Source organism: Hippopotamus amphibius, chromosome 13 (assembly GCF_030028045.1).
Source record: "Hippopotamus amphibius kiboko isolate mHipAmp2 chromosome 13, mHipAmp2.hap2, whole genome shotgun sequence".
In the NCBI taxonomy this organism is placed as follows: Eukaryota; Metazoa; Chordata; class Mammalia; order Artiodactyla; family Hippopotamidae; genus Hippopotamus; species Hippopotamus amphibius.
This window is the reverse complement of record NC_080198.1, coordinates 97,558,686-97,630,774: the sequence shown is the minus strand read 5'-3', so window position 1 is coordinate 97,630,774 and position 72,089 is coordinate 97,558,686. Positions and strand designations below refer to the sequence as shown.

Genomic DNA, 72,089 nt, shown 5'->3' with positions numbered 1-72,089 from the left:
TCACTGTGCCCCTCCTTCCATCGGGAGAGGAGTCAGTATCCCCGACCTTGAAATCAGAGTTGGCCTTGTGACTTGGTTTGACCAATAGAATACATCCAATGTGATGCTCTGGGGCTTCTGGGCCTAGACTCTAAGCAGCCACATAGATTCTTCTTTTACTCAGAGGGGAAACCAACCAACCATAGAAAGAAATCTAGGCTATAGGTTCCAGACATATGAGTGATTTCAGCCCACACCATGAGAAGAGTGAAGCCCAGCCATCCTAGCTGGTCTCCAGGCATTCAAGCCATTCCTGCCAAGGCAGCAGCCATGTGAGTGAGGCCATGTTGAATCCTGCGGTCCCACGGGAGCCCAGTTGAGACCACATGGGAGCAGACATGAGCAGTTCCGGCTGGACGCTGCACTGAATTGTGACACTAAAACCGTTATTGTTCAAAGCCACTAAGTTTTCAGAAACCAAGGCTCAAATGACTTAATTACCTTATCCAAAGTCACAAAAAGAGGAAATAGCAGAGCTGAGATTAGAATACAAAACCAGGCTTTTCCAAATTGATGATGAAATTCTTATTCTGTCTCCTCACACTCCGTTCTAGTTGCATTAGGAAGTGAATTTCAAGATTTTAATTATAGAATGATAGACTTCAAAGGACAAGCATGGCCCATTCATATCATACAACTCAGGTCTCAATTATCTACTGACTTACTTTGCTGTCTAATTACTTGACCAAACATATTTCAATTTAATTTCTCAGAAGTCAGCAAAAGGGAATGTCCTTCCTGAGAGTATGTTGAAGTATAATCATTAGATTTATTATAAGGGAGCCTTACTTTTCACAACAGAACCAATCTTTTTAAAAGTCTTATGTAAATAAAACCTGTGTAAATCAAATCATATTTCAATGAAATAGAAGATTCCACTTAAAGAAAATCAGCAGAAAGTTTATTAATAGAGCTTGAATCATTTTTAAGATGGTGAATCACTGTAGGGTCATTTTCTGTTCTGGAAGCTAAGATATTTATGTGAGGTTTTCTTAAAATTTTGGCACAACTTGAGAATGTGAGATTGTGCAGTTCCTAGGACAGTCCTGGCTCAAACTAAGTGCTAGGAAAAAATGGTAATGATTACATGATGTTATAGGTTAAGTTGTGTTTCCCCCAAAATGTTGAAGTCTTAAGCCCTGATACCTATGAATGTAACCTTATTTGGAAATAGTCTTTGCAGATGGAATGATATTAAGAAGAGGTTATTAGTATGAGCCCTAATTCAATATGACCGATGGCCTTAAAAGAAGAAGAAAACACCATTGGATGACAGAGACCCAGGTTGGAGTGCTGAAGCTACAAGCCAAGGACCGCCAAGGGTCAACAGCCCCCTCTAGTTGCTAGGAAGAGATAGAGAGTAGCCAGGCAGCTACCCAGAGTCTCAGAGGGAGCATGGCCTTGCTGACACCTGGCTTTTGGACTTCCAGCCTCCAGAACTGTAAGAGAACAGATTTCTGTTGTTTTAAGCCACCCACTTAATGGTAAATTTTTTATGGTGGCTCTAAGAAACTAATACCATGTATATCATTTTCTTTGATTGAGAAAGAAAAATTAGAGGGAGGAAGATAAATGAGGAAACAGAACAAAGGACTGTTTTTTTGTTTGTTTGTTTGTGTGTTTGTTTGTTTGCCAAATCAGTAGATATTCCCAATCCTTTTCTTCCATGTCACTTTTACTCTAAAGGCTGGGGAAAAAAAGTACTTTCTCAAACTCCATTGCAGCTACTCATATGACATGTTTCTAGTCAATGAAACAGCAGGAGAATTCTGCTCGGTGATTCTGAGAAGAGCTTTGTTTTGTTTTGTTTTGTTGTGTCGTGTTGTGTTTTGTTGTGTTGTTTTGTTTTGTTTTGCTTGAAAAAGGTAAAAGCATGGTTAGGCCAGCCTTTCTTGTTCTTCCTCCTCCAATTCAAGTGTGCTATCTTGGGCTAGAGCAGTCATCTTACAACAAATAGCAAGCATGAGAGAAAGACCAAGAGAATCACAGTGCAAAGCCACTGACATTGTGGAGCCCAGAACCAAGTCTAACCAACATCTATCTCTAGACTTGAGTTGCATGAGAAAAATAAACCCATATTTGTTTAAGCCATTACAGGACAAATATTCTGTTACTTGCAATTGGACACATTCCTAACTGCTGGAAGAGGCTATTGCTATAGTTCAGGCCAGAGGTAATATGTAAGGATAGGAAAATCAGAGAGGGATGGAAAGCCAGGAGACAAGAGAAAAATGTTGTCGATATAGATATTGAATTAGAACTTGGTGATCAGCTGGGTATGAGGAAGAAGTCTGGTATAACTATGAGGTTTTAAGATTAGGTTCTGGAAGGACTTTTTCTTCTGTAAGCCAGTTATATACAGTTCCCTATTCCTGGTGCAGCAAATGGCTTCAAATAACCCTTCTTAGCCTTATTAGCAACACAAATAAATGAATACAGATGACGGCAGAAAGCAGCACAGTTTTCTCTCCCAACATGCAAAGAACTGTCTTCAACCATTAAAGCCCCTTGGCTTTTTCTACCCAGCGATGAATTTTCTGCTCAGGTCAGCCCAGTGCCTTAGTCCTCAAGCCTAGGCATTAAAGTTGGAAGGGGGATTATTTGCAGAGTTCTGTATTCTGGGTTTGCAGTTTTCCAGGTGAACGTGCTTATGATGCTGTGTCTTACAGAGAAGAATTCACCTTCCTGATGTGGTTTCTAATTTTAAGAGTGCTTCTTAAAACGTGGTCCAGATGAGCTGCATCAGCATCTCATTGTTAGCAATGCAAGTTCCCAAGCTCCATCCAGACCTCCTGAAACAGAAACTCTGGGAGTGGGGTCCAGCAATCTGTGTTTTAATGAGGTCTTCAGCTGACTTAATAGGTATCCATTGTCCTGGAGGAGTTTTAACAGAACATCTCTGGCTTGACAAAATTGACTCTTCCAATTCTCCTTTGACATTCAGAATTGATTACTGGTTGAGAGGTAGAAATTTTCTTAGGTGCCAAGGAGCTTCCTGGGAGAACAGGGATAAAGACTTGAAAATCTTCCCTTTTGAGACGCAACATTAGTAGAGTGCATTTGGTGGTTGGAATTGACTGAGGTTAATCTTCCAGTGGAGACTTCAGTATGAAGAAATGGCAAGTCAGGCTCCAAGTCAAGGTTCCATGACATAAAGGCTGATTCTGTCAGGTCTGTGACTAAGACTGGAACCCCACCCGACCCCACAATACTGGCACTGAGATCATGCTTCTGGGAACTTGTTAAGCATTGGAATTTAAACAAAATGTTCCCACCGTGGGGCCCAAGCATGGACCCTGTTATCCAAGTATAACAGTCAAAGAGTAGGACCCCATTGATGAGTTATACTGCATCCCAGACAAGACCACTGGGATTCTTGGATGACTGAAGAGCAGAAGGTTGGCTCCACAAAAGTTCTCCTTCCTGCTCTTGATAGATTACACTGAGCCTTATCACCCTTAGATTTATTCTTCACTCTGCTCTGCTTTACTCTGTATCCAGGGCAGCTGACCTTTGGAAAAATGACTCTTCTTTAAACTCTATCAATTATACTCTGAGTATGCCACCTATTTTCTACTGATAAACTGGTTTACACAAGGTATACAAGGATTAGGAACTGGAGATCAGAGAAAGGGTCTGTGAACGGGATTTCCTTTGAGAGCTGACCTGGGAATTCAGGAGGAGGGGTACCATGTGTGCCCAGGGAAGACAATGAATTAGGTTTGAAGCACCCATTGGAAGTTCTGAGCACAAGGGACAGGAGCAGGGGTGCTGATTGAAAGTGGGCTTTACTATAGGGTGATCTGGCTCAGCTGTTTCATTGAGCAAACCCATGATACCTTTGGTGGGTGAAATTTATTACAGGAGATTCTTCAAATCTCTTGAATGGTGAAGCCACACTTCAGTGTTATGGAGATTGAGTGGGAAAAGAAGGGCAGAGCAATGTCTCAGCATTCAGCATGTAAATGTTACTTAATCCTTCATTTTGTTTTTTGTATTGTACCACCTCTTTTTTTATGTGATAATTGCCACCAGTCTAGAAATCCTGTTTTATCCTCTTCAGAAAGTAAATCTCAGTTCCTCAAAAAACTAAAAATGGAACTACCATATGATCTAGTAATTCCACTCCTGGGTATATGTCAAGAAAAAATAAAAATACTAATTTGAAAAGATACATGCACCCCAATGTTCACAGTAGCACAACTTACAATAGCCAAGATATGGAAGCAACCCAAGTGCTCATCAACAGATGAATGGATAAAGAAGATGTGGTGTGTGTGTATACATATTTGTGTGTGTATATATATATGATGGAATACTACTCAGCCATAAAAAAGAATGACTTCTGCCATTTGTAGCAACATGGATGGATCTAGAGAATATTATGCTTAGCAATAAATCAGACAGAGAAAGGCAAATACTATATGATATCACATATGTGGAATCTAGAAAATAATACAAATAAATTTAAGTGTAAAAAAAGAGACAGACTCTCACATATAGAAAACAAACTAGTGACTACCAAAGGGGAGAAGGAAAGGAGGAGGAGAAAATTTGGGGTATGGGATTAAGAGACACAAATTACTATATGTAAAATAGATAAGCAACAGGATACATTGTATAGCACAGGGAATTACAGCTATTATCTTGTAATAACTATTTTTGGAAAATAATCTGTAAAAATACCAAATCACGATGCTGTATGCTTAAAATATAATATCGTAAAGGAGCTACACTTCAATCTTTATTTATTTATTTCTAAATATTTATTTATTTATTGAGGCTGCACCACATCTTAGTTGTGGCACTTGGGATCTTCATTGCGGCATGTGGGATCTTTTAGTTGCGGCATGCAGACTTCTTAGTTGCAGCTTGCAGACTCTTAGTTGTGGCATGCATGTGGGATCTAGTTCCTTGACCAAGGATCAAACCCAGCTCCCCTGCGTTGGCATCACAGAGTCCTACCCATTGGACCACCAGGGAAATCCCTATACTTCAATTTTTTAAAGAAGAAAGAAAAAAAAGAAGAGAAAAGAAACCTCCAATCATCTCCCAGGATGGAAAGGGGTAAATTCGAGGAGTGAATATGGGGATTCCAACTAATTCTTATACAGATATTTAAAGGATCCTCTGGTGCTACACACCACTCTCCTGTCATTTCCAGAGGTATCAATTTTCTTCAATACCTTTTGAGGGATTTGCAGTATATTGGTTTGCTAAGGCTGCCATAACAAAGTACCACAGCCTGGGTGGCTTAAACAACAGCAGTTTATTTTCTCACAATTCTCGAGGCTAGAAGTCCAACATCAAGATGTTAGCAGGATTGGTTACTTCTGAGGCTTCTCTCCTTGGCTTGTAAATGGCTTTCTTCTCTCTGCGTGCTCACGTGGTCTTCCCTCTGTGTGCATCTGTGTCCTAATCTCTTCTTAGAAAAATAACAGTCCTTATTGGATTAAGGCCCATATTGGATGGGTCATAATGGATTAAGACCTACCCTAATGACCTCATTTTAACTTTTTAAAGACCCTGTCTCCAAATACAGTCACATTCTCAGGTACCGAGGGTTAAAACTTCAACATATGAACTTGAAGGTGAGGGAGATACAATTCAACCCGTAATATGCAGTGTAAGAATGGATTATTTTGGCTTGGATTTAGCTTGTTTGATTTGCCACATCCACTCAGCCAGCTGCTTTACACCTACCAAAACGCAGTTGCCATTAACTCTTCTCCCGAAGTCTTTACCCTGAGAGGTTTATGTCTTTCTCTATGTTTCTTACTTATGCTCATTTGGTGTGGTTCTGGAAGTCAGCAAAAGTAAATGCTTGTGTTCCATCCATCATCTTTCATCAGATGTCTCTAGCCCACTTTATATATCTTAATATGGCAACACAAGAATTTTCCAAATTATTGAAAAATCTTCCTAGAGCTAATTATTTTTTTTTTATTGACTGCCTTGGGTCTTCATTGCTGCGAAGCAGGCTTTCTATAGTTGCAGAGAGAGGGAGCTACTCTTCGTTGTGGTATGCGAGCTTCTCATTGCAGTGGCTTCTCTTGTGGAGCATGTGGGCTCTAGGGCACATGGACTTCAGTAGTTGTGGCACCTGGGCTCAATAGCTGTGGCTCACAGGCTCTAGAGCACAGGCTCAGTAGTTGAGGCACACATGCTTAGTTGCTCCGTGGCATGTGGGATCTTCCTGGACCAGGGCTTGAACCCATGTCCCCTGCATTGGCAGGCGGATTCTTAACCACTGTGCCACCAGTGAAGCCCCTAAAGCTAATTTTTATGGCTACATCTCTGAACCTTTTAACAGAAGGGTATTATGCTCTATTTATCTATTTGATCTACGGTTATATATTCAAGTTTTTAATAGAAAATAACAGGATGGTAAACATCTAGATCTAGAGGATTAATTAACTCTTTAATAAAGTCTTTTGATATATACCTTAATTTATCAAATCTAAGACACCATCATATTGTAAGATACAGCAAAAGAGTTGAACAACAGAGTTGCTTCTGGAGTAGAGGAAAGGGAGTTGGTGAAGTCAAGAGACTGGTTGTTTATAAGTTTTTTAAAACATCTTGACTCTAACTATGTGCATCTATGAAATCTGATAAAAATAAAAACTGAAGGGAAAAATCAAGCCAGAAAATTATGCCTACAGTGTGATTTAAGTTATTTAAAACCCATGAAAAGATTTTATAGAAAAATACTAAAAATCAAAAGGGGTAAGTTTATAAATGTTTTATTTTCATTGTTAACTATTTCAAACTATTTTTCAATGTTGTTAGAGGTGAGTAGCTATTTTCTAAAGAACAGAAAAGTTTACTTTCATTCCTTTATTCTAAAAAGAAAAATGACCAGAAGGAAATATACTCTAGTCCTCGAATAGTGAAACTACAGATGTTATCTCTCCTTAGTGTTTCCAGATTTTCTCTAATAAGCATGTTTGGGGTCTTTAAGGACCCAAGAAATAATACCCTGGTTGAGAAATAGACAAAGAATTAAAGCAGATGAAGGATAAATTGTCACCCTTATATTCAGTAAACACTAGGTCAGATGACTTGCTTAAAAATCAGATTTTTGTCTGGGCTAGCTAATTAACCAAAGTAACTGGAAATCTACCAAAATGGACACTCCACTTTGTGCTATGAGGACCATCCAAACGTTCACTTAGAGTCAGTTGCCAAGGTCTGACACCACCTTTGGGATCTTTCCGAGTCCTAAATATCCAGAGAAACCCCAAGGAAATGCTGCTTATTCCCAGAGGTGTTTTCAAAGGGTGGTTGTATTTCTGTTGCTAAGTGACAACTCACAATATTTAACACTGGGACAACCTGAAGTGGGAAATGGGAACTCTTGCCAACGTGACTACTGATTAGTAAGTTTCATAAATCATCGTTAATGTCCTAGACTGAAAATAAAATTAAGGAATAAAAATGTATGGATAAACGTGTATAAAGGAAGCCTGGGTAGTTTCCAGAGTACATGCCAAGGGTAACTAGAATTTCCTCTGGGTTTCTGGAAATCATGGCTTGCTGTACATCTGGGATTGCATGACAAGTGGGTGTGTGCATCTTGCTGGTGGAAGATGAGGGCTTTGATCTTCTAACAGCTTGGATGGGAGCCACAGAGAGACTTCTCAACCTGGAGCAGGTCTTTGCCTTCTCTTCCTGCCTGATCATTGTTGTAGTTTTCCCAGAGCATAAAGCCCTTTGTGTCACTTCTCCTTCAACTGAGTTCCCTTTCAACTTAATAATTTCCCTGAACATATTCCTATTTAATACTTACCAAGAGGTTAACTGTGTCTCAATAAAAGTTCTAAAAAGTATGTATATATATATTTACCAAGACAACATTCATATCTGAAGAGAACAGTGGAAAACAAATACCAGGTTATCTTTAGAACCAAACAGCCTTTGGATGGGGGGGCCCAAAAGTGTTCTCATGTCAGCCACAGTCAGTAAAATGCACACAGGTTCTCACCTTTATCTGTGTGAATTATGACCACCCATTTAAAGCAGACAGAGTGACTGCAGGACCCTGGGACGATGCACACTTTTGCTGATGGCACTTTATAATTCCAGAATTATTGCTAGAAACCCTTTCTCAGAATTTCATGGGGATCCAGATTTTTGATCATTAGAGTCATGTATTTATATTCCTTTAAAGTCATGTTTCATTTTTCTGTTTGTTTAAGCTCAGCTTGGTCACTGTTCTTCAGCACAGTGATATGAAAGGAGTGAAAAAACCTACAAAAATCAAGTTCACAGAAGATATTCAAAAAAACGAGCCAGTAGGATTGGGGCTATAGTCACAAACTGAAGACAAAAATTTGAAGGGGGACGAGAGTACTAACGTATTCACACTCAACTTGCTGGCATATGTTGACAGAATGCAATGGGTATTAATAAATAGAACATCCAAAGAAATAAAAGCTAAGAAGGGACTTCCCTGGTGGTGCAGTGGTTAAGAATCTGCCTCCCAATGGAGGGGACACGGGTTCGAGCTCTGGTCCGGGAAGATCCCACATGCCAAGGAGCAACGAAGCCCGTGTGCCACAGCTACTGAGCCTGCATGCCACAACTACGGAAGCCCATGTGCCTAGAGCCCATGCTCTCCAACAAGAGAAGCCACTGCAATGAGAAGCCCTCACACCTCAATGAAGAGTAGCCCCTGCTTGCCACAACTAGAGAAAGCCCTCCCACAGTAATAAAGACCCAACCCAGCCAATAAATAAATAGATAAATAAATAAGAATAAATTTAAAAAAAATAAAAGCTAAGATGGACTCACAGCGTCCGTGGCATGGGTGGCACAGCCCAGGGCACTCAGATACCCTGCAGACCCCGGACACTCATTACTCATCTCCCCAGCTGTGGGCAGTGCTGGCAGCTGTTGGTTCTCAGCTGAGCCACCTCCAGCATTGCTCTCGATGAGGAGACCCAGCTCATCCAACGTCATGACAACTTACTTCCAATGGCCGTTCAACATTCCGGCCTTTGCCTCCAGGACAGACCACCTGAAGGACCATCCCAGCTCCCTTTGGGATCAGCTGAGGCCTTTGCTGAGACCTCACAGCAGCTTCATTTCTCCTTTCGCCCAAGCCTGCTTCTTTTGCTTCCCCTCCTGAAGTGTTGATCCCAAGAGCACCCCGATAAACTTTCTACTCTCAAATCTCCTTCTCCTTCTGAGTCTTTTTCCCAGGGATGACCTGACCTACAACAAACATATACCTTAGGCCGATTCAAACATCATTCACCAACTTATGTCATGAAGGTGTTTCCAAGGGCACTGTTTTGAAACAGAAAACTCCTTTTGGCTTGTAATTTTGAGGTACATGTTAACAAACAGATTACAAAACAGTTCACAGGCTATGATTGCAATTTTAAATATATATAAGTACATGCATTCATAATAATAAAGACTTGAGGGCATAGTTAATGAACTAATACTTTTTAAGGACCTACTTTTTGCCAGGGATTAAGCTTGGCATTATACCAAAAATATGAAAATGGTGATTATCTCTGGGTGATGAACTTAGAGAAGATTTTTATTTTTATTTTCTTCTTCCTCTTTTTAGTATATATCCCAAATTTCATTTTGTAATTAGATACAAAGTTATAAAAATTATATCAACCTTACATTTTATTTTATCAAGTATTTCAATAAACATTTGCTGTAATTTTTATATTCCATGTAACCCCCCAAATCTCTCTATTCTCTAAAAAGCCCAAGACCTACAAAAATAAAATGTGTCAACCTAACAAGTTGAAGAGCAAGTTTTAAATTTCAATATTTGGGATATGCTAAGTTGTCATTAATTCTCTAGTACTGAAATAAGTAGCCTGAGTGTTTTTTGAATCATTTGCATTTCCAAGCTAGAAAAGGGGACTTTTAGGTACTTCCTGATAACCTCATTACCTGACATGACATTCTTGATTACATGACAAAAAGAACATAAAGTTCTCCCAGCACTGAGTCTTTGATAAAGATACCACAGACATCAAGAAAGGCAGAGCCTGGACTTGAGAGTTTGGGTCACACCCTAAATGGGTATCCTTTATCAGTCCAATCTGTAATTCGTCATCCAAAGATTATATCCATTAGTTTTTCTTTGCCACATGTTTATTTAGAATACATTCTTAACTGACTATACTTGGTCTTCAATTCAGAGAGAAAACTCAATATATTGTCACTCCAAGACTAAAAGGACAAAGCGTATGCAAAATATTTTAGATATATATTATTAATTATTATATTAACAATATTATATTTCTATACTATATAGTTCCTCCAATATGGCATATATTATTATATTAATAATATTCTGTGCTATTAATATAAAATATATTCTATTAATAATAATATAGAATATGTTATTAATCCTCCTCAAACCCATTTGTTTCTTTTTTTTAGCTCAAATAAGTATATTTTATTACATCTCTTTGGCAAAAATGTTTGACTGAATTCAAACAAGGGTACCTAAAGGTTAATCGAAACACAGACATATTTTTACATAACTTTTTCCAGTTGCATGTGAGTTTCTGCCAAGCTAAAGTAAAGGGTGAGATGTAAAGATAAGCTTGACACCTTTCAAATTATGAGTCTGGACGTTGCAGTGACTCCAAGCCAAGTCGCATCCAGAGTGGCACCATCTGATCTATTTGAACATGGTGTGACGGAGACGCAAGCGGAAGCCTGGAGACCTGATCCCTCTAAACAGCGCTTCCCATCTTCTCTGCTCTTGGAACAAATGAGAGTGTAGCAAGGACTTTGGGGAATTAGCAATATTCGTGGTTTTTAAGGAAATCATAGAGTGTCCGTTAGAGAATTTCATAAACTAGGCTGCCCTTATTAGGGAAGGTAGGAATATTAGTTTTCAAGAACGTCAATTCCTCATCCACTATCAACTCATTGGAGATGCAAATAATTTAAGGACTAGGTGAAAGTTAATGAGGAAAAGGATCACTGAAAGTTTACTGGGGCTGCATCCTCACAGCACCAAACCTCCATATTCTACTGTCCTGCTCTCCGAAGTTTCAAGGGCTGGCAAGACAATGAAAGGGGACCAACTGTGAGCGGAGATGAAACAACCCAGAGAGAAAAAGAAAGGGAGGATCTGCCTGTCCCCCTGCCCTCCAGGGCCCAAGATAAATTAATTCATTCACCCATTTGTCACCCACAATTACTTACTGAGTCCTGCTTAGTGGCAGGAAGACAGAATTAATGCTGACTATGGCAATGAAATAGTCACTGTTTACAAGTCATTTACTCTGTGCTGGGGTTCCACCGAGCACTGTCATTTCATTTCCTCCTTTGATCCTCATGGGGACACCATGGCAAATGCTATTTTTATCACTATTTCACAGTCAAAGCAACTGAGCTTGGGTCAGTAAGAAGGGTGGCTGGCCTTTAAAGTCAGATGTCTAGGGACTTCCCTGGTGGTCCAGTGCTAAAGAATCTGTCCTGCAATGCAGGGGATGTGGATTCGATCCCTGGTGGGGGGACTAAGATCCCACATGCCATAGGGCAACTAAGCCCATGCGCCTCAACTAGAGAGCCCGCGCGCTGCAAACTACAGAGCCCGCGCGCTGCAAACTACAGAGCCCAAGTGCCCTGGAGCCCACACCACAATTAGAGAGAAGCCCATGCACCGCATCAAGGAGCCCAAGTGTCACAATGAAAGATCCCACATGCTGCAAGGAAGACCCGAGGCAGCTAAAAATTAAATAAAATAAATAAAGTCAGATGGTCTAAGTCCTGTGCCCACCTTTTTAGCTTCTGTTCCTTGCCCTTCAGGAGATAACTGTGTAGTAGAGGAACGGACATGTAAGTAAATCATTTCTATTTACTCCTTCACCCGTGCAGACATTCAGTGGGCATTTATTGAACACCTACTACATGCAGGCAGTATGCTAGGCTCCAAGGATACGAAATCCAGGGAAATGTCAGGACCCCAGCGTCGGGGGGACCAACACTCAGGTCCTTCGTCTCTGGCTCCACACCGTCCTCCATTCCCACCACTGCTTTCCTTTGTTTCCTAACATGCCCTCAGCAGCCTGATGCCAAGAATGTGTCTCACACATCTCTGTATCCACAGCCCCCAAGAATTGTGCCTGGTATGCAGAAAATGCCCAGTAAATATTTGTAGGCTAGATTGCAGGAAGAGCTTGAAAAAGAACCAAGTGTAGGAAAATGATTCCCTGGTTCATTAGGCCACTGGCCTGCCTGAACCAAGGAAGGAGGATGGGTGATGTAGTCCACGTAGAGGCAACCTGAATGACAATGTGCCCTGTGGAGTGCTCTCACGGTGTCCAAATAAGAGCTCTGGTTTCCATATCAGCTCCCTTGAGCCTGAAATCTACCAAACTTGGATCTTACCTTTATCAGATAGGAGCATTAATATCTAGAATCACGAGAGAACTGGGTGAAGAGATGAAGTTTGGAGTCACACAGACTTGGGTTTGAATGCCAGTTCTGCCCCTAATTGTTTTTTGTAGAAGTCATGTAACTTCTCAGAACTTCAGTTTCCTCATCTGTAAAATGCGGATAGTAATCTACGTCATAGGATCAGGGGGAAAATTAAATGGTATGAGAGTTAATTGTAGGTGTCAGCCTAGCTGGACCACCTTGCCCAGATTTTTGATCAAACATTATTCCTGATGTTTCTGAGAGGCTGTTTTATTAAGATGAGATTAACATCTAAATCAGTGAACTTTGAGTAAAGCAGATTACCCTTTATAACGTAGGTGAGCCTCACCCCAGAAGTTGAAGACCTGAGTAGAACGAAGAGGGAATTCTCCCTGAGCAAGAGGTAATTCTGCCAGCAGGTGACCTTCAGACTTGAACTGCACCATTCTCTCTCCTGGGTCTCTAGCCTGCTGGCCCACCCCGCAGATTTTCAACTTACTAGCCTTCACAATTACTTAAGTCAATTCCTTAAAATAAATTTCCATCTTTCTGTCTGTCTCTCTCCCTCTCTCTTTTTCTCCATGTATATTTTGGTAGTCTGTTTCTCTGGAGAATCCCAGCTAATACAAATGGTATGATTCCTGGAGATCCCTGACATATAAAAGGTGCTCAATGGATATTAGTTTTATCCTCCCTTCCCTAGAGACTTTCAGCCTCTTCATTCTATGGTAAGAAGATGGCAGCCTAAAAAGGTACCAGGATTTGTCCACTAACCCAGCGTAACCTTGAAAAGTTCTGAGGTCAACATTTGAGCATCACAATTGAAAGCATGGAACATCTGTTGGTGCCTAAAGGGACCCTTTTGTTTTCTGCCGAAGAATTTCCTTGAAAGGGCTTCAGAGTTTATCTGATCAAACATTTACAAGGGGTTGGCCTGAGGGCCACATACGGGTTGCTTGGTTGGTTTGTTTTTCTGACACAAGTTCTTCTTAATTATTAATTTAAGATTTGGAAAATGTCACGTAAGTCTGGATTCCTGGCTTCTCTTGAGGGATTGGAAGATCAGGTGACCTCAGACCTGTACTCCTGCCTGGCAACATTGGGTTGGCGGTGAGAGGTCACCACCACCCTAGACAGAGCACAAGTCATGCGGACATGTTACTCATTTGTATTATCTGTTGACCCCTGCAGACATGTGAGTCTGTGACTCCTCTTGTCCTCCAGCTCCTTCAATTTAGAAAAGGGGAAACAGAGACCCAGAGAGGTCTGGTGTACTTGCATAGGGCCATGGAGCTAGGATTGGCAGAGCTGGGTCTAAAACCCCAGGTTCTTGCTTCCCAGGCCCCTTAGAAGATGCTCTATGCCAGACAAACACAAGTACTTTCATTGACGAATTCGGTGATTCCAATGGTGTTCCCCTGGAAAGCTTATTTATTTCAGTAGTCAGATCAAGTTTATTGTCACAAATGAATGCAGTGCTTTAAGACAGAGCTAGATTATGACTTGTCTTACTCATCCTGTGATTATGAGCACAGTTTGGGGTCAGACCACACCTAACTCTGCCATTTTCGTGGGCAAATTTCTCACCTTTTTAATAACAGTTGTACAAATCACAAAGTGCAATGGTGAAAATTAAATGAACTATTTCACGTAAACTGCTCAGTACAGGGTCTGGACTATAGCAAGCATTCAAGAGAATTAGGACCTCAGAGAAATTAAAACAAATAAGGCGAGACAGCACTGTCGCTAAACAACGTTGCATCCGCAAATCTGTATGTCTTCACAGTAACCCCATTGATTCAAATCGAACATCAGAGCATTTTTTCCACCTTCTCTCACCTTATGTATTCATTCTTTGTGATCATTTGATCTAACTTACAAAACATGAAATATCTCAGCACAAACCTATTGATTAAAATTCAAGATTTATGGACATCCCTGGTGATCCAGGGGTTAAGACTCCACGCTTCCAGTGCAGGGGGGCATGGGTTCGATCCCTGGCTGGGGAACTAAGATCCCTCGTACTGTGCAGCCAAAAAATAAAAAAAAATTTAAAAATATTAATAAGTATTTTAAAATATAATAAATATTATAAATTTATATAACAAATATTTTTAAATAATATAAATATTAATATTTAATTTTTTTTTAAGTTCAAGATTCATTTGTGGTTATTTTCTTCCTTAGAATAGACCCCAATAATAGTGCACATTCAGGATGTTACGTTCAAACAAGATTTGAATTAATCCCTATGCTTGGGTGGTTGAGTTATCAATAAGATGTACAGTTGGGTCAATTTGCTGCTGTTTGTATTGATTTTAGAATCTGTGTTATTTCATCCTTTATGATTTAATTTTGGTTTTTAACATGTTATACTTGTTTCAACCAATAGGAACTATGTTACTGGGATTAAGGTAATGAAGCAGATAGACTGTCTGACTTCCGAAAGCTTAGAGGTGGTGGAGAAAACCCACATGTGAACAGACCATTACTCTAAACCGTGTCTTGGAGGTATGGCTGGAGAGCTGAGGGTTGTAGTGGTTTGGCTGGTAGATAATGGGGGCTTCAGAAAGCTTGCTGAATAAATCAATGAGTGAGTGAGTCAATGAATCCATTTTTCCTTACTTGCCACCTCTAGACTATGAGTTCTTCAAGGTGAGGACTCGACCCAGTTGGTCTCTGTATCCCACGGAGGGCAAGAGTTGTCCCAACCTATCCTTTTAGAATAAAAAGCAACCATTCTAGGGCCCTGCATTCAGCACTGGACCTAAATTAATTCCACGAATGCCGCATATTTCAGTCATCAGAGTAGCTGTCCCAGTTCCCCTCTGTGCTGTCCCAGCACTTTCCCACTCTTTTCAATCAAACTCATCACTTGCTTCACTCCCGTCTTCATTCTGTGGCTGGAAAACCATGTTCCTATTTTAAAATGGGAGGTGGGTTTGGGGAATACTATTTATTAAAAAAGGAAAAGAAGAAAATATGGATTCTAGGCAACAGTCAGCGATCTCCACCATGCTCGTTTGTGAGTTCTTAGGCTTTGTGGTGTGAAAGGGAGAGACACGGAGTGAGGAAAACCTTGACCCCTAAGCTCCTGCCCGCGGCTCCAAACCCAGCCTCCACGACTCCTCAGGGGAAGGACTCAGGGTCCTCACTTGTCAAGTGAAGGAGTTGAGCCTCTGCTCTGCAGCTGTAATATTCAGTGGTCCTTTCATGAACATGTCTTCCATAATAATGCATTACTACAGAAATGTCTATTTTGTCAGTTTTATCGTGAAAGTATTTGACAAGTGGTCATGGACCACACTTCAAAAACAACACATCCTTAAAAGAATCCCATCTGACAGCACGGACTCAATGACTCATCCCGCTGTTCCTAAAAGCTGATGTCAGGAAGGACACCTAACCTAACGTGACCTCACAGAGCTTCCATCCTCCCTTCTCCCCTTCTGTGCCTCCAGAAGGTCGTGACTTCTGTGGCCCGGGGCCAAAGTCAAAGATTCCCAGCAGCTAAGGTGACCTGAGACCTAGTGGCTCCCAAGGGGCTTTTCTCCCTCCATCAGTCAACTTGGATCTGATTATTCTACCCATTCTAGGAAATTCCCTGGAAGGCAGCTCCATGGAACTGAACTGGGAGATTTCACAAAGGGAGATTTGTTCTTGCACCAAAGGCTCCAGTTAGCTACCTTATTTCTTCCCAGTCTTACCCTTTTCCAGCACCTTTCCGTTCAATATTCACTGGGAGAGAGCTGGTCCTTCCAGAGCTTTTCTCTTCTGATTTTATTCTAGCAAGGAGAGCAGCCCATCTTCACCGCCACCAGAGTAATGGGTGGTCAGGAGAGCAGGGGCTTGGATTGGCATTGTCAGCGGGGGTGTTGAACTCTGAGTGGCCTTGAAGAATGAAAATTATGATTCTTAGATTGATGTTTGGGAGGGTTACTATTGATATAAATTTGACTTTTTTAGATTCCACATATAAGTGAGGTCAAGCAGTATTTGCAGACACAACTGTTTTTTAAAAGAATGCTTGCAGGGACTTCCCTGGTGGTCCAGTGGTTAAGAATCCACCTTCCAGGGCAGGGGACGCAGGTTCCCACATGCTGTGGGGCAACTGAGCCTGCGAGTCACAGCTGTTGAGCCCGTGTGCTATGGAGCCCACATGTCATAACTAGAGAGAAGCCCACGTGCAGCAATGAAGAGCTGACACGCTGCAACAAAAAGACCCCGCGTGCCGCAACAAAGATCACAGCAACTAAGACCGCACACAACTAAGATCCAACGCAGCCAAAAGTAAATAAATAAATATTAAAAGAAAAGAATGATTCCACAAAGTCCTTTATTATTCATTTATTATTTGTACAGTATAGCTCATTTATATGTTACAAATATATTCCAAACTGGAGATTCACAGATGTTAACGAACTTGCTCACTGGGTCACTTGTCTCTTAATCCTTTGAACAAGATTTGAATAAAGGATGAAGAAGGCCAGGTGATCCCATGTGAATCAAGTTCAAGGATAAATGTTCTGTCAGGGACCACTTCAAAGCCTTCTGTGCCTTGTGTGTGTGACCTGAGGGCCAGCTAACCGCTGCCTCTCAGGGTGGCACCCAGCAACTGAGTCCCTGACGGATTGATTAAAAAAAACATATATTACAATGATGACTAATGTAGTAAAAATAGATTAATTGCTTCATTATTTTTTTTAAACTTATGGAAAAATGTTAGGTTAACATTGCATTTATAAAATCCCTTTTAGAGTTATACTCTATGTTTACTTTAATAATTTTACTTCATACAATTAATTCGCCATACATAAAATTTATCCATATACATAACTACTTGTCTTTTAAAAACCCACAAAAACAGGGTCATTCTGTGCAGTGCAGATGCTACCTGAGATGCTCAAGTCAGTCTTGGGAGCTGTTCTCAGGAGGAATTGGGATGCCAGGAAGTAAGTCAACACGATTCCTGCTGCATCCCTTCCACTGAGGAGTGTGCAGACATGGGTTGAGCTTGTTTCCAGCAAGAGCTAGAAGGCACGGAAAGCTGTCAAGCCAAAGAGAGAATGTGTTTTGCCAAAATATTTGATATATTCTTAGCTTGGTCTGCCAGGTATATAAGAGATTCAGATGTGGCACAAAACAGGTCAGCATAAGCAGTGACGTGTGGCTAAAGAAAGACCCACTGAATGCAGCATTACCGTGGGTTGAGAAACACTGTTTTTAGTAACACAAAAGTGTGTGTACACACACACACACACACACATACATATGTGTGTATGTGTATCCCTTCAAGTATCAGAACCGTATTCGAAAGTGTGCGTCAAATATTATAAGGTCATAAACTATCACAGAAGGAAAATAGTGAGACTTTGGGAGTTGGAAAAGGGAAATTAGATTCTGGCCATTCCCACATTCAGCCTTTGGGTGAGTATGATGGTGGGGACACATTGGGACAGTAAGAGGATTTTCTAGAGCAAAAAAGAATAAAGTGGGGAGACGGCATAATAGGTTTATGAGTAAATATGATGTTTATAAGCCATCAATAATTCAGTAGAGGTGTCAGTTATAAGAAGAGGAATATGGAGGACCTATTTATGTATGTAGGCCAGGAAGTCCTTAGGGCTAGAGGTGCATGGTCAATGGCAAAGGTGCAAAGTTGGAACTACAGAGAGAGTGGAGGCAGGGATGAAACATCATGGTAATGAAGATACAAAGGTTGTGCGAGAAGAAAAAGCGCCTCAGCCCCCAGCCACTTTCAGAGCTCTCTGGAGCATGGTGGGAAACCCTTGGGACCAGCCTCCTCTTTGGTGTCCACCAGCTCTGACCTTAAACATGCAAAGGAGTCTTCTTGGGGGAAGATTCTCACAAAGTGATTTTTACTCTATCCATTTCAACTTTGAAAGGAGACATAAAGAACAAAATTTTCCTGACACAGGGAGCCACTTCATGGGGTATCTTGGTGACCAAGGAAGGTACATTAAAGGATCTGGAAATCAGCAAGCAAGCTCAACAAGAAGGCAGAGTCTAGACAAGAAAACAGCCAGGTTACCCAGTGGATTAGCAGGGACATATTTCTGAAGACATTCTGCAGGTAGGCAGGAAGTAAGCCTGAATCTTAATCAGAACTGGTCCCTCGCATCCATTCTCATGTCCAGCCAAGACTACATCCCATGAGGATGTGCCTAAGTGGAGAACAGACTGTAGCTGTAAGGGCTCCTGGAGGAAACTGGATTGCCAACCAGGGGCAGGCAGAAAGGAGCCAACCTTGGTTGAGTGATTTCTTACATATGAGACACTATGCTAGACTGTCAATTTCTGTCATCTTTTTTAGTTCTCACCACATTTTGATGAGGGTAAATTTATAATCCTTATTTAAGTGACAAAGAAACTGAAGTTCAGAGAGGTTAGGTATTTCACTCTAGACCACCGAGTGATGCCAAAGTATGAACCCAGAAATGTCTGACTCCAAAATTTATGCTGTTTTCAACAAACCTAGTAGGTTCCCTGAAGGATTCTCAAATTAGTTTATTAATTCTTCCCTCAAAGCATCTATATGTTTTAGCTAAAAACATTAGAAAATCTCCAGAGGATTAAAAATGAAGCAACACATTTCTAAATGACAATTAAATCAGAAAATAGTTTTAACTAAATGATAATGAAAAGAGACAAATCCAAAAATCTTAAGAGCTGCAGCTAAAGCAGCACTCAGGGAAAAACTCATAGCACTAACATGTAAGCATAAGAAAAGAAAATGTGCTGAAAAATCAATGATCTAAACTTCCATCTTAAGAAGCTGAATAAAGAAATCCAAAGAAATTAGAAGGAATCTATCTCTAATAATAAAGAGAAAAGCAAAACCCAAATAAGTAGAAAGAGAAAATCAACAAAGTTAAAGTTTGGTTCTTCGAAAGCATCATAAAAGCAATCGTTTCCAAGCAAGGCTAATCAAGTAAAATCCAAGTGAGAAATAGTCAGCATCAAGAGCAAATATATACCTTTTAACTGCCTCCTACAAAAATAAGACCCTGAGAGTGAGGAGGAGAAGGAAGAGGAGGAGGACAAAAAAATATATCTGTTCTGAAGCCATCCAGAAAATCACATTTCAGATTCTATTGTATTTAATTTAATCCAACATGCATTTATTGGAAGAGAACATAAGGACTGTCAATCTGGCTTTATCAGCCTAGAAAGAGAGAGCACGTGAATTTTGGAGTTGAACAAAGCTGAGTTCAAATTCATTCTCTACCTTGAACTAAATGTATGATTTTGGGAAAATTATACAAACTCTCTGAACTTCCTTTTTCTCTTCTAACAAATGCGGGATAGTAATATCAACTCTATAGGGATACCGGAAGGATTAGAGGTAAAGTACCAAGCACATGGGTAGCTTATATCCTACAGAATATTCTTCCCAACATGACCCATAATCGTGGCATTTATAGTTTATCTGTAGGAAGGGTACAAAAATATATCCCGAGCCAAGGTCCTTCATTTGGAAATGTAACTTTTCTGAAAAGTTTGGGCATTTGCTTTTCTTGACCTGCCAAAGAGAGAGGTTTGTAATGGTCATTCTTCAACAGAAAGGATGTTACCAACATATTAACAACATAAAAGCATCATATGAAAATTAAAATGAAATAACAATATAAAATTTCCACTCTAATTTTACACAGTAAACAATGTTTTCTTGACTATTAGGAGATCAAAATAAAAACTATGCCAATAACATAAGTTATTTTAAGATTTTGGAGGAAAAGACTTCCATCTCTGGTATCGATATTATGACAGAGAACCCCCCCAAATCCTCAGCTTTCCACCAGCATGTCTCCTGAGTCATACGTGTTGATGTGTACGGCAGGGGCTTAACCATGCAGACTGGCTCTTCTGCAAGATGAATCCTCAGGCTTTTTCACACACTAAGGGAAGTTAGACCTATGACGAGAAAGGAAAGAAGGAGACAAAGAGGCAGTGTCATACACCTATGGTCAACTCACCAATGAAAGAAGCCCCTTTGTTAACAACAAAAGTATGCATGGACCACTTAGCATCCACACAAGTTCCCTTCCTGCAGTGACAACATGGAGAAAGGTCAAGCCCAAGAGTGAATGACTGAAAGTATCACCCAGTTGAGCTTCATTTCACTTGTAAAGCCATAGAAATAAATAACCGACGTTTGATGACACTATGTGGAGAGGAAAACGAATGTCTGGCTCACACAAGTCACAGATACGTGCTGTGAACATCAGCTGATGGTCAGGAAGCAGCAGAAGCAGCAACCTAAGAGGAGGGACCTCCATATTTTTGGCTGAGGATTTGCTTTCTCTTCAAAAGCTTCCTGAAGAAGTGTCAGGTCTAAGCGTCAGGCAGCAAGAGGTCATAGACTCTCTGGGAGAGGCTGGTGGCCATCAGCAAAAGGACCACCATCCTTCGCTTATCCTAGATAAGTATTAGCAGGTGAATGGCTCTCATTTTCATAAAAATCAAATAACAATGCAACAGAGTCCAATGGGAGTGCCTGGTGCATGGAGGAGGGGCGCCAAGAGTGGAATAAGCAGTTCCTTAAATTGCGGCTGAATCTGATTTTGCTAAAGGTGAGTCAAGGAAGAGAGCAAGAGCCTTAGAAGCAGCTACCAGCACCCCTGGGCTTCTAGGATGGACCATCTCCAGCTCATGTCTAGCCAGCTGTCATGACCGGTGGGGCACAGTGGCTCTAAGTAGAGAGTCAATCCATCCTCACCAATACGGTGATCTGAGATCCCCCACATGATACATTCTAGGAGGGAAAAGTATCCTCTTCCTTAAGGAAATAACGCTACAGAAAAGGAGTCTTTGGAGGAGCACTTCGGATTTTTCAAGCCACCCTTGCTTTACAGCAAATGAAGAGAGTAGGAAGACGTTTCTTAATGAGTTTCTAATTTATCGGAAGTTCAGTTTCAGAAAAGAAACAGCAATTGTGCTGTTAAGATAATCTCTCTCCAATAATATATAAATATCCACATCCAATGCTCCAATAAAATGGACACACTTGTGATATGTTAGATAATATCTAACATATTGATGGATAGAGACAGAGAGTATCTTAAAGTAACATAAAAGGAGAAATGCACCTTTAGGGTTTTTTAAAACACTGCCAGGTGGGGGGCACTAACCAGAAAAAGCATTTGACCTTTTGCTATTTTTAAAGTAACCCAAAAGAGTCTTCTTTTAACCCCTCAGGTTAAAACATATCTTAAGAAATTCTGTGTATATTTTACTAAACTAAGTGTGTGTGGGGGAAAAAAGACTTTAAGGATATACAGCCAAATGTTAATAGCGTTGGTCTCTAAGTCGTGGGATTTATTAAAGGGTAATAGAATCAGTAGAAGGTCTAACCCCTATACATGCAGTTACAGTTCTGTTTGCTTGTTAAAAAATCACGCTGAAAGAGCTGGACGAAAGTTAACTAAATGGAAGGTATGTTTGGGATGGAGCGATTTAAACTACAGTCTACATTCTTATCCTTGGCATTCACTTTGGGCTTCCCTAGAGACAAGCAGCTTTCTTGCAAAGCCATGGAACTCTTAGATACAAGGGGCCCTGAGGGTCTGGTAATTTAAGGAGGCATGCTAAGTATATCATGACCTCATGGTTGGAGAAAAACAACAGTGATTTCAAATATGATCCCCAAGTTTAAGGTCACATGAACTGATGCTCTGGGTAACAGGTGCTGGCTTACAAATCACATCTTCCTAGGTGGGCCACTATACAAGTCCAGGTGAGAAGGTATGCTTAATATTCCTCCCAGGTGGAGAAGGAGTGAGCTTACCCACTCATAACCCATTGCGAGCCTGCAGTTTGGGCCATTCATGAAAAAAAGGGGAATGTTTAATGTAAGAAAAGAGATAACAGGGCATTGGGGATGACTCATCTATATTCCCCTGTCTTGTCCTTGGTTTTAGGATTCTGTTTTCTCAACACAAAATATCTTTCAGTAACTCAGAATGGTCAGATGTCTGCCATGTTTCTTTCACAGTTGTTGCTTCGTTCTGTCTGTTTTCCCATCTAACTGCTGTGGAAAGCTTGTGTTACTTTCTGGCAGTTTCCAGAGAGAAGCCAGCTGACTGCTAGGGAATTAAGGTCATTTGAGAGACAAAGGCCTCCGTGAATGTTCTTGGAATCTGTCCTTCTGTCTTTCTGACGTGGTTGGTGGGAAAGGGTGGTGACAGGGAAGTGATGGGAAAAGTATTCTAGCGTTTCAGCTTCTACATTCTTTGAGAAAGTTTTTCTCTCTGCATCTGTCTTGTTCTAAGTTATCCCATATGGGAAAATTTCCAAAGATGCGTTTAGCAACTCTGCCTGTCTTAAGTATTGGCCCCAACTTCTTAAAAATAGTGAGGGGAACAGTTGATTGAACCTGGTGTACCCCCCCAAAAAAAAAATAAATAAAAAAAATAAAAAAATAAAAAATAAAAAAAATAGTGAGGGGGGAGGGTTCCTGTTTTGATAACAGAGCGCAGGCGACTCTAAAGATATATACCTATCTGTAATTTAAACTTTTCTCCAATAAACATGTATTACTGGCAAATTTTTTTTAAGATTTACATTTTTCTCATTAGAAAATGGTAAAGCTTGGTAAACTGCCATTTGGTAACTTACCGAGTGTTAGGTATCTACACCAAGACCCAACTAAAGAAACCTCACCTGCAAAATTAGGCCAAGTCACAAGGATTTTATAAATCCTTTGCATTTGGCAAAATATGCTTCTACTCCCCTGAAAGCTGGGAGCCCTGGGCCAGGCCTCTCACATAGGAAACCAGGAAAGATGCCCTCGAAGCCTAGGTCAGCTTTAGAGGCAAATCACTGCTTGAGTTGGGTGGGGAAGGAAGAGGAAGAGGGCGGAAGTGGCCAGCTGAAGGCTACTGGCTGGAAACACCTTCTGGGCTGAAGTGAGGGAGGAGCAGAGTTCACCAGAGTTCAGCATAAGTCACCACCCAGATCACCATCTAGGCCCCAGGGAAGATGCCTGCGGATGGCAAGACAGCCATTTCTTCTTCAAGAAAACATCAATTACCTGTCCTTATCCTGGCAGTCAAAGTCGATCTTCTTTTGCATAACAAGGTGTTTCAGATCATTTATGGAGGAACTCGAGCATTTTTTTTCACTGGAAAAAGAAAAGAAGAAAGTGTTAAAATAATAAGAGCTCACTAACATTTCCTGAGTCTCTTGGTTTCCTCCAAGTAGCAGGCCCTGGGCAAGGCCCTGGGGTAAAGAGGTGAAGCAGAGGTAGCTTCTGGGAGCTCACAGGTCAGCAATGGAGCCAAAGGTGTGAACTAGGTAGATAGCTACCATGGCGATAAAATTAAGAGAATGGGGTAAATGTAGCGTAAGGGCCCATTCATTTCTTGAGCCGGTCTTTTCTCAATGCATTCCTGTGACTGTGGATTCTTTCATGGACTGATTCCTGAAATAACCCTGAGAATATATGGTAGAAGGCAGTAACATACCTGGGAAGTTTCCCAGGGTCATGTATCACCCAAGCCTGTAGCTTACGAACATTCACTGGATTCAAGTTAGGGACTTCCACACGTCCAAACGTGCTAAAATGGAAGAGGCAAAGAACATTGTTAACCCCAAACTAAGTTGTTCAGCCATCCCCAGCCCCTGTGAAAAGCCAGCAGGCAGGGTGCCATCAGGGAGATCCTACCCTTTGGAACTGATCCATGACTTGTATTAGAATCAGCTACCTTTACTCGTTCAGGGTGACCCTGAATGAATGAGTCTCAAAATAAGATTTTTACTCTGTACATTGATGTTGATTCTTTCAGAACTTGCTATTCCAAGAGTGAGCCTTAGACTAACGTAATGAGCTCCTAAGAACTGCAGAATCTCCACCCACATTGTTGAAAGCCCCCGATGTCCTGCTCCTCCCCCAGCCCTAAGCTCTCCCCATTTAGGCTCCGCCACTCCTGTTGTGAGTACTTGGATCCTTAATACGATCAGATTACAAAATTCTGGAATGTTAACATGTGCACCCAAAAGCCCGAAAGGTTGGGGTCAGAAGAAGAGAAAAGGACAAATGCTTCTTGGTAAAATTAAACATTAAAAGAGGAGAGAAGGAAAATTAACTTGGGGCACCTGGGGTGCCAGGGGCACATTAGTATTTTGTCCCTCCTCTTAATCAGACTTATTCAGGGAAAGATCGGAGAAGAGAGACTGGAAAGGTAATCAATGTGGTTAAAACTGTGAGTACAGAAGGGAGTCAGAGAAGGAAGGCGTGAGTGTGACCAGAATCAGTGGTGTGGGTTAAAGGAGTGGATATGGAATCTAGGAAAATGGTACAGGTGAATGTTTCATTTGCAAAGCAGAAATAGAGTCATCGACGCGGGGAACAATCTTAAGGCTACCAAGGGGGGAAGGGAGGGTGGGATGAACTGGGAGATTGGGACTGACATATATATATATATATATATACACTACTATGTATGAAATAGGTAACTAATGAGAACCTACTGTATAGCACAGGGAACTCTACTCAGTGCTCTGCAGTGACCTAAATGGGAAGGAAATCTAAAAAAGAGTGGATATAGTTGTACGTATAACTGATTCACTTTGCTGTACAGCAGAAACTAACAACGTTTTAAAGCAACTAGACTCCAATAAAAATTAATAACAATAAAAAATAAAGGAGAGGATAATAGCTGACACTCATCTAGCACTTTCTCTGCCAGGCACAAGGCCCAGCATCTTTCATACATAATCCCAGTTAATCTTCACATCGCCATCACCTCCTCAGGTACATACGTATCACGGGGGCCCTGCTAAGGTCACATAGGTAAGATGTCATGACCTCTGGTGTCCCCACTTTTAACCACTACAATAAACTGCTGACCCTGTCTGGAAAGAGATCATGAAGGTGAAATGCCCCGCAGAGCTCCTGCTGTTCCCAAGAGTAGACTTACTGCTGACTTGGGATTCATACCGTCCAGGGAGGAGAGAAGAGTCCGGCAGCTCTTCGTGCACGGTAAGGCTTTAGGCAGGCAGAAGGAAGGAGGGGCCACATGGGGGAATGGTATGAACAAGGGTGGAAAATGGGCAGGAGGGAGTGTCACGGGAGAGAGAGCTGAGAAAATTATAGCAGGCCTTGCGAAGCCAAGAGGAGGAGCTGGACACGGTGCAAGGACCATTAGGACCTTCAGTGGATTTTTAAAAATGGAGAAACCAGACAGAAGCGTTGACTTAGAAAGACAATTCTCCCCATAGAATACAAACATTTTACCTCTTTTAGCCCAAATCTTCAGTATTCACCTTCGACATGAAAAGTTTCTAAAGATGAACTAGCCAATGGGAGACTGTGCCAACCCTTACAAATAGGATGCAAAGAAATAAGTACCTCCTTTCATCAAAGGTGTTACTGATAGATCCATTGAGCAGCACCTGGACCACACCACAGGCGTTTTCTGCAAACTTCGAAACAAAAACAGCATTCCTCAGCATGCAAGCTTAAGTGCCACGCCCCAGCAGTTCCATCCCAAATAGCTCTTAGCATCAGCTGGTGAAGGAGGAACATCCTGTATGGTTCTAGCTTGGTCAGGCCAGAACTATGTAATTTTCACCCCAAGCCTTTGCAGGGATGACAAGTCCCATGAGAGTTCTGGAAGCAGTTGCTCCAATCTGTGTCTGAACAATGAAGTTCAACATCACTGCTACACTGGTGGTTCAGAAGGTGGAAGTCCAGGGACTTCCCTGGTGGTCCAGTGGTTAAGACACCACGCTTCCAATACCAGGGGGCGCAGGTTCGCTCCCTGGTTGGGGAACTAAGATCCTACATGCTGTGCAGTGTGGCCAAAAAATAAAAGAAAAAAGGTGGACGTTCAGGTGAGTCAGAGCAATGTCATCACTGGAGGAAGAAGATGAAAGTGCTTTCTTGGTGCTACGCACTGTAGACACCACACATTTCATTTAGCAGGAGCAGAGCAGGCACTTCAGGAGTAAAAGAAATGAAGAAAGAAAAAAGAAAACTGCAAGAAAGATGGAGAGATGGCAGCTCTGAAGACTGCACAGGCATAAAGAGACATGCAGAATGAATGAATGAGTGAGTGGAGATTTTTGAGCAAGGGGTTTTATTTCTTCATGCAACAAAGATTCCATCAGAATCTTTGCTAGGCATTGGGGAAAACAAGATGCACAAAACTAAGTAATCTACTTGCTTCCTCCAGGAGGCCCACCCAGACCGCTGGGACTAGCTTGGGTCCCCTTCTCACAGTAGCCAACTAGGCAGCATTGAGAGGAGGAGTTTAACGTAGGTTTAGCAGCCAGCACTGAGAGCTTCGTGAGAGCTGTGAGGCTGGCTGTCCCGCTCGCCACTGCAGCAGGGAGCCTCGCAGCTAGGGCACGGCACAGAGTGGGCGTCCAGGGAGAGTCCACGGACGGAGAAGAGGGAAGAAGGGAAGGAGGAGGCAAGAGGTCCAAATACTCTGAGATGGAGAGTAGGAACCAGCAAGGCATAACGGAGGACAAGAAAAGCCAAGTCCTAAAGGGTGAATAGGATTTCGCCTGGTAGAGGCTGAGGCAGCTGCAAACAGAAAGGCCCAGGAGCTGGAGAGAAGAATGATATTTGGCCATTCCCTGGAGGTCCAGTGGTTAGGACTCAGCGTTTCCACTGCAGGGGGTACGGCTTCAATCCCTGGCCAGGGAACTAAGGTTCCCACGTGCTGCGTGGTGCGGCCAAAAAAATAAGAAGAGAGAGAGAGAGAAGAGTGATGTTTGGGGGATAAACTTCTGTGGATGCTAAAGCTGGGTAGATAAGTTAGTTCACGGAGGACCATAAAAGCTTTGCCAAGGAATCTTGCCTTTACTCTGCAGGAGATAAAACACTACTGAACAACTTGAAAGGGAATTGTGAAAACCCAGTGCAGTGTCTGTCTTTCCCTTGGGAGTGAAGAGCAGCGGACAGAGCCCCAATTACTATCAATCACAAGTGCTACCCCAACAGAATGGGTGCCATGCATTGACCCCACCATACATAATTCTCAGCAGCCCCCTCAGAGTAAGTCTTGGGTCAGTTTGCCCCAAGGTCACATCACTTGAAGGAAGTGAGACTGGGATTCAAACCACCAGCAGCACTGCCTCTGGTGTCAGAAAAAAGAAAGGATGTAGTTGGATGAAAGCCCATCTACATACATCTACTGAGCATTCAGCCAAGATAAAGGTGCCATCCCAGGGAGCTCACAATGGTAGGGCACCTTCCTTTACCTTCCTGTTCTCCTAGCCCCAAGGACAGTGTGGGGAACACAGGTAGGTGCTTGACATGTACAAAATGTGACTTGGCTTTCAAAGTTTTCAGCAACAGCACTGCCACAAAACAGATCATTGAGTGATAGCATAAATAGAAACGCTTCTCAGAAAAAGCAAACCACCACCAAAAAACTCTGCAGCACCATGATTTTCACAGCACAGAGTAGGTGCTCAACAAATATCTGTTAAAGGAATGCATTCTGAGCTGGTTAGTGAGATGGTGGTATTTTCTTTCAGCCTTGCAGTAACCGATGGGACAGATATTCTCTTTATCCCCATTTGACAAATGAGGACTCTGAAGGTCAGAACAGATAAAGAATCTGTTGGATTTTAAACAGTCTCCTTACTTCAAATCCCAGGCTGTCTCCTGGTCTTACCATACCAGAGTTTACCTGAATCTCCTTAGGGTAGGTTAGGCTCTCAGCTCTGCTACTCACGAGCCCATTGACCTTGAGTAAACCACTGAACTGCTTAGTTTACTCACCTGGAATATGGGCACTTATACCTCCTCGTGCCACCTATTGTGAGGACTCAACGAGATGACATGGGTGACACACCTGGCCCAGGACTTATCATCAATACGCACTTAACAAACGTGAGTTCTCACTTGCCCCAGCTTCTCTGATGTCTACATTTAATTTTGGAGAATTCTAAGTAGTAGAGTTTCATTTTCTCCCTGTGTTTTCCAGTCTTTTCTTTTCATTCTTCCTTTCTAGTCTACTTACAAATAAGCAACTTACAAGAAAAATAAAGATGCACAAAGGCAGCTTAGAGTGAGGTCAGAAATAGATAGATTGGCCAAAATCTGGATCAGAGGATTTTAAAAAGCCAGAGACGCCAGGCAGCCAAAGCCAAAAACTGGGTAAGAGCAAGAAATCTTCAACTAGAGCCCAGCAACCTTCCATGAATGCCCGCAAACTACACGTGAAAATCTTCTGGCATGTACCTATGAACATTTTGCTCAGGAAAGAATGCTAAACTTTTGTTCCTAAAAGGATCTGTAACCCCTGAGTGAATTAAAACCAACCACCGACTTGGATGACCTCTTAAGCACTGTGGTCTCCAAGATTCTAGAATTTCACTTGCGGTATACTTACCCTTTTGGACAGCAAGTCCCAGAATACAGAAATAAAGTTGGTGCTGCAGTCTTTCTTCCAGTGTGGACAAGATTGATAGTTCATTTCTAAAAGACATAGTTTACAGAAAAGTAATTAAAGTGGAAAAGAAAAGGCATAAATCATCCCTGTTCTTCGCGGGCTATTGGATCATAGTGGAGCCACCCTCCAGTGGCATCACGACCAAGATGGAGGATGGAGAATGGACACATCTCAGCTCAATTTAACTAAGTGCCCCCTGAATCCCTTCCAAGTCCTTCCCTCACCCTCTGAATCCCAGACAGGAACACAGTGACTGGCTTTTAGTCATTATTCTGGGAAATTGCAGCGAAAGTTCGTCTGACAGAGACGAGCCCCCAGTATTATTCCTGCTTCTGGCAAGAATTAGAAATCATTTCCTCCCCTACCTCTTTCAGTCCCCATACCCTTAGGCTCAGATGCCTTCAGAGTCTTTCTACACTCACCCCGTCTGGACAGGCTCAGCTGGCAGTGAGGAACCACAGACATAAGACAAGAACACGTAGTTTCTGTGCTACTTCTCCCAAGGATCTCTGCCTTAAAGCACCAACATTTTTTTTTATTATTTTTTTATCGAGGTATAATTGGCACATAAAATTGTAAGATACGTAAAGGGTACACTGTAATGATTTGATATGCATATACATTGTGAAAAGATTCTCCCCCATCAAGTTAAGTAATATATCCATCACCTCATATTCTTTTTTTTTTTTGATGAGAACTTTGAAGTTCTACTCCTTTAGCAAATTTCAATTATACAATACAGAGTTAGCAGTTATAGTCACCACATTACACATTAGATCCTCAGATCTCATCCATCTTATAAATGAAAATTTGTACTCTTTTACCAACTTCTCCTTATTTCTTCCACCTTCCAACCCCTGGAAACCACTTATCTACTCTCTGTTTTTATGAGTTCCATTTTTTTTTCAGATTCCACATATAAGTGATACCATGCAGTATCTATCTTTTTCTGTCTGATTTATTTCTCTTAGCATAATGCCCTCCAGTTTCATCATGTTGTCACAAATGGGATGGGATTTCCTTCTTCTTAAAGGGTGAATAATATTCCAGTGTGTGTGTGTGTGTGTGTGTGTGTGTGTGTGTGCGCGCGTGTGTGTGTGTGTGTGTTTATACACATCCATATACCACATTTTCTTTATCCATCACATTTGACTACACAAACATTTATTGAGTGTTAGATGCTGGAGATAGAGAGTGAATTAGATAAAGGCCCTGCCTTCAGAGGCCATATGATCTACTACAATCAAATAAATCAGAGAAAGATCAGCTTGGATTTGGGATGGTGTGCAGCGCCATGAGGGAAGATTGATGTTGAACTTGGTTTTGAAGGATGAATAGAAGTCTTCAGACAGATGAGCTAAAGAAGGGAGCTCCATGACGAGAGAGCATGTGCACAGGGTTTACATTTGTACTGCCAGAGCAGAAGGGATGAGGAGTGGGTTGATGGAAGATGAGGCATATGAAAGACAAAGGCCAGGCCACGGCAAAGAATACAGACTTTATCCTAGCGGCAAAGAGAGCTACTTTTGTTTTAGGGAAGAGACAGAAACAATCCCATCAGGGTGGCCAGATAGAGGCTGACCTAAAGGGGTCAGGAGTGAGCAGTCAGAATCTGACAACAGTCCAGCAAGAAAGGCAAGGCATTAGTGAGCTGGATTCAGGCAGTGATAACAGGCGCAGGAAAGAAAGGATGGACTGCTAGGTAAAGACTAGGTTGGTGACTGATTGGCATGGCACAGGAGGATGGAGTGAGAATGAAGACAGAATCTGGGATTGTCTCATCTCAACTTTGCATCATCCAGAAGGTAGGGGACGTGTGGGGAGAGAGACCCTGGAACCCTTTCTTGTGCCCCAGAAGTCAGGCACGCGGCAGCCGCCTATTTCCTCTATGGGTGTATGTACAGCTGACCCTACACAAACACCCCTCTTTCTACCTCCACTTTGTTGTAGGTTAAATTGTGTACCCCCAAAAGATACGTTGAAGTCCTAACCGCCCCACCCCCACCCCACCGCCCGCCTCCGGTACCTGGGAATGTGATCTATTTTGGAAAAAGGTGTTTGCAGATGTAACTGAGTCCAAATGAGATCATTAGGGTGGGTGGGTTCTAATTCAATGAGACGGATGTCCTTATAAGAAAAGGAAGTTTGGTCACAAGACAGACAAGCACAAAAGGAAGACTCTGCAAAGACGCACAAGGAAAAGACAGCCATGTGAAGATGGGAGCAGGGATTGGAGTGGACCAAGGGACACCAAGGGTGGCCAGCAAACACCAGCAGCTAGAAGAGGCAAAGGGCTCACCCCTGGAGGCTTCAGAGAGAGTACGGCCCAGCCAACACCTTGATCTAGAACTTCTAGACGCCAGCACTGTGAGAAAATAAACGTCTGTTGTTTTAGCGTCACCTGGTATGTGGTACTTCATTACGGCAGCCGCAGGAAATGAATACAACCACAGACGTGGGCTTGACTGCCAGTGACAAGAAAGAAAGCTCTAGATCAGAAACCCTTCCAGGGATGAGGAAGTAATCCTGGGAGTTTTTATAATAATTAAATGCATTAAAAACAAAATAGCACACATTTTCTAAAAATTTCCATGTACAGCTGTAAATAATCACTGAAGTCAAAAGATAAATTTGAATCATCTCCAATAGAGGCAAAAATGTTGACGATGATGAAATGAACATAATTTTATAAGGTGCTACAAGGGTGCCCCTGTTCATAGGTTTTCGTGAACACCAAGCTTTTTTTATCTTCACAACCACATCCAGCAAGAAGTCTCTGAGGCTGTCACTACCCCTTCCCCACATGGATGTCTTCACCTTGCTACCTGCCCATTAAATAAGATTGGAAAGTCACAGGGAAAAAGAAAAGGAGAGAAATTTTACAATAAAGTAAGAGAAATTAAGTATATAAAAAAGAATAAGAAGTTTAAAAAAGAGACAGATTAGAAGGTTATAACGGAAAATACAACTTTCATAATAAAACAGACAAAGCAAAACTAAGATAGAAAAAAATTCAGGAAAAAGTGTTTAAGTCAGACAATAGAACAATTCAAATATAAAAATTAGGAACCAAAAAGACAGCAAATAAAGTAAAGAGGCTGAAATCAATAAAAATTGAGGCCGAAGAAGAAGGAAGTAAACAAAATAAAACAATCTATACAGGATTCCGTTGAAAAAAAAAAAGCAAAAATAAAGAACTCTAAAAAAGTAAACTGATGAGAAATAGATTTTTTAAATTTCTCCACTTTATTCTAAGAAAGAATTGAGGTGGTAAATTGCAAAATAAAACTAAAAGAGAAAAGTTTACAGGAAAAACATTTAAAAGCTAAAAGGATTAAGTGAATGACTATGAAAACCTAACTTGCAATAAGGGAAATTTGAAAAGGGAAGCAAGAAATATGGCAAAAACTATAAAAGTTAACCCCAAAAAAAGCACCAGGACTTCCCTGGTAGTGCAGTGGTTAAGAATGTAGGAGACACATGTTCAATCCCTGGTCCTGGAAGACCCCACATGCAGTGGAGCAACTAATCCCATGCACCACAAACACTGAGCTTGGGCTCTAGAGCCCGCGAGCCACAACTACTGAGCCCATGTGCCACAACTACTGAAGCCCACATGCCTAGAGGCCATGTTCTGCAACAAAAGAATCCACCTTAATGAGAGTCCCCCACACTGCAATAAAGAGTAGTCCCTGCTCGTCACAAATAGAGAAAGCCTGTGTGCAGCAACAAAGACCCAACACAGCCAAATAAAATAAAATAAAATAAAATAAGATAAAATAAAGAAAAGCATCAATGGAGAGCATCAATATATGCCATATATCTAGGTGGAAAGAGTCTGGATTAAAGATTAATTGAAAAATTACAAAATAAGAATGCTAGATGAAAATATAGGACTCTCCAATCTTGAGTAAGGAAAATCTAAGTAAAATATGAAACCCAACAACCAAATAGGAAGGGAGAAACAGATTTATTGCATTTCTGTATGGCAAAAGACAATATAAACAGCATTAGAAGAAAAATAGAAACCGAGAAAAATAGATTTGCCACCTTTGTGCCAGAAAACAGGCAGGATGACACGTGGTTAAGAACCCAAGTTCTCCAACCAGTCATCCTGGCTTTCTCCCAGCTCTGCCGCTCACTAGCTGGCAACTTACTTAGCAGCCCTGTGCCTCAGACTCCTGGTCTGTACAGTGAGATCATCACAGGGGCCGTGAAGGATTAAATGAGTGCATGTTCATACAGCACACAGAGCGATGGCCCAATAAGCAGTAGCCACTATTGTTAACTTATATCAAACTTCTATAAATAAGAAAATAATAGACATCCCGATAAAAAGGATTAATATATATGAACTGCCAGTGTACAATAGAAATAGAAATGTCCCCACCATTAAATATACAAACTCAGCTTCACAATCAAAGACATGAAAAAATAAGCCGAGGTATTATTTCTGTATCAAATTGGCAAGACATTTTAAAGTATTAATGTCCAGCGTTGCCGAGGGTCTGGGTAAAGAGATTACTTCATATATTTGGAGGGTATAAATTGTTACCACCTTTTGAATAACAATTTGTCAGTTTCCACCACAATTTACTCCACCCTGAAATTCCACCTGTAGACATTTGTCTTTCAGAAATACTTCCACAAGCATAAGTGCTCCTTGCCACGGTGGTTTTAACAGCAGCAACATCTGAGAAACCTAAATGTCCATCAATAGGAGATGGTTCAAATAAATTACAACATGTCCAAAGAGCACGCAGGATGAGGCCTTTTTAAAAAATATGGCTGTATTTACACCTACTAATTTTTAAATGAATAAAGCAAATTGCAAAAACAATACCTGTACATTTCAAATATACGAACTGTCCCTGACTTGCAATGCTTGGGCTTCGGATTTTTCAACTTATGATGGGTTTATGGGGACTTAAGGAAGATCTGTATGCGTTTATACAAGCACAGGGAAATGTAGGGCATGTGCCCTATTGTTGACAACAGTCCCCCGTTGGGAAGGAGCATGAAGATTGAGGAGTGGGGGGAAATGGAATCTTTACTTTGATGCATTTCTGTATATGCAAGTATTTTTCAATTAAAAGTGCATCTTCTGGGACTTCCCTGGTGGTACAGTGGTTAAGAATCTTCCTGCCAGTGCAGGGGACACAGGTTTGATCCCTGGTCAGGGAAGATCCCACATGCCGTGCGCCACAGCTACTGAGCCTGTGCTCTAGAGCCCGTGAGCCACAACTGCTGAGCCCGCATGCCACAACCACTGAAGCCCACGTGCCTAGAGCCCCGGGCTCAGCAACAAGAGAAGCCACTGCAAAGGGAGGCCCTCGCACCGCAACTGACAGTAGCCCCTGCTCGCCGCGAATAGAGAAAGCCCTCGCGCAGCAATGAAGATCCAACGCAGCCAGTTAATAAATAATTTATGAAAAAAAAGAGTGCATTTTTTTGTAATTGGAAAGAATGCAAATCTGGATCGAGGAAACTACTACAATAAGTTTTTTTTAAGTCAAAAGCAAGAAAAATAAGAATAAAACAATATAAAGTAAAAAAAATCCACCTTATAAATAAAAAGAGAAGGAAAAAAAAGAAGTGAAATGAACTCAAGCGGGCTTTCTCAGTAGAAAACGCCTTCCCACAGTGAGGTGTTCCGGGTCTTTCTGAGCAAGGTAAGGTGACCTCTAACCAATGGCACAGCCACACACTGGCTCTAGACACAGAGAAGCCCAGCATGTGGTCCCCTACGGCTGTCCTGTGGAACAAGGACTTTGGCCTGGTGCCCTCGGAGGCCTCATCCTGTTCTAGCATCCTTTGGTCCTGAATGGTGCCCTTATAGAAAGAAAAACACCAGCAATTGAGAGGCAGGCTACACTTGCACTCCGAAAAGAGGAGATCAGGAAGCATGGACAGCCCCAAACGCTGAAGTCAGTTTTTTTGGAAAGCATGAGTTGGTCTTCCGAATGCTGTCGTACATCAGCCCAAGCTGTCATTAAAGGTGCAGATGCCATCAGGGCGGGCACCTGTGTCTCCTTCCTCCACACTGGTCTCCCAGGATGCCTAGCAGAGCTCAGGGCTCCTGCACCCTACATGTCCCCAGGAGACCCCACGTGGCCCAGATCCTCACCAGGGGAGCCTGCGTCTCCGCACCAGGTGAGGTTGTCTGCGATGTAACCCAGCAGCGTGTCCTCCAGGGTGAACAACCCCTGATGGCCTTTTGTGTACTCATGAGCAAATTCCTTTGTTTTGCTCCAAAAGATTATCTAAGAAAGAATAAACACAATCTATTATTGAGATCGATTTACTAAGTCAAAAAAAAAACCCACCAAATCTGTATCTTTTTAATGAAAGAAAACATAGGAAACATCAGAATAAATCACCTAGAGTAAGAGTAAGTGTTGGTGTGTGCTTCGCGGATTTCTGTGCGTGAGAATGAGAGAATGTGCATGTGTGGAGGGGTTGTGTGTTCACTAGGTCACGACGTAAAATGAAGTTAATATTCTGGATTGCAGGGGAAAAAAGTCTGAAAGCCACTGATCAACATTTTATAATAAACCTAAGCTCCAAACACAACTGGGGGAGGCATTAGAAAATTCCAAGTTCCTAAAGGGGGGCGGGGGGGTGGGTTGTGTATGTGTGTCTGTGTTCTCTAGGTCACAATGTGAAATGAAATTACTATTCTGGATTGCAGGCAAAAAAGCCTGAAAGTCGCTGATCAAAATCTTATAATAAACCTAAATTCCAAACACATCTGGGGGAGGCATTAGAAAATTCCAAGTTCCTAAAGTTTCAGCAAAATAATTTTTTCTAAGTGCTATTTTCTGGGAGAAGTGCCCTTTGATTCTTAAAGAGCTCCATAAGTCCTGCTTTTCCCCCCAAATCTCCCCTATGCCCTTATTTAAAAAAAAAAAAAAAGGAAAAGAAAAAATACAGTGAGTTTTTGCAGGGTGCCTTGTAAAGGTACAGAAAGTCAGATTTCAGATCAGTCTTCTGTTGCACGGATCTACTCATTCTTAGCAGGAGGCAGTGGAGGGTGTGGTTTGAAGCCATGCCCTGAAGTCATACTGCCTTATGAAACCCAGCATCACTGTTTTGTGTTTCGTTAGGTCCAAGGTCACTAGCTGTCTGACCTTGCACCAAAGTATTGCTAAGCCTCACATTCCCCATCTGTAAAATGGTATCGATAATAATTGTAAGGAACTCCTGAGATGCTGAGGTGCAACGAGACAACACAGATAAAGTGCTTGTCCCATGTCTGTGGACCAGTCACTTACTCAGCCCGTGTCCCCTGGTGGTGACTCACTAGCAGCTCCTCTGAGTAGGGCTCTGGGCTTGGTGCACTCACCCGAGCTCCACAGTAACTCCAGCTCTAACGATGGGTGGAGACGCTGTAATTTGTGGCTGGCTTAAGGGCTTTGGGAAGATGATTTGGGGCACATTGAATTTTTACCTTAAACACTGACTTTAGAAAAGATGCACTCCATTACAGAACTTTTCCAGTATAATTAATGTATTAACACCGAGGCCTCTCTGGCTCTAAATCTTGAGCCATTTACATTTCAACTGGTCACTTTTGAGACCATCAAACTTGAGTAATCACCAGTCACCTAACCTCGCCAAGCCTCGGTTTTCTCTCTGGTGAGATGGGGATGCTGGTGCCTGACCTGCCTATTCCACAAGTTGACTGTGAGACGCTAACAGGATAAGAGTTCAGAGAGTCCTTTGTAAGCAAAAAAGGCACTCAGCAAATGCAAAGTGGCATGGATGTCACCATCATCACCAGAGGTCAGGGAGGGCTTTGCAATTCTATACGATGGATTATTTCTGTTTGGATTGGGTTGGAGTTTGTTTAGGTTTGTTTTGCCTGATTTTTGGCTGACTCTCCTTTCCTCTTTCCATGTCCCCAATTCTCTCTTTTACCTCCCACCCCTAGATGCCCTAAATCCCGATGACATCCTGGTCTCCCAATGGCCCCCAAGTTCCCTCCCTGCCAGCCAGATTTTCCTCTTCCCTCATCCGGTCAAAATTTGGTCCCATGACCTCTTCCTTTTGACTTTTATCCTCAGCTTTTAAATCCATAACTTGACCCAGTTACCTTGTCACAGGGCACAGTTTGATTCACCAGCTTCATCAGTGGGTAGTAGTCTTCCTCTCTCGCGCTGCAGGGGTCCTTAGAGATAAATGCATTCCAGAATGCATCTGTGATCTGTTGACAGTTTCTGTTTCTATGGGATAAAACATGGAAAATAAAACAAAAGATGAATAATTTGATTTCAAACATATGTTTAGGGCATAATTACCCCCAAAAAATCTCATTTTGGAAGCATTCACTTTGCACCAAGCAGTTCATATACATCATCACGTCTCATGTGTACAACATTTTTATGAGACAAGCATCACCCTCCCTGCCCTACAGGGTCCCTGAACTCATGGGGCTTACTCTCTGGTTAGAGAGACAGACAGTATACAAAAAAGCAAATAAGCAAACAAAATCAGTACAGATTTTGATAAGAAAGTAGGAAATCAGTGGAGAAAATTGAAGCAATGACCACTTTAGGGAGGCTGGTCTGGAGAGGGCTCCCTGAGACTAAATGTCGAGAAGGAGTGTGTTCCAACAGAGGGCACCACAAGTGCAAAGTCCCTGAGGCAGGAAAGAACTTGCTGATTTTGAGGACGTGAGAAAAGAACAAAGGGAGCAGTGGTAAGAAATCAACAAAAATAACTGGCCTTTCGGACCAAGGAAATGATTTCAAATTTTACCTAATGACTGTGGGAAGACAGTGGGTAGGTTTAATCAGGCAGGTGGCCTCATCTGATTTTTGTTTTTGAAAAAGCATTCTGAAAAGAGTCTGTGCTGGCCCCAAAGATGGAGCATAGTCTCTGAAATAGCAATTCCAACCCCATGTCCCCTGGCAGTGAGAAGGAAGGAAGGCAGGCAGGCGAGACAGCAGAGATGGAGGAGAGGGAGGGAGGCTGGAGAAGATTGTAGCTGGCCCTTCCCTTGTGTGTCTGTGTTAACAAGTGCACCCGAGCCCATCCTTTCCTGGGGGGAAAGAAGTGGGTTCCCACTGAGAGAGCTCAGATATTGTTACCAGGATAAACTCAGCCTTTGGACCCGGCATCCCAAGCACAGTACCAGGTCAGGCAGCTTGACCTGGGGAAGTAAAGACGAGCGCTAGATTTCTATTCCCTCTGAGCCTGCTCTGCGCCTGCAGGGCACTAGCAAAGCTGTCACTGCAGAGGGTCTTCTGCCTTCCTGACTCAGGCTGGCCAAGCTGAGTGGCTTATTCCTCCTGATAAGCCAAGGAATCAGAGAATATCAGCAAGGCACAAGCCCTTACGCCAAAGCCACCCTGAGTATGTCGGAGACCCATCTGTTCAGTCCAAAATAGCTCCTCTAGCTCCAGCCATCACGACTACATTCGAGCCAGCAGGAAAGGCTAGCGAAAAGAAAGGCGATAAGAAAGGAGGAGAGAGAAGACGAGGGAAAAGGAACAGCAGCCACAGGCAGATGCCGGCTGTCTTTGAAGGACAGGAGTCAGAAGATGTTCTTACTATTTGCTCTTATCTCATTTGCTAAAATGTAGCCACAGGCACACTTTGCTACAAGGAAAGACGAGAAATGCAGCCTTTAATCTTAAGGGCCACCACATCCTAAAGCACAGTTTTACCACAATGAGATATCACCTCACACCTGTCAGAATGGTTGTCATCAAAAAGAACAAAAAGAACAAATGTTGGTGAGGATGTGGAGAAAAGAGAACCCTCCTACACTATTAGTGGGAATGTAAATTAGTACACTCACAGCCACTGTGGAAAACAGTACGGAGGTTTCTCAAAAAACTAAAAATAGAAACACCATATGATCCAGCAATTTCACTTCTGGGGATATATCTGAAAAAAATCAGAAACACTAACTTGAAAAGTTCATGGCAGCATTATTTACAATTTCCAAGATATGGAAGGCCCTACGTGTCCATCAACAGATGAATGGATAAAGAAAACAATGGAATATTACTCAGCTATAAAAAGTGAATGAGGGACTTCCCTGGTGGTGCAGTGATTAAGAATCCCCCTGCCAGCTCATGCAGCTTAATACCAAAAAAGCAAACAACCCAATCCACAAATGGGCAGGAGACCTAAATAGACATTTCTCCAAAGAAGACGTGCAGATGGCCAACAAACACATGAAAAGATGCTCAGCATCACTAATCATTAGAGAAATGCAAGTCAAAAGTATCACCTCACACCGGTCAGAATGGCCATCAACAAAATATCTAGGAATAATAAATGCTGGAGAGGGTGTGGAGAAAAGGGAACCCTCCTGCACTCTTGGTGGGAATGTAAATTGATACAGACACTGCAGAAAATAGTATGGAGGTTCCTTAAAAAATTAAAAATAGAATTACCATATGACCCAGCAATCCCACTCCTGAGCATATAGCTGGAGAAAACCATAATCCAAAAAGAAACATGTACCGCAATGTTCACTGCAGCACTATTTACAATAGCCAGGACATGGAAGCAACCTAAATGCCCATCAGCAGATGAATGGATAAAGAAGATGTGGCACATATATACAATGGAATATTACTCAGCTATAAAAAGGAATGAAATTGAATTATTTGTAATGAGGTGGATAGATCTAGAGACTGTCATACAGAGCGAAGTGAGCCAGAAAGAGAAAAACAAATACCGTATGCTAACTCATATATATGGAATCTAAAAAAATGGTACTGATGAACCCAGGGACAAGGCAAGAATAAAGATGCAGATGTAGAGAACGGACTTGAGGACATGGGGTGGAGGGTGAAGGGGAAGATGGGACAAAATAAGAGAGTAGCATTGACACATATGCACTACCAAATGTAAAATAGATAGCTAGTGGGAAGCTGCTGCATAAAACAGGGAGATCAACTCGAGGATGGGTGATGACTTAGAGGGCTGGGATAGGGAGGGCAGGCATATGGTGATATATGTATAAATACAGCTGATTCACTTTGTTGTACAGCTAAAACTGGCACAACAGTGTAAAGCAATTATACTCCAATAAAGAGCTTAAAAAAAAAAAAAAGAATCCACCTGCCAATGCAGGGGACACAGGTTCCTTCCCTGCTCTGGGAAGATCCCACATGCCGCGGAGCAACTAAGCCTGTGCACCACAACTACTGAGTCTGCCCTCTACAGCCTGCTCACCACAACTAAAGAAAGCCTGTGTGCAGCAACAAAGACCCAACAGAACCTATATATATACACATATATATGTATATACATATATATTCACTACTATATATAAAATAGATAACCAACAGATCTACGGTATAGCACAGGGAACTCTATCTTGTACTAACCTATAATGGAAAAGAATGTAAAAAAGAATATGTATATATGATTTTGCTATATACCTGAAACTAACACAACATTGAATATCAACTATATTTCAATAAAATTTTTTTTAAAGTAAACTTTTCACGCTGGATGTGCAAGTAAGCATTTTTATTGGCAGACAGATAAATAGATAAAAATAGAAAGGAATTAGGACAGAGTGTGCAGAGATGTCGGCAGTACTCACTCACACATGTCATTGTGCCTCAAGTTCACAAGTGTGGCTGTACAAAAGTGCGCCCTTAATTTAGTGCTTTTTATTTGCAAAAGCCCACTATCCTCATTTTTGTCCCTCTGAGTAGAGTACCATTCCGTCAAATCAAGTGGTAGCCAGGCAAAAGCTGTTTCGAGGAAGCGGGCTGGTTTCAAGGAAACAGGGCCTGAGGAATCCCTGTGTCCTGCGGGGATGAAGCGGGTCCCTCTGGCTGGAGAGGCAGCGGGGGAGGAGCAAGAGCCATTTCTAAGAGTTCAGCATCGTCCTCCTCGTCAATAGCTCCTCTGTTCCAAACATAGAGGCTGTAATTGTGATACTTCGAGGGCAGCCTGCTGCTTGGGGAAGGGGGCCACGAGCCTGGTGGCTGCTCCTGAGAGCCCGGGCCGTGCCTGGGGCCCCTCCTGGGGGTCACCTGGCCCAGAAGGGTTGTTGGACGTCACCGGGTCCTGTGAGCTCTGGCCACACGTGCGGATCGCTGGAGAGCGTTGGGAAACACACGGTGCCTGGCTCTGGACCAACCAAGGCAGAATGGGGAAGGGCGAAGAGAGCAGAACCTGGAATTTTCCAAAAGCTTCCCATTCCCACCTCCTCCCAGGTCCCTGGAAACAGCCCTTTTACCTCCTGTCTCAATGAATTTGAAGACTACAGGTACCTCCTATCAGTGGAATCCGACAGTATTTTTCTTTTTGTGACTGGCTTATTTCAGTGAGCGTAATGTCCTCACTGTCTGTTCACGTTGTAACGTGTCAGGTTGTCCCTCCTTTCTCAGGCGTATTGTAGGTGTTCACCCTAGTTTATCTCTTCATCCATCACGGGCACTTGGGCTACTTCCTCCACCCATCCTTTCATTCCACAAATACTTCCCGAGGGCCTACTGGCTAGCCTCACAGCAGACTCAGGGCTAAAAAGATAAATACACACCGTTTCTACCCTCAAGGTACTCATGCCACGGTCCAGAGCAGACAAAGAACAAAACTCATTACAATTAGAGCAGGGGTGGCTTGCCCAAGGCGCTAAAATTTGCAAACACAATAAAGAGTAGAACTGTTTTCTCGTTTTCTACTACCATAGAAACAGGATTTTAAAAAACTGGACCAGGGCTTCCCTGGTGGCGCAGTGGTTAAGAATCCGCCTGCTACTGCAGGGAACATGGATTCGATTCCTGCCCCAGGAAGATCCCACATGCCGTGGAGCAACCAAGCCTGTGCGCCACAGCTACTGAGCCTGCACTTTAGAGCCTGTGAGCCACAACTATTGAGCCCATGTGCCGCAACTACTGAAGCCACGTGCCTCGAGCCCATGCTCTGCAACAAGAGAAGCCACGGCAATAAGGAGCCCGCGCACTGCAACTAGAGAAAGCCCGTGTGCAGCAACGAAGACCCAAAGCAGCCAAGAAATAAATAATAAATAAACTTAAAAAAAAAAAAAAGAGCAAAAACTTGATTAAATGTGAATCAGTGTCCTCATTTTGAGAATGATTTTTCTTTGTCTTCTCCCAATGTTGTGAAACACAAAATCGATCTACGTTTATAACCACAGCAAGTTTCTCTTTGACTACTTTCGGGCTTCACTTCCTTTGGTGGGTTCCAGAGTGACTAGAGATTTGTAGCCCACAAAAAGGAGATGCTTTATAGAGGAACATAAAGCAGTCTTTGAATAATGTTTTTATACAGAGCTTGGAATAGTTTGGGTGATGTTTCTTTTACATTAAGTGGAAAAAGCAGGCCTAAACAGAGAAATAGAAAAAGAATGTGCACCAAACTGATCACTGGAGTTGTCTCTGGGAGCAGAAGTAAAGAGCAATTTTCACTTTCATCCTATATTTTTCGGTTGACTTACAGCAAAAATAGATTCTTGTATTATGCAAGTAATCTAAAGAGAAGAGGCTAAATATTTTTAATTGAAGATATGACATGATTATAACAAATTTTTAAAAACTGGGGGAAAAAAAACCCCACAGTAATCAAACCATGTCTTAAAAATAGTTGTATCTGGTTGCTAGGAGTATAAGGGTTACTTGTGACCTTCTCTTCCTTATATTTTGAATGCTTCTATAATAAGCATATATTACAATGAGGGGCATGGAAAAACGTTCGTTTTCTTTTCAAGTTGCTTGAGCAATGAGAGCAAGCCTTTGAGACTCTTGGAAGGTCTTAGAACATGGGAGCAGCTCAGGTCCAAACGCCCATGGTTGGTACCTACCATTTCTGTGCCCTCTCCCATGAGTCTGGGCTACAAGGTGTCATTCCTCACCCCTGTCAACTCTAAATTGGCACTGGCCTTGGGCACCGGTCATCCACCTCTACTACAATGACTAAACCACACGTGCTGCTGCAGCTGCTGACCTTCCACATCCCCTGAAGGGGATTCAGGGTGGAGACCAGGAATGAGGCACTCTGTGCTTTGGAAAACTGGGCCAGATGGAACAGGTCTTCAGATAGTCAGATGTTTTCAGGAGCTGCTTTGATGAGCCCAACCCTTGCATCTCCTCACATCTGGAAAAGCACTACATGTCTGCGCCCTGTGACTAGCAGAAACCCCCTACCAAAAAAAAAAAAAATGTGTTTGATTGCATGCACTTTTACCAAGAGTACATATATACTAATCTTCCCCCCTGCTTCTTTGGAACAGTTTCTCAAAGCTATCTGGGATGCTGTCTCCTGGGCTGCAGTCCTCATTTTGCCCCAAATAAACTCAACTAGAAACTCTCACATTGTGCATTTTTTTGTCGACACCCCTCATCTAGTTCAGATCAACACCAGGCAACACTTAGTGTTGGAGACCCAGACCCACTTCTCAAGACCTAATGGCATGAAATATGGGGTAAGGCAGGGGCTAGGGCCACACACCTCTTCCAGGGTATCTTTCTTCCCACTTTAAAGACTTCCTTGCCTCCTTCAGCAAAGTTGGACTGTCAAATCACACTCTTACTTATCACAGACTGTACTCAGAATCAAACTTTGTGAATTATGTCAAGGAGACAGGTAATTAAGAGGCTCAGACAAAGCAAGGAAGCATCAGGGCATCCTGTGTAGCCCCCGGGGTCCACCCTTCTTTCCTCCTGGCCCAGAATAATAGATGAAGTTACCAAATGAGGTTTCACAAGGTTCGTCACACAGCAGGAGGACTGAAGTGATGAAACATCTCCATCTTATTCTCTGGAGAGCTCTACAGCTTCCATGATTTTCCAGGGACTCGGGCCTCACAGATTCTGCATTTATTTCCTATCAGTGGTCCAAAGACATCCTACTGAGGGCATTCAAGAGATGAGTCTCCTCATTCTAACAATTATCACTAGTCTATCTGCTCAGAGGGCCGGTTGTCAAGGAGGTTGGAACAGCTCAGTGCCTTCCTTTCTTACCCTCAGGGGTGTCCATCTTCCCAAATAAGTAAAGCCAGCTGCTTTAGCTGCTTCCTCCCTGGGTCCCAAGATGCCCCAGATTGTATGTGTGTGGAGACGGTGGTGATGAAAAAGAGAAATGTAGCCCTTGACAAGGGGGAGCTGGCCTGGCACTCACAGGAAGGCTTTGGTGTTCTCCTGTGGACCACAACTCCAGGACAGCAACATCAGGTAAGGCCACTGTGTGACCATGATAGCCCGTAACGTGAACAGACAAAAGCCATGTCCAAACAACACCCATAAAAATAAAATGACCCCGCATCCATACATTGTAGCTCATATGAGTGACTGCTGTGTCTTTACCGATTACAGCTTCTGCTTTGCTTCACTCTTCCAGCCTGACAGATAAGGTGGATTAAGATTTGCTATCACGGATGAGAAATGGAATATTGAGAAATGGAATATTTCCTGCCATATCAATAAACAAAGGATGTCACAGTCATCAACGATTGCAGCCCTCCAACAAGAGCCAGTGAGCAGAGAAAACTTAGGGCTAAAAAGAATACCTGCCATCTAGCAGCCCTCAGACTGTGAGCCCTGCGGAGACTCAGGATGTGAAAATACAAGCCCCAGAGAGCTAAGGTGCACATCACAGGAATGACTCTGGTGAGTGGAGAGCGTGCATCTTTCCACACATAGAAAAGCGCTGAACACCTTAACTTGAGATACCTGGTTTTCTTTATTTATCAATAATATTTTGACCTTCCGACTACCTGTCCTTTGTTGCCAAACTCCTATATATCCTGGCTCCTCCCCTCGCCTCCTGGGAGCAGTTTCTCAGAGCTCTTTGAAATGCTGTCTCCCAAGCTGCCGTCTTCATTTTGCCCCAAATAAAACTTAACTTGCAACTTTCACGTTGTGAGTATATTTTTTTAAGGTAACACAGAATTACCCCCTTCCTCTCCGTTTCCTGGCAGCCTCCAGGCGAAGCCAGCCTTCTTGAACCTTTGAGAAACCTCATGAAATAAGACTGCATCCTACAAGCCCTTTCTAACACCCTCAGACAGAGCCCTCTGCTGCGCCCGTGGGTCCCTATGGTGAGCGCTCAGTCTTCTCACAAAGAGCGATAAACCCACCTTGCTCAGCCAGTGTAGTGGGTGGTCTTGGGGTTGGGGGAGGTATTGACAGTAACCTGCAGTCTGAATAGGACATTAAAGAATTGAAGGGCCTGTCAAAAATTGGTGCCTCCATCAGTGTTTATGCCTGACAAGCTCTAGGAGCAGCTTCTGAGAGACAGTGATCTCGGGGGGCTTCACCCGCAGTGGCTTGAAGCAGGGTTTCAGCTCCTGGTCAGGGATTGAGGTCGGGTCACGGTGGTGAGAGCACCGAATCCTAGCCACTAGACTAGTGGTCAGTGACAAGGCCCCGGCCCTGCGGCTTTGCAGAAAAGAATTCCCACAAAGCTGGAAAGTAGTGAAATAAGTAAAGTATTTGCTAGGAAAAAAAGAAGCGTATGTGTGGCTAGACACACGGGCGAGCTCAGAGAGAGAGTCCACACCCTCGTGGCAGTTCGAATCACTTTTATGGGGCATTTCTTCTGTGTTTCCTTTGATCGATCATTTTGATTTGCCTGATTCAGAGTCCATGTGTGGTGTATCTCAGGATTTTCCCATCTTAGCCAGATGGATTCCACCGAAGAGGCCTATGGGTAGGTTTGGCCACTTGGCATCACTCCCCTTTTGACCTCCAACGAGCCTTTCTGCACATGTGTGGTCGGGGGAGGTCTGCTGACTTGGAGAATGAGGAATGTGTGGTCTCTTCGCTTCTATCTGGCAGGGCCCAGCCTCCTCTCCCAATTGTCCTGTTATTCCTGTCTCACAGTATCGGTCCACAGGGAACGAATGCAGACCGTTTGCCCTGGCGGCCCGTCTGTCTCCTGCCTCAACATGATTTGTGAATAAGCAAGTTTCTGTGTTGAGCTCCACACTCAGTCTGATCGCTGTTTTCTGTTTGCCTCCTTAGCTGGTGACCTGGAGGCTCAATGCACGCAGGCTGGGCACCAATGTCAGGATTCAAGGTCACTGGGACGTCCTCCCCCTTCCCTCCACTCAGCTCCTTTCCACAGATGCCATGACCCATCCCCCAGGACGATTCCCTCTTGTTCACGTCTCACCCCTTCTCTCTCCCTCTGACCCACCCAGGTAGGTTGTCTCCAGGGCCCAGAGGCAGGAGGTCGTGCTGGCAGGAGGAAGGGGAGAGCACGGGCAGCACAGAGCACTCACCGTGTGCCGGGCACTGGGCTAAGTGCTCACCTTGTATGCATCCAGCTTAACTCACACCAGCCCCATAGGGGGCGGGGGTACCATCCCCTGCCACTGAGGCTCAGCGCTTAATAACTTGCCCAGAGCCAATCAGCAAGTGGCACAGCTGCCTTATGGCCAAACTCCGCTCTTCCTGCTAAACAATGCTGCCTCCCACAGGACCGTTTGAATCACGTCCCTGTCCATCTCCAGGACGAAGTGGGACCTAACAGAAATGAGGACCCAAGACCCCAGAGGGGTTGTCGGTTCCCTATAGGTCACATGAGAATTTGAAGGCCAGCATAGGGACAGAAAATAATCTTAGTAAGAGGGGATGGGGCAGGAAGGGTTAAAGTCTTGTGCTAAAGTGAAAAAAACAAAAAGCGGATATATTTGGTGGTTAAATCCATTTCATATGTTGTCAGCCTACTTGAGGTTTCATAACTCTGTATTGTCACCTCTCTCTAAACCTACATCCTTCCCATAAATGACAAGTATATTTCAAAGTCTCCATCAACGAAGCAACATCACCTTTGTAACATGTAGCTCCCCAGGGAAAGTGCTCACATCCCAAATCCTCTTCCCTAAAAGCACTTGAATCACCAGAGGTAATTACACTCAGTCTGTGAATTTTCCTGCTGTTATGTCCTGCAGGGCAGCTTGTCTTGGACCAAAGAAACCATGCAGGTTAACTCAGCTCTGAAGTCCCCAACGTGAGGCTCATGGAAGCCTGCACTGACGGTGAAGACTCCCACCTAGTGGAAGAAGTGAGTAATTGGCAGTGTTCACGGAGGCAATTAGGACTTCCTTAAGTAGGGTCTTAAAATCTGACTCTTCCGGCTGAAGGGAAGCTCAGAAATCATTAATTCATCAATCTGGCAAATATTTATTGAGCATATACTATGTCCCAGGCACATTTATGAGCAAGTAAGATACACCAGTGAACAAAATAGACAAGCGTCTCTGTCCTGGGAGAATTCCATTCTACCAGAGCAAGACTGACAGTGAGTCATAGAGATAAAGAATGTTACAGAGGAGCCTAGGAATTTACAAATTCTATGCAAAAAAAAAAAAAAAAATAGAATAAGATAAGGGTGTCAAACATTATGGGGGAGGAGGTGTTTGCACTCGGTGTTAAACGGGGAGGACGGTAGATGACTTTTGAGCAAAGAATTGAAGGAGGCAAGGAATGTGCTCATACAGACATCCAGGGAAACAGAGCTCTGGGCAGAAGGAACAGCCTTCACGACAGCCACAGTGCCCGGTATGTTCAAGAAACAGTAGAGAAGCCCGTGTGGCTGGAGCAGGGTGAGCAAGGTGCACAGTGGACAGAGATGAGGTGAGAAAGGTGGCACTGCCCCCCTGGACAGAGTGTCATAAGCTGCTACTCACGGTGAACTGAGGAGCCACAGAAGGTGCTTTGCAGAGTAGGGACACGATATTACTTAAGTTTCAAAGGGCTCCTCTGCTTTGTTGAATATAGTCTGAAAGAGGGAAAAGGCAGAGAACGGTAGACCAGTAATCCGGGCAAGTGCCCGTGGTGATCTGGAGCAGGATGGTAGTAGTGGATCTGGTGAGGAGTGACAGGTTCTTGATTCGTTGTAAATTTCCTAACAGATAGGATGCGTGGTGTTAGAGAAATAAGGAGTCAATGATAATTCCAGGGTTTGGGGCCTGAGACACTGGAAGGATGGAGTTGCCATTAACTGGGATGGAGAAGGCTTTTGGTCAAGGTATTGATCCGGATATATAATATACTATAGAGCAGGGGTCCCCAACCCCTGGGCCACAGACCGCTACCAGTCCATGGCCTGTTGGGAACCAGGCTGCACAGCAGGAGGTGAGCAAGCAAAGCTTCATCTGTATTTACAGCCTCTCCCCATCGCTTGCATTACCGCCTGAGCTCTGCCTCCTGTCAGCATTATAGTGAGTTATATAACTATTTCATTATATATTACAGTGTAATAATAATAGAAATAAAGTGAACAATAAATGTAATGGGCTTGAATCATCCCAAAACCATCCCCCCACCCCCGTTCCATGGAAAAATTGCCTTCCACGAAACCAGTCCATGGTGCCAAAAAGGTTTGGGCTGCTGCTAATTGTATATACTACAACATATGCTATATATGCTTTATGTTAAATACTACATATTATATGCTATATATTAAAACTATATTCTACATATTATATCCAAGTGGGATATATACATATATATAAAACTACAGGAATGCAAAAATGGGAAATATTGAGCCAAACTATAAGGACATAATGCCTGGAACTGCAGCTGCCATCTTGAAAGGTCCCAGGGCATCTGTGAGCTGCTGAATCTCCCCAAGGACCACCCCACTTCTGGATGTCTAGTTATGTGTGTCCATAAAAGTCTCTTGTTTTAAGCCACTTACAGTTAAGTATTCTTTTACGTGGAGCCAAAAGCATCTTAACTGGTACACCCACTGTTATGGGCTAAATTGTGTCCCCTAAAATATGCTGAAGACCTAACTCCCAGTCCCTCAGAATGTGACCTTACTTGGAAATAAGATCTTTGCAGATGATCAAGTTAAGATGAGAGTAAGGGTGACCCTTAATCCAAGATGACCAGGGTCCTTAGAAAGAAGGAAGGGAGAACACATGAAGACACAGGGAGAACATTATCTGCTAGGCAAGGAATGCCTGAGCCTTCTCGAAAGTAGAGAGAGTCACATAACAGACTCGTCCTCACAGCCCTCAGAAAAAGCCAATCCTTCTGACACCTTGACATCAGACTTCTAGCCTCCAGTACTGTGAGACAATAAATTCCCATTGTTTAAACCACCCAGTTCGTGGTACTTTGTTATGCAGCTCTAGCAAACTAATACACCCAGTAAAGGTGAAAATGACATACTTTATGACTTAGGAATTCTGCCTCTAGCTGAATATCTTAGAGAAAAATCACAAGCACAATTAGACATCTATGTTTTAGCATTCTTTATGTCAGCAAAAACTAATAATGGAATCTATTAATAAATGTAGGATATGGTCATTCATTAGGGTACTATACAGCAGTTAAAATTAATGAACTAGTGCCTGTATAGCAACATGAATAAATCTCTACAACAGTGTAACTGAAATCACCAAAATATATTGTTAACTGGGAAAAGCAAAGTTTATTCTACAGGACAAAAACACAAAATAAACACATATTAAAATTAAAATTCAGTAATATCTTCCCTTATCAGATTAGCAAAAATCAGCAAGTTTGAAAACATCCTGTGTAGAGAACATATGAGGTGATGAACTCTCATTGCCTCATGAAGAGAATTGTCTCATAAAGAGAAACTTGGCTAGTTTTCAAAATGTAAAATGGTATATTTTTTGACTTAGTAATTCTGCTTCTAGGATTCCATTGTACTTACCCAAGGATTTTATTGCAGCATGGTTTGCAACATATTGCAAAAGTTTTAAAACAACTTAAGTGTCCATCAATACAGCCTAGAATATGGTAAAATTCTAGAAATATGGTAAAATCTGTAAAATAGAATCCTATTAGAATCAGATAGAACTATACTGATAATCAAGATACACTGTTAAGTGCAAAAAAAAAAAAGTGAGACAGAGAAGAGAGGATGTGTGTAGAAAAAAAGAATATATGAATATACACTTCTATAGTCAGAGAACATTTCTAGAAAGATACAGGTGAAACAAGTATTATTTGCCTCTGAGAAAAAAGAAAAAGTTGAGGGGAGAGGTATTTTGATTTTTAATCTGTAACATGTTATTTCTTTAAAAACTAGGGGGAAGAAAAGCTCTGATGGAAATATGACAAAAGTTTTATTGTCTGTTAATTCTGCACGATGAGTAAATGGCTACCTGTAACATCATTCCATGGATATTTCAGTTCATTTAACAATTTCATAATTTAACATGCTTAATTTTTTTAAAGAAAAGAATTGAGAGGAGATGTGCACTGGGGAATAGGGAACATTGAAGAAGGAGAAGGAGGTCCCTTGAGTGGGAAGAATGAAGAAAACTAGATCTGTCAAATACAAAAAGCACAATTTTTAGCTGTAAACAGATAAATTCATAACCTTGGTTTCCAAAGCACATTTTAAAACTTTTACCAAGAAGTATTAAAACATGAAATCAGATCCCTAAAATATGATCAATTATCTGATCTGTCTCACATAGTCCTTTGTACAAGGGTGAGTCAAAAATTATCCGCACTCCTGTTATATTAAAACTTTTATTGGCCACACTGTCTTATCAGCACCTTCTGTTCAAGGCTACTGTCTCCCCAGTCATTGCTGTACAGGTGTGAACATGTTACATCAGTTCATTTGTAACTGCAGTGAGAGCAAAAATGGATGCCCCACTTGTGATTTGCACAAAAGAAGAGCAACATGCAGTGATTCCTTTTTTGTGGTCTGAGGATGTGCACATCCGCACACCTCTGCCCACACTGTCGACACTCCAAAAACTTCATTTTGAGGTGTTAAAGTATCCTCCCTACAGTCCTGATCTTGCTCCATGGGACTTTCTCCTGTTTGGTTCCCTGAAAGCAGCTCTATGAGGGCATAGATTCATTTCTGATGGAGAAGTGAAGACAGCGGTGCATTCGTGGCTTGCAGCTCAGCCTAAAATATTTTTTAATGAGGGAATATGAAAGCTTGTTGACAGACGGACAAAGTGTATTGAAAAACAAGGGGATTATGTCAAAAAACGATGTACGTGTCTTTCCTAAAAGTTAAAATAATTTCTACAGCCAGAGTGCAGATGATTTTTGAGTCACCCTCGTAGTCTTAAATCTCTCCCAGCTTCAACTGTGTGTTTTCTGTCTTCTCTTTACTCTTAAAGACTCCCCAAGGAGATTTCATTACTGCTCTAGACAAGTGAATTCATAAACAAATGTTTACTCCTAGAAACCAAGATAATGAGGGAAGCAATTTTATTATGAACTTCACAGTATTTACGCTATGAGACCCCAAAGACAGAAATGACTTTATAACATTTGCATCATAGTCCTAAGAAGAGAAAAGAAACATTTGAACTATATCAAGGTAAATATGGACCACGGCCAAGTAAATGCTTTGTGGGAATTGTTAATATAGCTTCGCATCAAGATTTACTCATTGCTTCAAAACATCCAAAGACTAAAGGTGTAGACAGCTTTCTGCTGTGTGGAGGCATCATGCTGGAGACATCAGGTCGGAAGTGGAGAACTGAGTTTAGCAATTCTTGAAATGTCTCATTATAGAAGAAATTTGGATTATGTCTATAAAACTCCTAAGCTGAGGCCATCCATTTGTGAAGCTCCTTACTGGTTTTTTTTTAATTGTGGTAGGTCCTACTATTTAGAATTCCACTTAAGGGAATTAAGTGATTTTATATTCTTCTCTATATTTTTTTTCCAGGTGTTCTAAAATGGGCGTGCTTCACTTTTATAATTAGAAAACGATAAGTCATTAGAACGGAAAAAAATGTCATTCTCATGCTTTATTTATTCTTCAAGTTTCTGACGTCAGTTTTCACTTCCTTTGTCTTTGATAACAAGATTCTCGTCATCCTCCCACTTCCAGAATATGTATTTACCAGGGATTTTTTTTTAAATACGCCCCCCCCCCCCCCCGCTCGGATTCCCCACTCAGATCAACTACAAAAACTCATGAATATAATCAATCCTTGCCTTTCAAGCTCTTAGTCTCTGAAACACACACACACATGAAAACAATTCATTTCATCTCTCATTCAGTTTCCTTTTTGTTCTATCTTGCATCTGTTCTTTCTACCATAGATCCTTTAAAGAGAACTTTGCCCTGGTAGTTTTCTAACCTGATTTAGGTCTAAGGCAAGAAATAGATCTTTAAGAGCAAGAAACAATGCAGGACCACTTCTAAACTCATTTATTGCAAAAAAAAAAAAAAATCTCTTAACAGATCTCTTAACTGTATTTAACTGAATCACTGAGTTAACCAACACTTTCTGTTCTCTCTGTACAAGTTGCCTTCTTCTACACAATTAATAGGCTATTCTAGTATCCCCAAGAATGTTCATTTTCACTCACTTGGTTGTTTACCTATTCTTGAATATCTTTGGGTTTATTTTTTTTTAAGTTTATTATTTATTCGTTTATTTTTTATTTTTGACTGCATTGGGTCTTTGTTGCTGCACGCGGGCTTTCTCTGGTTGTGTTGAGCAGGGGATGCTCTTCATTGCGGTACGCGGGCTTTTCATTGCAGTGGCTTCTCTCGTTGCAGAGCATGTGCTCTAGGCTCTCAGGCTTCAGTAGTTGTGGTGCATGGGCTCAGTAGTGTGGCTTGCAGGCTCTAGAGCGCAGGCTCAGTAGTTGTGGCACACCAGCTTAGTTGCTCCGTGGCATGTGGAAACTTCCCGGGCCAGGGATCCAACCCGTGTCCCCTGCATTGGCAGGCGGATTCTTAACCACTGTGCCACCAGGGAAGCCCCTGTGCTTCTTGTTTTTGTTTTAATTATGTGCTTTCATTAAATTGTTCATAAATAAATTAAGTGGAAAAAGAAAAAAAATTTTTTTTCTACAAAAAGTACGTTGAATTTTTTGGTAAAAATGACCCAGGTGCGTCACTTTTAAAATGTTGCTGAATTTGATGTTGGTAGGCCAATTGTCAAAGACCTTAGCAAACTGTAGAAATCTAGAAGCATTCTTTACTTAGACAACTTCTCAGTCCACTTTAAAGAAGCTGCCTCTCAAACAAGCCCCAGTTTCTTCCATCTTGGAGCCTTCCTTATCCATCCAACCAACATGCTATTTCTGCTCTCCTTTCCAGCAAGACCCCTGGCAAGAGCTATCTATGTACAATCTCCAATTTCTCTCTTCCCATCTTTTTCTTGAATCCATTCCAGACAGGCTTTCACCATGACCACTCCTCTAAAACAGATCTTATCAAAGTCATCAATCCATTGGTCAGTTTTCAGTTTTCATCTTACTTAACCAGTTGGAATCACTTGGATAAGAGAGTTACTACTTCCTCCTTATGAAACATCTGCTTGAATTTCTGTACACAGTTGACTTCCACATTTATATCTCCAATCCAGACCTCTCACTAGTACCCTAGACTCATAGAAACCAGCTTCCTGTTCAATATCTACACTTGAATGACAATGGACTTTGCAAAACGAACATGTACAAAACCAAACCGGTGGTTCCTTTCCCAACTTGCTTCACCTCAGTCTTTCCCTTTTTGATAAATGGAAATTGTCTGGTAACTCAGCCCACAAACCCTGGAGTTTTTGTTGTTTCCTCTTTTTCTCTAACATCCCATATACAAGTACATTGCAAATCACCTGGAATCTACTTTCAAAATGTATCCAGAATACGTCCCCTTCTCACCACCATCCATCACTATCCAGGTCACAATCACCTCTCACCTGAACTACTACAAGAACTCTAAGTGACTTCCATGCTTCTGTCCTTGCCCCACTACCAACTATTTTCAACCCAGCAGCCAGAGGGCTTCCTTTAATAAGGTGTCAGACAGTGGTACATGCTCTATATATCACTATTCATCACTAGCGGGATCTATCCTATATCCTAAGGACCAAAAGAAACATAAAGAAATTTAGACATTTTGTTAGCAATGATAATAATATACATACATACATATAATTATTTGTATATGTGAAAGCAAATACATAATTATATTAATGTTATTAGGAACCGAGCTTTTTAGTGTCAGAGAAAAGAGATACAAACATAAAATTTTAAAATATTAGAAGAAAAACCTTGTGCCCTTTACTTTACATTGGAATTATCAATGTGAACTCACAATGTTTCTTTCTTTAAAAGGATATATTTTTCTACCACCATCTACTAAAAAACCCAAATAGTTATGGCAACCAGTGGCACTTAGTACTCTGATATAATCTGAATAGTGATGTAAGGAATTGATACTCATTAAATATATAATAACCCATGAGTTCATAACTATACTTTTAAGATTTTTTTTCGACGTGGTCCATTTTTTAAAGTCTTCATGGAATTTGTTACAATATTGCTTCTGTTTTTTTACGTTTTGGTTTTTTGGCCATGAGGCACATGGCATCTTAGCTCCCCCCTCAGGGATCGAACCCACGCTGGACCGCCAGGGAAGTCCCCATAATTATACTTTAAAAAGAAACTCATAGGTCATCTCTGAAGTCAATGAGGCATTAACCAATTCGTTATTCCTTAAACTGATAAATAAAGGGAAAGAATCAAGTATCTATCCTCCCCTTCTTTTATGGACTCTATTTCAGGGCAAACAAATAGTGGATGAGAGATAGCCTTCTGTTGAGAAGAATCAGAGTAATAAGTGCAGATGGAATCTTACAGTTAGAAAACATCCATTTTACAGCCCCTACAGAAGTAATCAATCTTGGCAACAATCATCAAATGCTGCTAAACTAATTAGATGAAGATTGTTGCGGAACTTCATAATGAATGAATTAGGCGTTAATAGCCAATCCTGTTAACCTCCCTTAATGAGGGACAATGTGACATTATGTGTCTCTAGATGTGATGCCCGAGGAATTCCTCAGCCCCCTCTATAAAGCACTCCTGCCCACCCCCAAATCTAATCTGACTCTAACCTACCTCTCAGTTTGCAGGTAACATAGGGAATAGAGGAGCACATAGAATAAAACCAGGAGCCAAATCCAGCAAGTGGGAAATTCTACAAGACAAAGTACCCAGTCTCTTCAACAAAGTGACTGGCTTTTTAAAATGGGAGAGAAGGGACTTCCTAGGTGGCGCAGTGGGTAAGAATCCGCCTGCCAATGCAGGGGACACGGGTTCAATCCCTGCCCCAGGAAGATACCACATGCCATGGAGCAACTAAGCCCGTGCACCACAACTATTGAGCCTGCGCTCTAGAGCCCATGCACCACAACTATTGAGCCCATGTGCCACAACTACTGAAGCCCACGTGCCTAGAGCCCATGCTCTGCAACAAGAGGAGCCACCACAATGAGGAGCCCGCACACCACAAGGAAGAGTAGCCCCCGCTTGCCACAACTAGAGAAAGCCCATGTGAAGCAATGAAGACTCAACACAGCCAATAAAATAAATTAATTAATTAATTAATTAATTTAAAAAATAAAAAAGAAACAAAAATGGGGAGAAGAAAAATGGTTATAAATTAAAGGATACTTAATATATCTTTGAAGATACTTAATAGTTATGATAGTTGAATGCAATGGGTGAATCTTTATTTGAACAAATCAATAAAACTACATGATCTTTAAGAGAAATCACGGAAAATTGAACACAGGTTGCATATCAGATCACATTGAAGAACTATCCTTAATTTTGTTAGGTAAGAGAATAGCTTTACACCCATATTTTTTCAAATGTTATTTTTTCATTAGATATTCAGACTGAAGTATTTACAGACAAAATGATATGAAGTCTGGAATTTGCTTTAGAGTACGTTGGGGGGAAATGTGGGGAGATAGATTAAATAAGAATAGCAGAATGTGGATAATTCTTGAGATCGGGTAATGGGCAAATGGGGATTGATTATTATTTTCTCTAGTTATACATAAGTTTAAAGATTTCTGTAACAAAATGTTCCAACTTGCTGTCTCAGTGCCTTTGCACATGTTCTTTCTTTTGCCTAGAATGCTCTTCCGCAGACATTTCTACTTTTTTGCTCTCCCTCTATCTTCAGGTCTTTGGTAAAATGTCATCTTCCAGTGACATCTTTTATTACCATACTTAAAACTCTAAACACCCCCCATACCAGCACCCTTTCCAGCACTTTCCGCCATCTGCCACACTACATATTTCCTTGTTTTCTTTATTGTATACACCTCACCCCAACTGGAATGTCAGTTGCATCTGAGCAAGAATGTAGTCTGTTTTGTTCACTGCTAGATCCCCAGGACCTAGAAGAGTTTGTGAGATATAACAGAAACTAGTTAAACACTTATTGAATAAGTGTGTTACAAAAATATACACAATTTGGAAATAAGGCCAAAAGGTGGGCACATGTCTTTTCAATGTCATATTGGGTTATTGTTTGACAAGTTGACCCAAGAGTGAATTAATTATCTAGCAGAGTGTATCTGTTACTGACTCTCAAACCTTATGCAGTTTGATGGGAACTTGTAGATCTTGTCTATTAGAGATGCAAATAACTTCTGTCTGATAGAAAAGATATCCCCATGAGTTATGGCTTTTTATTGCCTTGCAGACCACTGACGAGTTTTAAATCTAACCTACCAATCTAATTCTAATATTCCTTTTGAAATACTTACAAATAGTCGGTGCTTCCAAATGTTCTCTGAAAGGACTTTATCATTTTTACAGATACCCTCATAAATAAATAAATAAATCTTTGACATGTGTTGATTGTGTGTGTTATAAAAGTCACGCGCTTAACGTTTTGAAACCTCTGCTTTGACAAATGAATTCAAATTCAAATAAATTATTCAAACAAATTGTGATGAGCTGTGCAAATGTTGGCTGACACTGTTGGCCTTTTGCCATTTGAGCTTCTGATTCTGCCTTGTTGAGCCACACAACACACACCTTATCCACTTGCAATAAGACTCTTTTCCAACCAGTGGAGGACCTCTGGTCACCTATGTCCCCCTCCCATCAGATTTCTCCAAGTCACGCAACCTCAGGCCCTTTCTCCAGCCTCCCCTCCTGCTGCCCCTATGCCAGCACCCTCTCTCACTTGTTACTCACAGGGGAACTTAAGCACCCAGGTCTGAAAGTGAATGGAAGGATGATGGAATATCCCCGGGCGGAATAAATAATATTTTACACTTATCTACTTAGGCTGGCAAGCAATGTGATTCTGACACAGAATCGCAAATAGCTGTCCTCTCTTGGGACCACTCCAGTTAGCTGGTAGCATCTAGGGGCGTGCTAAGGCTGGATGCGGGCTCACCCCATGTGCTGTGATCACTCAGCAATGCCTCCAGCAGACCCAGGATTAGGAGTGCATGGTGTGTACCACATCCTTCCTGACCCAGCTTTAAGAGGTGACAGTTCAAGAGGTGAGATAAACCACAAAGAACATGTCTGAAATTAGAGCAGGGCATGGCACCCAACTGCTTTACCTGCAGCGTTTCGTAGTGTTTCCGAAGTATACATCTTAGGACCTTGTCGCACTGTGACCCCACACTGCAGCCTCAAGACCCACCTTTGACACCGATAGAGCAAAATACCAGCTGCTTCCACCTGGAGACTGCAGAAATGCTAACACAGTTGGGATGGGCCACCCCAGGCCCTGAGACTTGCCTAGAACACTCTTTTGGAAACCATATGATATCACGGCTCTGGGCTACGCAGTCAGTTCAAAACCGGGCTCTACCATTTAGCTCTGACCTTGGGAAAATCGCTCCATGTTTCCGTTTTCTCATCATTTGAATGGGTCTGGTGATTCCAACGACAGAAAGAGATGTTTCAATTCCCACTCTCATGTGCTAACTGCAAGACCAGCTTCATGGACTTATACAGTCACACAGAGCCCTGGGCTCAGAAAAGTCCCACACTTAGAGTTTAAATCTCTGCAGTTGCTGTCTGGAAATTCTTAATAATTTTATTTTTGCTTTTGTGTTTCATGAGAGAAGCCCAGTGGGACACCAGAGGGTGCACCAGAACCTTGAATCCTTGACTCATATGTGGTCCCCACCTCCAGCTGCTTCTCCAACCCCCTGGGGCAGGTTCTCACCAGCTATGACCCTGCCTCACTCCACCACCAGCAGGAGGGTCGGGGTCAGACACCCCTTCCCTGTGTGCCAAATTGTGGGGTGCAGCCCCAGGCACCTGTGAGAGTCTGCTCTCTCCCTGCAAGTAACCCCTGCGCCCAAGGGGACCCAACCTCCAATAGCAAGTAACAACCACCTGGCAGGTGGAGAGAAAGAACAATGAACAAGGCATCTTCATTTTGCACGGGGCCCCACAAGTTACCTTGCCAGCTCTAACTAATTGTCAGAAATCACTTGTTTATTTAACTGACTTAGGCCCGTTTCCCCATCCACAGGGTGTGCCCTGAGGATTTCCCGACAGGATTCTGAGAATGTCTAAAAAGAACCAACAATATAAAGTTCCTAGAACACTGTAAACAGACCATAAATATTGATTCCCAGGCTTTCTCCCTTCAAAATTTCTAAACGGACTTTTGGCAGCTGTTCTCCAAGGGTTTTCCCTCCAGAGAGGAGAGGAAGCAGAGGGGCCACGAGTGTTCACTGTGATAACAAATAGAAGTTTTCTCCCGGAGAAATGCCGCCACTTCCTTCAGCTGTTAAGAATGATACCAGAACAAGGAATGTGGGAGGATGGCCACTGTGAACCACTGACCTTTCTAGAAACGACATCGGAAGCAAAGCACCAGGCCAAAGAGACCGGAAGCGACATCTCTCCTTCTCCCTCCTCTTGTCTCTGCCCTCTCTCGCTCAGCCATCTGATGTGCTGCCGAGGTGTCCAAATAGCCCCTCCTTCTAGAAGATTCTACCCCCAGAGCTACGTTCTCCCGGAAGTCCTGGGAGCACGCCACAGGCCCCCAAACTCAGTTTATTTGCATGTGCACTCCACTCCACCCTCCCTTCCACAGGTAACTCAGCTTCCCTCTTTAACCACAGCAGCACCTCAGAGCCCTTTCCCCTTTTTTCTTCTTTCCCCCTTTCCCCTTTCCACCTTCCACATTCACTCAGGTGCCTCTGAGACTCTCCGGCTTCCAGGACGAGAGGTGGGATTGAAGGAAGCCCGATCATCACGAAGCATGCACAGGTGAACGTGAGGCCTTGTGATGCTCTAATAAAGCTCAGGGTCTAACTGGGAAGACAGATGTTGAGCAGGTGGTCATTCCATCACCTCAAAGGGAAAACATGCTTCAATTCTGTCCTGTGCAAGTACGGTCACCCTCTCACTCTCCTGTGTGCTGAGAAAGTCCAGGTTGTGGACGGGCTAATGTGAGGTCCAGCCCCTCTCATCAGTGGGATCTTCCCAAGGTCCCACAACCTTTAGGGGGTTTTAGTCCATCAATTGGCCAATCTGCCCCCAGCAGTAGCATCTTATCTGTCTCCAAGGCTTTGTTCAGCGGGGTAACATGCACTCTTCAGAACACCCTTCCGCTGAAATCCTATCGTAAAAGGAAGACTTCAATGTGCTACCTCTTTCATCAAGTCCTTCCCGACTGCCCACCAGGTAGATGCTGCTCATTTCTGAATCTCTGTGGCACAGTGCTGGCGCTTGGCTCACAGCCATTCAGATATTTTCTTATTTGATAGGTACCTGAGTATATCCTACACAGCCCTGCAAAATCTAGCAAAGGGCTAACAGCAGAGAAGAAGGCCCTCCCTCCTCGGGGCCCCTCTCGTTCACGTACAAACCTCTTTGCTATTGTGGATCACACTGTCCTGTGGTACTCTGTTCCCAGGCCAGCCCTCGCCCACCTCCCCCACCAGACCTGGAGATCGCAACCTGTGTTTTCTTCCTCCCTGAAACCCCAGTACCTAGCTTCAGCTCTACACACACGGAAAGTCTTTACTAAGTGTTCATATGAATTGGCTATTCTGTACATTTGGTACTAATACATTTTACTGAGTGGCAGTTAACAAAATGTTAAAATCATTAAAATTGGAGGCATGGAGAAGTAAAAATGAAGAACTGGCCGTGAGAAATCTTGCCAGGAATTCTGAAGAGGAAAGAGAAGCAAAAAGAAACTATGAACTGAAGATAAAGGAATCAGAAAAGACAGTGGGTGTGGTCACAGAAGCGATCAGCAGCAGCTGGCAAAACATCAATGAGGAGTTTTCTCTAAGTCTCTCACTGCTTATGTTTGTGTATCAACCAGTACAATGTGGACTTCAGTGGGCTCAATTCAGCAGGCATCAATTAAGACTCTATAATGTGATGCGTGACGTGCTGGACCACAAGGGATGCAGAGGTGAAATAAACAGCTCCTCCCCTCCAGGACCCTTGCTTGTCTTGGGACAGGGACAAGGAGAGCTGTCCTAGAAGTGCCTGCATCCACCCCTAGACAGCCAGCAGCTGTCTGTCATCCATGCCTGCGATTCATGCGAGGGCTGGAGTTCCTCAAGGTGAGAAGATTCATGGACCAGAAGCCACACCATCTAGGTGCCTCCCTGGAGGCCCATCTTACTCTGGGTGCTGGCTCTCCAGTCCTTCCTACAGGCTCTGCTCCACCCTTCCACGTGCCTTGGGTCCTGACTACTTGCTTGGACACTCGAAACTCTCCTGTAGTCCCAATATCCCTGAATTATCAGTGCTAACAATTTACTAACACTTTGGTGAGTCTTGGCCTTATCTCTTGGGTCTCATAAGTCCAGGGCCACCTTGATCAGAAAGTAGATCCTGTGTGTGAACCTTGAGACAGGAGAGCCAGGTGTAATCTGTTCAGGGATGTTCTGCATTTGATGCTCTTGGTTCAACTCAAAAAGGCGCAGTTTAATAACCAGATACACGTTTCAATACTTGCCTACCCACATTAAGAGACAAGCAGAAAGTGAGTTCTGTGGGGGTAAGAGATTTTGGAAAAGGAAAAACAAGAAAATGGAACAGATGAAGAAGACAAAGAAATACCAAGAAGCTCTTATACCAAAGGAAAAATAACAATCTATATGCCCAAAACTGAAATTGATGGATTCAGGAGTGATGGTATTGAAAAGTTCACGGGGGAGGGTATTTATTATGGCTTTGTTCATTTCTATTATTTGTTATATATTGGCTTGTATACCATTCATTTAATTCAACTAAACATTTTTGCTAATTATATTGCAGGCGCTCTGTTAGGTTCTCGAGATATATCACTCAACAAAACGTCTCTAGACTAAATGAGCTTATATTTCATGAAGCGTGTGTTAGATTTCTATCATTTTTAACTCTAGTTAATAAAAGGCAATAAAGTAGAAAGGGATGTAACTGAATAACTAAAAAGACGATAAGGAAATGAACATTTAAAAGCTAACATAAAGATATATGAATGGTTAAGCTGTCCCCAAAATTTTTGTCACTCCTTCCATAGAGGGGGTGGCGTTGTTTTCCTCTCTCTTGAATCTGGGCTGAACTGGTGACTGTTTTAACCAATGTGGAGCTGACGCTGTGTCAGATATGGATCTAAAGCTTTAGGAAGGCCTCCCAGGTTCCACTTGTGAGAGTTTAGGAACTCTGAAGAAATCCAGCTGCACCACAGAGCGATCATATGGAGAGACCGGGAGGAGAAGAGAGACCATGAGAGGATACAGTGAGAAAGAGAGGCTGCCACCCCAGCTAAGCCCACACACCACGGCACCATCTTCCAAGTGCCATGTTTATGATGTTCCAGCCAACTTAGTCCCTCAGATGACTACAGCTCCAGGTACCACCATGTGAAACAGAAAACCATCCAGTTGATCCCAGACAAGCCACTGAATCATGAAATATTGGGTTGGCCAAAAAGTTCATTCCAGTTTTTTAGACAAACCTGAATGAACTTTTTAGCCAACCCAATAAATGATTGTTGCTTTAAGTTCATAATTTTTAGGATAGTTTATTATGAAGCAATAGATAACCAAAACGGAAATTGTACCGGGAAGTGAGGTACTCCATAACCAAAACCTAAAACATGTCAACATGGCTCGGCCGCGGTACCCCAGATATATTAGTCAAATGCATCTAGATGTTGCATTTACATGGATGGACTGTGAGTAAAACAGGTGACCCTCCATGATGTGGGTGTGCCTCATTCAATTAACTGAAGGCCTTAAGAAAAAGACTGACTTCCCCCAAGGAAAAGGGAATTCTGCCAGCAGAGGCCTTTGGACTGAAGCTACAGCACCCACTCTTCCCTGAGTCTCTAGCGTGCCTGCCCACCCTGCAGATTTTGTCTCATCAGGCTCCGCAATCATCTGAGTCAATTCCTTAAAGTAAACACTTTCTCGCTCTCTCTCTTCCCCTCTCACCTGTGCTACTACAATGTGGCTTTAGCATTGGGTCCTGGGTGGCAGGCTAAAGTTAGAAAGACCTCAAGGAAATTGTTTGTGAAGGCTGTACGGACATGAAGGAAATTGTCACTGGAGACCTGGCAAAGGAGACCCATGTTATGTACAGGGTGGAAAGTTTGGTAACCCTGTCACCTGCCATAATGGAGCTAATAGTTCACCTGGTGAATTTAGGATTTTGGCTAAGATTTCCAGGCACAATGCTGGAAATGCCAACTCATTCCTTTTAGATGTATCTGATAAGATCCAGGGAGAAAGAGAGAAATGAACCCAAGAAGGACTGTTCATTTTTTGTTGTTGTTGTTGTTGTTGTTAAAATCTTGCTTTATTTATTTTATTTTTATTTTTTGGACTTTTCATTTTTAAGTAGATTCAAGAGCAAACATTTCTAAGTCAAGATCTACTAGGTTTGAGTCTCCTCCCTAGGCATGAGATAGAATGGGATGGGCCTTCCAGAAGGAAGCTTTGCAATGTTGAAATGAAATAAAATTTTATTTTTAAACTACAAAAAAAAAAAAAAAAGATCTACTAGGTTTGAAAATAAAACTGCTTTTCATTCCCAGGCTTTCTCAGTAAAAGGATATCAAAGTAAGAAATGGCAGGCATCCTGACAAACATTAAAAAGCCACAGCTCTCTATGGCATATGCTGCTTGCTATAAGGATGTGGACGTCCCAAAAGTGACTGAACAGCAACAACAGCAATTTAAAGACTGTTACATTAAGCGGAAATAAAAAGATCGCTTCTATTATTAGCATTTCAGATTGGGTATCACTTGATTTAATTGATATTTCAGATGTAATCTAAAGGAATGCCTCAACTTCTACTTTCTCTCTCAGTTAACTAATTCGTTGTAAGCAAAACACTTAAGGGACCATGGCAATCTCTGGACTTCAACAATTTTCAAGTAAGACTTCCAGTCTCTGGTTAGAACCGAAACCATTGAGCGCAGGCAGGGAGGCTGGGGCAGCGGGCGGTCTGGGAAGGGGTGCGTCTCAGGGCTCATCGCCCAGGGTCGCAGGTGTTTGGAGGCGAAAGCGATCTCAGGCACACAGATGAAAATCGCGGTTCCCCTGCCCGCCTTTGGCAGGCTGAGAAGCAACTTTTTACTTCCCAACTTCTTCTGCTTTATGTACAACTTTAAAAATAAAAAAAAATGAGTTTTCCGGGTGAAACCAAGCCCTGGGAATGGAAGTCAAGAAAGCAGTTCACTCTGGGGAGAGATTAGTAGCTAGCTGGGAAAGGGCCCGAGGAATCTTCCGGAAAGGTTCCTACACTGATGTGGATGGTGTTTCCAGGGTTGGTATAGATTCATTAAGCAGATGCGCTTTACCGTGTGTTACAGCTTAAAGTTGTTTCACATTCATTTCAGGGCGCACAAAAAGAATCGGGGTGCTGTTTTATAGTAATGCATGAAACTAATCTCTGTGATGGGGTCCTTCAGACACCATCCCCCCACCTCAGGTTCCGCAAATTACTTAACCTGTGGTCTGTAACCGCCCGGGGCACTCCGGGTCCTAGAAGGGGAACGGAAACCCCGTGTCAAGTAGAAAATGCCAGCAACTCCCCAGCCTCCCGGGCCGAGCGGGGCTGCGGTCCCAAACGTGGCTGGGCTCTGGGCATCTCTGCGGAGTATCCACCAGTTGAGCGGCCGGGCCAAAGAGCAGCGCGCTCGCCACCGCCCGCCTGCACCTCTAGGGACTGGGGCGCGGAATCGCGAGCCCGGACTCCCCCCTCAGCACTGCCCGGCGGGCTCTCAGCTGACTCGGAACAGCAGATGCTTTGTTTCGGGCAATCCAGACGGCTGCTCCGCGCGCGCTGTCCAGCCGTACCCAGCTGTGCCCAGCTGCACCCAGCCGAGCGCAGGAACCACCGCGCGCGGTGCCCTGCCATGCGCCAAAGATGCCAACTCACCTGAGCCCCGGCGGCACCGAGCGAGGGTAGGTGTCGCATCGCTCCAGGACGATTTCCCGAAAATGGGCAGTGCTGCCCGACCCGCTCCACTTCTTGTGGGGCCACAATCGGATTGCGACCACCACCGCGGCGATCCCTCCCACCAGAAGACACAGACACACGCAGAGACAGATCTTCGTTTTCCCGGACATCTGGTCGGCCGTGGGGTCCGAGGCGGGTCGCCCGGGCGAAGTTGGAGAAGAGGCTGCTGGAGGCTGAGCAGCAGGGAGGAGAGAGCTGGCCGGGTTCTGAAACTGCACTTCCTCTTTATCTCTCATTTGTCTTTTCTCCGCTTCCTCCTCCCCCACCATCCCCTCCTTCAAAGTTCCCCGGTGGTGATTGCTCCACGAATAAGGATTTCAAGGTCTTAAAAAGCCTTCAGCACCTACTACAGCCGTTCACTTCCAGACGGCTGAGCAGAGAGCCACCACCTTGACTTTACTTGGAAGGCACTCAAAGAACAGCGAGCATAGCCTCATACTCCTCAATTGGCTCCCTCTATCTAGCTGCACTTTACACTTTACCCACACCTGCTTCCTGGAGAGTGTCAAGGCCACTGTCTGCCTCCCTACCTGTGTACATGCAGTGCCTTCTGTTCACAAAGGAAGGCTCTACCTCTGCCTATAATGTTGAGAAATACCTTTTCAGCCCCCTGTAAAGGCTCTGCTTAAGCCTTAGCCTTCTCTCCATGGGCATCAGTATAAACTCTGGGTTCAAACTGAGCTCTGGCTGGGTGATGTGGGGTAAGTTACTTGACCTCTCTGTGCTTCAGACGTAAAGTGGGCACCATAGCAGTACTCACTTCATGGGGTTGTTATGAGGATTAAATGAGCTCATATTTACCAAGTGTTTAACCTGGCACATGGTAAGCACTCACTAAGTGTTAACTATTCCTACCTGCTCCCTGAGACTGTGGAGGGGATGCAGTTCTATAATCCATGAGGTGTTGCTTGGAAAAGTGTCTGGCATGCAGTAAGTACTCAAAGTAGTGGTTCAATAAATAATCCAGCAGCTTTTCCCAGATGCCCCCTGCATCATTGCTCTCAAGGTTGCCTAGCACTAGGGGCATCTGTAACATTTCAGCAGAGACCTAAGGAAAGTGGAAGATCAAACCACGAGACTTCCTAGGGCAAACAATTTCCAGACAGATGGGAGAGCATGTGCAAATACACTGGGGCAGAAAAGCCCTTGGCCTATTCCGGGAGCAGCAAGGAAGCCGCTAGAGCCTGAATGCAGGGTTGAGGGAGGCAGAGCAGGAGAGAAGTTCAGAGGGTAGGAGGAGGCCAGATCACCTGTGGCCCTGTAGGACAAGATAAGGACTTTTTGGACTGTGAATTTTATTTTTAACCTATTCAAGGTCACTGAGTGACTTGATCAGGCATGACATTTTAAAGGCTCAATCTGGCTTCTGCATTGAGAATACATTGTAGGAAAATAAGGATAGAAAGATGGAGACCAGTTATGATGACTTTAACCAGGAGAGTAGTAACAAAAAGCGGACAAAGAAAAAAGGAAGTTGGATTCTTGATATAGTTTGAAAGTACAAGCCGTGGAATTTACTGATGAGTTGCATGTGGGGTTTACCGGAAAGAGAAGAGTGTAAGATGACTCCAGGAATTTTAGTCTGAGTAACTGACCAGGGAAAGGACAGCATTACCATGAATAGCAAAGGGAGAAATAGATTTGGTTTGGGGGAAAAGGCAGGAAGCAAGAATTTGGTTTGGGAGGCGTTAAGTTTGAGATGCCTATTAGATCCCCAAGAGGGGACATCAAGTAGCTAATTGAGTATAAACATCTGGTATTCAGGCAAGGGGTCAGCCCTGGAGACATAAATATGGGAGACTTTCACATACAGTTAGTTTTTAAAACCAAGAAGATAAATGAGATCACATAGAGAGTGTGAGAGTTTCCACAGAAGGAAAGGGTTCCACCGTGGTGCATGCCCATAGAGGGGTCAGAAAGATGAGGAGACCTCCTGCAAAGAGGACTGGGCAGAGCCACCCCTGACACTAGAGGGAGGACCAGTTGAGAGTTACTGGTGCTGTTGGCAAGAGCAGTCTTAGAGGAATGTCAAGGACAAAGCCAGATGTGAGTAGGTTGATGAGAGTATGTGAGAAGAGAAGGCAGCTTCAGTAAGTTGGGTGACCTTTCTTTTGGAAGCGATTTTTTTGTCAAAAGGACATGAGGACATGATGTTGAGCAGAGCCCTGTATCAGTATGTTTGTAGGATGACGGGATAGTGCAGGAGAGGGGAAATCGAGCACATAGTTCACGTGTAGGTGAGAGGAATCCCAGCTCAGGCGGGTGTGGCGGTGCTCGGCCCCTCAGGGAAGGAAGGTGGAGGACGTGGCTCTAGGGGTGGAGGGCTAGTGGATTTGCTGCCAGTGCATGTGGACAATCACTTCCAACTGCTCCTCATTGAATGGAGAAGGTCCCCTGCTGAGAGCGGCTGGGGCCACGTGCAGCTCAGGAAACAGGGAGGGAGGATGGGGCAGGGGCATCAGAGGTTCCCAGGGTGAATCTAAAGAGAAGCCAGTCAGCGAGGGTTTCTTTCTTTTAAGCCACACTTTGTGAGGATGTAGCTTTTGAAACCTAACTCTGATTACTTTACCCACTCCCACCCCTACCCCCCACTTGTTCTAGACACAGCAGGCAGGCATGGAAGCCTCCAGCCTCCAAGGGCATCTCGCTCCCCAGACCCTGTGGCACTCCAGTCCTGGGGGCCTTCTCTCTGTCTCCAACCAACCCAAGCTCTTCCCTGATGCTGGGCCTTCACAGAAGCCATTACCTCCCCAATTCCCTGCCCAACCCCACCCAACCGCTACTGATTTCCTTCAACGTGACTTCCTCAAGAAGCCTTTCTGGACCCCATGGAGCTCCCAAAACTGGGTTAGGGTTCCAAGGTGTACCCTCCCCTAGCAGAAGAACACAGATGCCAGCGGATCTCCTGGGGCACTACAGAACCCAGAAGCTCAGATGTGGATCACCCAGACCCAAGAATTTCTTCAAATGTCCTCTCCAACTAGACCAGGGTGTGCTCGGGGCTAGGTCTGCAGGAATGGAAGCTTATTCTCTCAGTATCTTGGGACTCAAGCTGGCGTCCACAAGTGCTGGTTGAATGAATAAATGAATACAGTATAGACTAGAGTCTTATTTCTGGCACCTGCTATTCCATCCTTTCCCAAACTGGATTCAGAGGGTTCTTCTCACAATCTCAGATCTACACGAAATAATATGGACATGGGTTGAGAAATGCTGGCTTTGCCTGAGGGCTCATTTCCCTGATCGCTGACTTTACTGTGTTCCTTGGCTTCCTCCACTCCCTTGTCCTGGGTGTGAACTTTCTTTTGTATTGAATATTGGGCAACATCCAAAAATCGGTACTGCAACCTCTTCCTTATTGAACTGAGCCTTCTGTTATTATAGCATTTAAGACCTGCCACAAAAACAACCCCTTTTAACAAGGTATTTGTTTTTTAAAATAAATGAGATGTGGGGAGGGAGGCTCGGGAGGGAGGGGATGTGGGGATATATGTACACATGTGGCTCTTTCACTGTGTAGTACAGCAGAAACTGACACAGTACTGTAAAGCAGTTATACTCCAATAAAGATAAAATAACTACATAAATCATAGAAAACATTAAAAAAAATGAGATAAATACACATGGAGTAAAAGTCAAATAGAACAAAGTAAGTATGTAGAAAATCATTCTTTCTCCTGCCTTGGACTTCCTTCTTACCATATTAATAAACAGGGAGTGTTCAGATAGACACATGTACAGAGAGGTAAGCTTTCGTTGTTACATTAAACAGTACAGCGTATTGCATGCCCTGTCACGCACCTGGTTTTCCTTACGTGGTGATGTATTTGGAAGACATCCCCTAATAGCACGTATTGTTCTACCTAATTCTTTTAAATGATCCCTAGCATTCCACCATCTGGTACACCATGGTTTATCTAACTAGACCCATGTCAATGAGCATTTAGGTTTTCCATTCCTTTCTTACTACATTCAATATTGGAATTCTTGTGTCAGCATAGTTTTCCACATGTCCAAATACATACACATAAAAGTAGATTTCCTGGGTCAAATGATGTGACCACTTAAAATGTTGTAAGATGTTGTCAACCAAAGAGGTTGTACCAACAGACTCGCACACCCACACAGTTAGTTTCAGATTCGCTTTGTCTCAATTTCTGATTATGAATCAGGAGCAACTTGGGAGTGCTTAGCTTTTAGCCTCTCCTTCTGTTAAATGCAACAACAATATCTAAAAGGACCCTATCGTCCTTTGCTCCAGCTAAGTCACTTAGTTTATGAACCCTCTCACTTTGTATTCTGTCTTTCTGCAAGTCAGGTGTTCAGCTACAAATGTCAGACATCCTGGTATGCCCTGGGGGAAGAAGATTAGAAAGACACAAAAAGTAACTACCCTCTCTTCACACTGTCTGGGTATGGTATGATTCAGGGTGAGTTACCTTTTTGAATTTCAGGTTTCTTCTCTGTAACATGGGCACAGTAGAATGCCTGCTCATCAGGTTAAAGTGGGGATTGATTAGGATAAAATACACACCTAGAACAGGTTAGACGCTCAACACATGGTAACATCATTATTGTGGACTTACTTGCACATCGTTACAATGCGCTCAGGCTCGAAAAATGGCATATCCTGACATCCTTCGTTCAATACTTGCATGTTCAGGGCGCACCACACGCCGGGCACCGTGGTAGGTTGCTGAGGACACAGAAGTAAACTGGCCTTGGGGAGCCCCTGTGTAGAGCAATTAAGAATGCAGGCCTGCTAGCACTATTCACAATAGCCAAGACATGGAAGCAACCTAAGTGTCCACCAACAGATGAATGGGTAAAGAAGATGGGGCATATATTTACAATGGAATATTACTCAGCCATTAAAAAGCATGAGATCGGGACTTGAGGAGGGGGGAGTCAAGGAAGGGAGGGAATACGGGGATATGTGTATAAAGACAGATGATTGAACTTGGTGTACCCCCCAAAAAATAAATAAATAAATAAAATTAAAAAAAAAAAAAGCATGAGATCTTGCCATTTGCAGTGTCATGAATGGACCTAGAGAGTGAAATAAGTCAGACAGAGAAAAAATACCACATGCTTTCCCTTATGTGTGGAATCTAAAAAATAATACAAATGACTCTACTTACAAGACAGAAACAGACATAGAGACATAGAAAACAAAGCTTATGGTTACCAAAGGGGAAACGGAGGCAGGAGGGATAAGTGAGGAGTATGGGCTTAACAGATACACACTACTCTATACAAAAGAGATAGGCAACGAGGATTAACCATTAACACAGGGAACAATATTCAGTCCCTTGTAATAACCGATAATGGAAAATAATCTGAAAAAATACACATATATAACTGAATCACTTTGCTATGCACCTGAAACGAGCACAATATTATAAATCAACTGCATTTCAATTTTAAAAAAAGACCTCAACATATTTCCCAAAGTGGAAATGTAATTGCCCATATTCTTCAACCATAATGTTATAACAAGAGAAAGAATGATCAAAAAGTTAAAAGAACACAGCCTCTCTGGTCAGGTAGACCTAAGCGATGTCTGCCACCTGGGTGAGTAACAAAACTTCTCTGCAGGACGAGTTCCTCCTCTATAGAGTGGGTTTAAAAATATCTGCGGGCATCACTGAATTATTTTAAGCATTGAATCAGGTAACGTACAAAGAGAATAGCTGAGTGCCTGACCCCTAGCAAGTATTCAGCAAAGAAGCACTAATAGTGGGGGAGCTGCGTGCAGACAGGAAAGATGGCAATGAGTCAAAGTAGATTTTTGGAAGGATTTAGAGAGACAGTGACACTAGATGAGGTTGTGAAAGGGCAAGGATGGTTTGCAAAAGGGAGAGAGACATGGAAACAGAACTCTAGGGCAAACTGGGGGGGGACGTTGGGATGTCTGGGGCACCAGCGTAGTGACCACCCTCAGGCCACACAGCTGGTTAGTGGAAGTGCTGGTCCTAGAATGTGGGTTCCAAGCTCTTTTCTTTCCTTGGTCAACTTCATTAGTCATTTCTAAATCATGCAAGTAATACAATCACATTTTAAAAATTGGAACTAAGAAAAGAACATTGCCTCTACTCCCATTCCAAAACCCTTACCCAACTACCATTAGCATTTTGATATTTCTCCTTCCAGCCTTTTTCTCTAATCTCTGACAGCTTTAAAAGTAGTTATAATATATAATATTATGTTTATAAAATATATATATTAATTTCTGCTCTTTCCACTTCACTTTGCATACATGGTCCCTGCCAGGCCATGTATCCTCTCCAAAAACACTGAGCCCAGGTTTAAATCCCAACTCTCCAACCCTTGGTAGCCCTTTGAGCTGAGCATCTTACCTGTCTTCTCCCTGCGTTCAAGCTGCTGTAAGAACCTGGGAGTGTACGCATAAACCAAAGAGCAGGCAACTTTCCCGGTACAGCCTCTAGAAATGGGGCTTCTTCCTCTCCTCACACCTCTCACCAGAAGCCCAGCTCCATTAGCACTCACGCTTTGTCCTAGCACCAGGACAATGCCTAGTATGCAGTTGGCACTGAAGCAATGACTGCAGAATGAGTAACTCCCTCTCCATCAGATTCATCAGCTAAAAGCACCCATGAATGGGCATCTGTTGTTCACCTGAGAAGTAAAGCGCAGTGTTGAAGGGAGGGAAAGGGAGAGGCTGTGATTAATCACATAATTCTACTTTTTCCTGCTTCAATAATAGTTACTGACATCAGTTAGTGTCTAATACTTTGTGTACAATACCCTACAATCTTGCCATCGTGTAAATACTTTATTATTCCCATATGGCGGATGAGGAATCAGAGGCTTAGAAAAGTAAGCAATTTGGCCATAGTTAGTTAGTCAAGAAGGGTTTTGAACTCAATCTCCTTTCAAGCCTGTCCTACTAACCCTGCCTCTACGTCCCTAGGCAACTGTGTGCTGGCCCAGAGTTGACAGACTCAACTTGTTCTCGCAGATAATTTGTGGTCCAGAGTGGGAACTTCTGGAAACGTGTCCTTGGGCCTGTATCCATGGCAGCCATGAGGCTCTGAGCATCACTGGGACACTCAGGGTGGACCTGAGGAACGCATTTGTCTCCCTAATGTGTTTTCAAATCAGAAGAAGGGTGAATAGATGCTGAGTATCAAAAACAACTGAAACGCCCACTCATTGATGTCAAATACATCACAGCCCGTCACCTGGGGTTTTTTCTTCTGGCAGTCTTGTGAAAGGAAAGCTGCATGATTTCTTCTCCCACATCCTGAAACAAACACGGCCATGTCATTCACTCTTTATTCTGTATTTTCAGTGAAACAGATTTAATACGACTTGGCAGAATGCCTCGAATTGCTTTTAATTCCCTTGAGCTGTCTGCTCTTCTTGTAGTGCCTTGGCTTGCTTGCTGTGATAAATAAACTCAGCCACTTCCTCATTAGGGCTAATCTCAGCCTAACAGATTCTGCAATTTAGCTCTCCCCACCCTCCACCTCGTTCACCTAGTTACTTGCTCTTTCCTGAACTTTCAGGTGACAGCTTACACACGCCATGTCTAGAATCTTTTACAAGCTTTCTAATTCCTATCATGAGTTTCCATATGCACCCTATTCTTCCTGGTTGTTTCTTCTGTTTGTTTGCTTTGGGTTTTTTTGTTTTGTTTTTATTTTTGTTTTTTTTATCAGTTTCCTCATTCCTCTTGCCCTATCCTAGACTTTAATTCGAAGCAGTCTTTTTCTCAGGTAAGATCCCAATGACCAGCAAGTCTCTGACACCTAGTAGACACCACAAAACTGTGAGTTGATGAGCCTCACACTTTAACTCAAATCTTTCTTCGTTCATTCATTTATTCATCCATTCATGCATTAAATATTCACAGAGCACCTCCTATGTTCCATGAACTGTTTCATTTTTTTAACCCTCTTTTCCCCAGTTTTATTGAGAAATAATTGACATACATCACTGGATACACTGAAGGCCTTTCCATGAACTGTTTTAGGTACTGGGTATACAGCAGTTTAAAAA

At 42.8% G+C, this 72,089-nt stretch overlaps 1 protein-coding gene across 1 annotated transcript; it reads right to left on the bottom strand.

Annotated features, from left to right (window-relative positions):
* Nucleotides 1-20,338: 20,338 nt before the first annotated feature.
* On the bottom strand, nt 20,339-64,333 carry CD38 (CD38 molecule). Its single transcript, XM_057704655.1, has 8 exons — nt 63,984-64,333; nt 36,982-37,111; nt 35,014-35,149; nt 28,827-28,912; nt 25,826-25,899; nt 23,940-24,032; nt 23,507-23,596; nt 20,339-20,388 (listed from the first exon to the last, which is right to left on the bottom strand). The coding sequence occupies exons 1-8, from the start codon at nt 64,331-64,333 to the stop codon at nt 20,373-20,375; spliced, it is 975 nt and encodes a 324-aa protein (XP_057560638.1). The 3' UTR covers nt 20,339-20,372.
* Between the last annotated feature and the right edge of the window lie 7,756 nt (nt 64,334-72,089).

Excerpts from the sequence above, each read along its gene's own strand:
- CD38 (XM_057704655.1), bottom strand. The coding sequence starts at position 64,333 with ATGGTGGGGGAGGAGGAAGCGGAGAAAAGACAAATGAGAGATAAAGAG. Across the intron at positions 25,900-28,826 it reads GGGACTTGCTGTCCAAAAGG|TTTGCAGAAAACGCCTGTGG; the intron begins GTAAGTATACCG and ends TTTGTTTCGAAG. Across the intron at positions 23,597-23,939 it reads GACCCTGGGAAACTTCCCAG|TGAAAAAAAATGCTCGAGTT; the intron begins GTATGTTACTGC and ends TTCTTTTTCCAG.